The sequence below is a fragment of the Lepus europaeus genome, chromosome 15 (genome assembly GCF_033115175.1).
Source record: "Lepus europaeus isolate LE1 chromosome 15, mLepTim1.pri, whole genome shotgun sequence".
Lineage (NCBI taxonomy): Eukaryota > Metazoa > Chordata > Mammalia > Lagomorpha > Leporidae > Lepus > Lepus europaeus.
Window position 1 is genome coordinate 77661722 of NC_084841.1, and position 70933 is coordinate 77732654.

Below are 70933 nucleotides of genomic sequence, written 5' to 3' on the forward strand. Positions count from 1 at the left end.
AAACTGGGACAGAAGTTTGGCTTAGCGGCTAAGACGCCCTCTGGGATGCCTACATCCCACACCAGAGTGCCAGGGTCCGAGAGCCATCTCTGCTCCTCATGCCAGCTCCCTGCTAATGTGCCTGGGAGGCAGCAGGTGATGGCTCCAGTAGTTGCATCTTTGCCACCCACGTGGGAACCGGGATTGAGTTCCATGCTCCTGGCTTCAGCCTGGGCATTTGAGAATGAACCAGCAATTGGGGATCTCTTTCTCTGTCTTCTTCCTGCCTCTCTTTCTGATAGATAGAAAATCAAATTAAAATAAACAATAAAAATGCTGGTGGAGATGTCTGTGTCCCAAATTGGAGCAAGTGGATTTAGTACTCAGCTCCAGCTCCTGACTCCAGCTTCCTGCTAATGCACGCCCTGGGAGGCAGCAGGTGATGGCTCGAGTGCGTGGACCCCTCCCATCCACAGGGCAGACCTGGCTTGAATTCCCAGCTCCCTCCTTCAGCCTGGCCCAGTCTTAGGCCATTGTAGGCATTTGGGAAATGAGCTGATGTTAGGAACTCTGTCTACCTGTCTGTCTCTGTCACTCTCTTTTTACTCTTCAATAAATTTAAAAGTGATTCACTTATTTATTTGAAAGGCAGGGCTAGAAAGAGAGAGAGAGAGAGAGACAGAACCTTCCATCCAGGCCTGGGAGTGTTCAGTGGAGGAGGGAGGGAGCTTTGCTCAGCTGTTGCTCTTCTTCTCAGTGGCGGCTTTGGAGCTTCCCAAAGCTGTGAGTGGGATGGAGAAAGGGCCAGATGAACAGAGCGCTTCCTTAGCTACAGCATTGTGACTGGCCTTGGTGCCCATGGGGTGGCAAGGAGCCCAAGGTGACTGTCCCGTGGAACCCTGCTGGAAACTCCTACTGCATTCCTGTTAATTTTTTTGATGTTTATTTACCTATTTTTATTTCATTGAAAGGCAAAATAGTAGAGTGAGAGGTAGAGATAGACACAGAGAGATCTTTCATCCACTGATCCATTACCCCAAATGCCTGCATTGGCCAAGGCCAGGCCTTGCCTGAAGCCGGAAGTTGGGAGCTCAATCCTGGTCTCCCACGTGGGTGGCAGGGACCCCTCTGCTGGGCTTACTGTCCCTGCTTCTCGGGGGGCTGCATTGGCAGGAAGCTGGAACCGGGATCCGGAGCTGGGAAGCAAACCCAGCACTTTCAGATGAGATATGACCTCATAATTGAGATCTTAAGGGTTAGGCCAAGTGCCCGTCCCCAAAGGTCTTTTAATTTTATTTTGTTTTCAGGAGAGTTGTATTGTCAATGAAAGATCTGTATAACCCAGAGAGCCAATATTATCCAAGTAATCAAAGCAAAATGTTACAAAATCATGTAGGAAGAGCAATTCAAAGTGCAGGGTAGACCAATAAACTTTAATTAAACTTTAATCCAATAGAGTATGAAATTTTGTTGACATGGCTTCCACATTATAGCCAACTTTTTTTTTTAAAGATTTATTTATTCATTTGAAAGGCAGAGTTACAGAGAGGCAGAAGCAGAGAGAGAGAGAGAGAAGAGAGAAAGAGAGAGGTCTTCCATCTGCTGGTTCACTCCCCAGATGGCCACAACAACCAGAGCTGCACCGAACTGAAGCCAGGAGCCAGGAGCTTCTTCTTCCCACCCTGCACACGGGCCAAGGACTTGGGCCATCTTCTACTGCTTTCCCAAGCCATAGCAGAGAGCTGGATCAGAAGTGGAGCAGCCGGGACTAGAACCGGCACGCACAAGGGATGCCGACAATGCAGGCAGCTGCTTTACCCACTATACCACAGCGCCAGCCCCTAAAGCCAACTTCTGAGAAACTACCACATGTTAACTGCTGACACAGGGTCAGAGAAGAAGATCCACATTGAGCCAGAAGGACCCTTACAATACTCCTTCCTTTAAAACTATGTGTCTCTTCAAGGTAGGATTTTATTTTTGTATTTCCACCAAAATAGCACACTGCAACACATTAAATTTAGAAGCAGAAACGAGAAACCAAATGTCTTTTGTGAAACTAGGTATTGAAGAGATTTGCAAAAATAAAAACAATCCCACGGTGCTCACTACAGTTTTCATTTTGGAGAATATAGTTTATTTTCATAGAAAAGGTTATTGTGATTTTAACATATTAGTGTTCTGTTGCTATGTGACAAATCACCCCCACATGTAGCAGCTTAACAGAGTAAACATTCCCTTTTCATTTGTGGGGTCAGGAATCCAGGCACAGCTCAGTGGCTGCTGTGATGCAGGGTCCCTCCCAGGCTGCAATCAGGTGTCCATGGGGCTCTGGCCCCTGAGGGCTTGGCTGAGTGAGGACCTGCCTGCAGGCTCTCTCGTGTGGCTCTCAGGAGGCTCAGTTCCTCACTGCTATTGGTCAGAGACGTTGGTTCCTTGCCACGTGGGTCTCTCCGTATAGCAGCTCAGAGCATGGCAGCTAGCTTCCCTCAGGCAGGGAGGGAGGGAAAGAGAGAGAGAGAGAGAGAGAGAGAGAGACTGTTGAAAATCTAATCTCAGAAGTGACATCCCATCATTTCTGTTGTATTCTCTTAAAATATCTTTTGTTTATTTATTTGACAGGCAGAGACACACAGGTTGGCTCTCATCTGCTGGTTCAGGTTCACTCACCAAATGCCCCTGACAGTCTGGCCTGTGCCAGGCCAAAGCCAGAAGCCTGGAACTTCATCCAAGTCTCCCATGTGGGTGTCAGGGAGCCAAGTACTTGAGCTATCACCTGCTGCCTCCCAGGGTGCGTTAGCAGGCAACTGGAGTTAGGAGTTGGAGCTGGGAATCCACACCTGGTATTGGGATGTGGGACACGTGTGCATTAACTGGCATCTCGGCCATTCAGCCAGGTGCCTGCCCCTGCTGCCTGCTGATTTTTGGAGGGAGTCAGTAAGTACAAGTCCCACTGAAGGGACAGAGATTACATAGGGCATGGATCCCAGGAGGTGTGACTACCAGGGCCATCCAGCAGGCTGCCTGCCACATCCTAACCCTCTCAGTGTTAAATGCTATGAAGCGATTATCAGTAAACATGACTCACCAAAACAAATGCGGTTTGCAATTCTCAGTAATATGCAAGAGTATAAACAGGCATTTGAGAACAAAGTCCTTGAGAACTATTGTTCTTTCATACAAATCCTAGCCTTCCACGGGGTAGGATACAGGGCCTTACTCAAGAGCTGATCATATGTGTCTTATTTTCATTATTATTCATTCCTATCCACTCTTTCTCCCCAAGCAATAGTATTTCCAACAGCATTATAAAATACAGAAATGTTGGGGCCAGCACTATAGCATAGCCAGTAAATCTACCACCTCTAGTGCCGGCATCCCACATGGGCACTGGTTCAAGTCCCAGCTGCTCTACTTCCAATCCAGCTCTCTGCTAAGGCCTGGGAAAGTAGTAGAGGATGGCCCAAGTCACTGATCCCCTGCACCTGCATGGGAGACCCAGAAGAAACTCCTGGCTCCTGGCTTTGGGTCAGTGCAGCTCTAGTCATTGTGGCCATCTGGAGAGTGAACCAGTGGATGGAAGACCTTTCTCTCTCTCTCTCTCCCTCTCTCTCTGTGTGTGTGTGTCTGCCTCTCTGTAATTCCAATATTTAAAAATAAAATAAAATTTTACAGAAGCATGTATAGAAATACAATTGACTTTGTGCATGTTCATGTACAGTGGATGTGGTATCAAGACTTCTAAGAATAGGCTATACTGCATATTCATCACATATCTCGGAATACTTCATTTAGAAATTGCAGGAACACTCAGCATATTAAATGCTCGGTCGTCAGCCTTCAGTGATGTGGTTTCATTACTATTTCATTGGCTCCGTCGGTCCCTTCAGTGCTGTCTCCAGGCTGATGGGGTCTCGAGTTGGTAAAATTTTCATGATGAATTGCAAATTCAAAGCAGCAGCTTCAATTTATTTCCAGTGATTTCGGAACCACCTGCCCTAGCAAGGCAGAAGGCAGGGAGTTTGTATGTCTGTCTCTTTCTCATTGCCTCGGCTCCACGTAATGCTGAGAAGGATTTCGGAGGATTTTGTGCTACTGAGTTCAGAGGAGCGTAGCCCCACGGCAAGTGCACACACATCCCCACATGGAGACTGATGCTTTGTCTCAGCTCTAAACACACATCCTCTGTTTGCTGTCAGTGCTGAGGCTAACGGGTGGGATGCGTCCTTTGGCATTTTAATTTTTAGGGTTTAAAACAGCTATATCAAGCCACCTGAAATAACCCATTTTCTTTCTCATTGTGTCTGGGCATTATTGGTTTGACCCGGGGAACTTGCTTAAGCAGCCAAGTAATTAAGTTATACACTCTGTGACCCTAAGTGAGCGTGTGAAATACAAAGTACATTTCTGGTCATGCTCTGCAGAGGTTTCAGTCTAAGTAGAAAAATCCAAGACTTCCAACGAAAGGCCAAAACAAAACACAGACCAAGAATGCTTAAATATCTGTACGAAGCATTTATTTGCTTTTCTTGAAATTCTTCATTTACAGACAGCTTGTTTCCAAGCGGAAGGACTGTATCGGGGGACTTAGCTGCTCAGAAACCTTCTGCATGGTGATGGCTGCAAATGTGATAAATGAGATTTGAAAAAAAGAAAGAAGGATTTCAGTGTGACAGTTTGTTCCTAGGGCTGCTTCATATAGTTTCTGTTATTAAATGTTGAGTAGATACATATGTTTATAAATTATTATAAGGCATAAAAGTATAGCACAGGGATACATGTGCACATATTGAGTGTTAGATAAAGAACATTACTGCTTCCTTCAACTCCTCAATGTGCCATTGGCCAATGCCATCTCTTCATCCCTTCCTTGGGGAAAGTAGTGTCCTGAATCTTAGGTTTATTATTCTCTTGTGGTTTCTTTATACTTTTACTATGTGCACGTATACTCCTAAAAGATTATTGTCAATGCTTTGCAATTTTATATAAATGCTAGCTTGCTCTGCTTCCCCCTGGTATTTTGCTTTTTCCTCACTCGAAACTATTAATCATTATTTTGCTGTGGGGTTTTCATGATGTTGCACATAGTTACACTTCATTTAGCTTCATTGCCGAATTGTAATCATGGTGGGGAGGTTATAATTTATTTATGAATCCACAGTTGGTGGGTGTTTGGATTGCTTACAACTTCCTGTTGTTGTAATTGGTGCAGCAGTGAACATTCCGCTCCGTGTCTCCTGGTACCGCTGGGGACAGTACTAGGATCGAAATTGGTGTTCATAGCCAGCGGATCTTCAGATGTACTTGATGTTGCTAATTGTTTTTTAGATTAGCTCTGCCAGTTCACATGCTCATGCAGTAAATGAGAATTCCTGGGCTCTGCATCACTGCTAGTGCTCCGTACATGGGAAAACAATGCACAGTGCAGGAAAAACTTGGCAAAAATACAATTTATGGAAAATTTTTGCTTTTCTTTTTTTCAGTAATAGGTCTATTAGGCAAAAATCAATGTGCTATATAAGAACTGGGTAGCACAATTGATATACTCAGCCTATACTTTTTTTTTTCTTTTTTTGATGAGAGTACATACTACCCTTTGTATGACGTAGGATGTTGATGAAACATTGTTGATGTAGTTGGCCACAAAGAAACCCTACACTCAGGAAAGTAGATAAAGGATTAACAACTAGAATCTATAAAATGATCAAAAAACACCACAAAATCAAAACAAACAACCCAATAAAAAAATGGGCCAAGGACCTTAACAGACATTTTTCAAAAGAGGAAATCCAAATGGCCAACAGACACATGAAAAAATGCTCAGGATCCCTAGCCATCAGGGCAATGCAGATCAAAACCACAATGAGGTTTCACCTCACTCCAGTTAGATTGGCTTATATACAGAAATCAACCAACAAGATATGCTGGCGAGGATGTGGGGAAAAAGGGACACTAATCCACTGTTGGTGGGAATGCAAACTGGTAAAGCCACTATGGAAGACAGTGTGGAGAGTCCTCAGAAACCTGAATATAGCACTACCACAGGACCCAGCCATCCCACTCCTTGGAATTTACCCAAATGGAATTAAAGGGGAGAAAAAAAGAGCCATTTGCACCTCAATATTAATTGCAGCTCAATTCACAATAGCTAAGACATGGAATCAACCTAAATGTCCATCAACAGATGACTGGATAAAGAAACTATGGGATATGTACTATATGGAACACTATACAGCAGTAAAAAACAATGAAATCCAAGCATTTACAACAAAATGGAGGAAGCTGGAAAACGTCATGCTGAGTGAAATAAGCCAGTCCAAAAGGGACAAATATCATATGTTCTCCCTGATCGATGGCAAATAAATGAGCATCTAAAATGATACCCATTGAAGTGAAATGGACGCTATGAGAGACAATGACATGATCAGCCCTTGTCTAGACTGTTGAGGAACAACTTACTATTTTATTCCTTTTAGTATTTTTGTTGTTGTTGTTGGTGTTGCTCTGTTTGTTCTACATAAGACCACTGGTTGAACTCTGTAATCAATGCACAATCATTCTTAGGCATTTAAAATTAACAGAAAAGTGATCTCTGTTAAACATAGGAGTGGGAATATGAGAGGGAGGAGATATATAGGTTGGCACATGCTCACTCGGACTTACCTCCAATGGTGGAACTAGAAATGTGCCAGGGGATTTCAACTCAATCTTACCAAGGAGGCAGGTACCAATGCTAGCGCACTTGGTAAAGTGATAAGTATAAATACATAACCGATCAAAAAGATAGGTATGTGTCGAAGAGATTTCACAAATAAGACCAGTGTAAGCAAATAATGAAGGATAGAATTAAAAGGGAGAGAATGATCCTGCGGGGGAAGCAGGACACCCAGCAGACTCATAGAATGGCAAGTGCCCAAAACAGAACTCCTGCCTCAGAATCAACCCTTGGGAATTCGGATCTGGCTAAAAGGTCCATGAGAGTCTTACAGGCATGGAAAACCATGACACGGTGGCAAAAAACAATCTAAATGAAAGATCATGGTGAACAAGACCCCAGCAGAAGGAACAGGCCATCAAGGAGAGAGGAGCCTTTCTCTGAAGGGAGGAAGGAACCTCCACTGTGATACGGCCTTGACTAAACAAGTTCAGAGTCTATGACCTCAAGGGGCTTCCATAGCCTAGACAGCTCATAGCAAGAGTCTTGGGTGATTGCTGACATCATAAATAAGAGTGCCAATTGTTAAATCAACAATGGAAGTCACTGGGTACATGCTCCCCACGTAGGATCTCTGTCTTTAATGTGTTTTACTATGAAACTTAAAAACACTACTAGTCGAACAATACCCTATACCTTGTGCGGTTGTGTAAGTGCAGCCTGTTGAAATCCTTGCTTAGTATATACTAAGTTGATATTCAGTATATGAAGGTAATTGAAAATGAAACTCGATGAAGGGCGGGATGGGAGAGGAAGTGGGAGAGGGGAGGGCCACAGGAGGGGGGGAAGCCACAACAATACAAAAGTTGCACTTTGTAAATTCACATTTATTAAATAAAAAAATAATAGCTATATAACAAACAAAAAACAAGAAAAAAAGAACTTAATACTTTACTCTTTTAGTATTTTTTATGTTCTACTTAAAACTATTGGTTGAACTCTGTAATTAATACACAATTATTCTTAGGTGTTTAATTAATGCTATAACTAGTACTCAAATAGTATTTTACACTTTGTGTTTCTGTGTGGGTGCAAACTGTTGAAATCTTTACTTAAAACATGCTAAATTGATCTTCTGTATATAAAGATGATTGAAAATCTTGATGTGAATGGAAGAGGAGAGGGGGTGGGAGAGGGGAGTGTTGTGGGTGGGAGGGAAGTTATGGGGGGGGGAAGATATTGTAATCCATAAGCTGTACTTTGGAAATTTATATTCATTAAATAAAATTCTAAAAAAAAGAAACAAACAAAAAAAGAAATTTTATAGGCCAAATTCTTTGACGTAAACACCAATTAAATAGACTTTAAAGTACACAAACATTAGTTTTGGGGAATTATGAAATATAATTAAGACAAGCCTTGGAGCAAAAAGAAATCAAAGGAAGCTCTGAGAAAGAGTTGTCTCCAGAAACTCTATGGGATAAAGTAAAAGAAATAGAGAACTTTCATTATTAAAGAAGAAAAACCAGGGTGGGCATTTAGGCTAGCGATGTAGACACCTGTTATTATGTCTACATCTCACACCAGTAACTGAGTTCAATTTCCAACTCCAATTCCTAACTCTAGTTTCTTGAACCAACAGATGGAAGGCCTCTCTCTGTCTCTCCCTGTCTCTGTAATTTTGCCTCTCAAATAAATAAATAAATCTTCTTTAAAAAAGATAATTATTTTACAATTCTCAAGCATCCTGTATTTTATTTTTAATAGGTGAGTATTTTCATCCATCTGAATATCCAGTTGCTTTACTACTGTTGATTAAAATATTTTTATGTCAATATGAAATGCCATTTTTGTCATATGTAACCTATACACATATATGTACATGTCAAGGATGTACACCTATCACACATTGATATGTACATTTCACAAGCACAAAGAACAGAATATCTTCCATTGTCTTGGGTCACCAATCATTTGAACTTTGAATTATTTCCAGAATTCACTGTCTTTATACAAATTCACATTCCTTATCTTTATAAAAATATTGTTGAGGATTTTTCCATTTATTTGAAGGGTGACAAGTGATACTGGTAATATTAGTATGCAAGAGTACTTCAAAATGTTCATGAAAAAGGGAATTAAAAATTTATTTTGGTGCAAAATTGATTTTTAAATTCATACATAGTTTTTCATAATATTCATTTTCCATGAATTTTCAACAAAAAATTTACATAAAACAAACTCATACCTTTAATTGTATTTTCCAGGAGCTTTTTGAAGTACACTTCATATTGGTAGAAATTGCTATTTTTGTCTAACTTTATTATCTGAAATAATAAAAACTGTATAAGGATAAAGGCATGAAATATAACTCAGTAGAAACCAAAATGTTATTGGATTGGATCACAAATATAAAATAAACAAAAAGTGTGACAGAGTGGAATTTTCTTACTCTATCACCTCCTTTTTTTTAAATAATTCCTTATGATGGAGAGGGTCGTTTGGAAGAGTCAAAAGGATTTTTTAAGCACACAGACTGAAGCAGTTTTGCTTTAAGTGTGGCAAATATTAGCATGAAAAAACATTTTTCTTTTAGTTTTAAATTTTTGTTTATTTAAGAGAGAGAGAGAGAAAGAGATGGAGATAGATGATAGAGACACAGAGAGATATGGAGAGTGTTCCATCCACTGTCACTTCCAAATGCCCACGATGACTGAGGCTGGGCCAAGCTAAAGTTGGGGACTGGGAACTCAATCCAGAACTCCATGTGGGTGGCAGGGACCTTTATTTTTTTTTAATGAAGATTTATTTTATTTATTTGAAAGACAGAGTTACAGAGACAGAGAGAGAGGTCTCCCATCTGCTGGTTCACTCCCCAGATGGCCGCAACGGCCGGAGCTGCACCAATCCAAAGCCAAGAGCCAGGAGCTTCCTCCAGGTCTCCCACATGAGTGCAGGGGCTCAAGGACTTGGGCCATCTTCTACTGCTTTCCCAGGCCATAGTAGAGAGCTAGGTTGGAAGTGGAGCAGCCAGGACTAGAGCCGACGCCCATATGGGATGTCGGCACTTCAGGCCAGGGCTTTAACCTGCTGTGCCACAGGGCAGGGACCTAATTACTTGAACCATCAGCACAGCCTTCCTGATAGGATCAGGATAAAGTGCTTCAAAGCCTTACAGACACCCTGTGTGTGTGTGTATGTGTGTGTGTTCATCACTTCCTGACCGATTTTTTTCTTTAAAGATTCATTTATTTGAGAGGCAGAGTTACAGACAGAAAGAGGGAGAGACACAGAGAGAGGTCTTCCATTTGCTGGTTTACTCCCCAGATTGCCACAACGGCCGGGGCTGGGCCAGGCCAAAGCCTGGAGCCAGGAACTTCTTCTGGATCTCTGATGTGGGTGCAGGGGCCCAAGCACTCAAGCCATTTTCCACTGCTTTGCTAGGCCATTAGCAAGGAGCTGCATCAGAAATGGAGCAGCCAGGACTTGAACCAGCACGTGTATGGGATGCTGGTGCTACAGGTGGAGGCTTAGTCTACCATGCCACAGCATTGGCCTCCTGACAGACGTGCTTTCTGGCACTGGGTTGCACTTGTCCAATGTTAAGGGCATACTTAACCTAAGCATTAGGATCATGATGGATAGAAGCAGGAAGCTGGAGTCGGGACCCCCAGCCAGCATGAGACCCCGGCACTCTGATGGTGGGAATGCAGTCACCTTAATTGGAACAGGATTTTCGTTGATCAACTCTTAACTCCTGTGCACTAAAATATAACCAGGCAGCCCGCCAAGTCTACATGCTATCAAGTTCCTCCTGGGGTCCATCAGGGGACAGCAGGATCATTTGAAGTGGGAGATTGTTTAACTAGGAAGGCCAAAGAGGAAGGAAAACAGTTCAGATTGTAAAGAAGACCCATCAAAGACTTGTCAGTTTTGCCAGGGCCTGACCTAGCACTCCTCATTTGGGCAAAGTAAAAAGAACCTGCCTGGAAGTGTTTCCAAACGCACTGCTCGTGTCCCCTTTCCACCGTGCGTGAAGCATTTCTTTTAAAGCACTCGCCAACTCTTTTCAAGGGGCTCTTTGTTCTCAGCAGATCCGTTAATCACGGCATCACTGCAGAATTTGGGGGAAAAAATCCATTTCTTTTGCAGAACTTCTGAGCATGGCTCATTTTCCAATCCCTTCGTTCCTCCCCTTATACCTCCAGTGTTCTTCCTGCTCTCATTCCAGTAGGATTTCCGGAGATTCTATCACCAGTTCTCAGAAGCCCATTGTGCACTAACAAAGAGTTCCAGTAGTGAGCTTTGGGTTCCGTGCCTGCCTGCTCTCCGGGCGGCACCAACAGCCGAGTAGGACCAGCACTGCCCAGGCCTGCTCGCTTGCTGAGTGCTGGGAATCCACGATCATGCCAATCAAGCCTGTTGGGTGGATATGTGGGCAGGTGGTGAAGAACTTTTCTGGAAGAAGTATACACAGTCTTGTTGTAAAGGGGGTATGGGTGTGGGAACAACGGGGGATCACGTCCCCTGGGGTCTGCCTGCTTTCCTAGTCACTAGGACCTGGACCCGCTGTCCCATGTCCCCTTTAATCCCTTAGGGGATGTCTTTCAAGTTGTTGCTGTTCTTGTTTTCTAACTTCTTTTTGTGTTAGTGGAGGGGATCCAGAAAGTAATCACAGACCTGGCAGAAGAGTTTAAGGATGATTTCCCCACCATCCTAAGACTGTCGCAGTCGAATCAGGTACCGTGATTTCGTAACTTTTTAAAAATTTTATTGTTTTATTTATTTGAGAGGTAGAGTTACAGACAGTGAGAAGGAGAGACAGAAAGGTCTTCCTTCTGTTGGTTCACTCCCTAAATGGCCGCTACGGCTGGAGCTGTGCTGATCCAAAGCCAGGAGCCAGGAGCCAGGAGCTTCCTCCAGGTCTCCCATGCAGGTGCAGGGGTCCAAGCACTTGGGCCATCTTCTACTGCTATCCCAGATCATAGCAGAGAGCTGGGTTGGAAGAGGAACAGCCAGGACTAGAACCGGCGCCCATATGGGATTAACCTACTGCGCCATGGCACCGACCCCAGATTTCATAACTTTTAAAAGGCATACAAGAAGGATATTGTATCCTTAGTATCATACCGGTTATTTAATGGTTGATTTTGAGATCAGTGCTTGCAGCTTAGGGGAACAGAAATTTCAAGTCTTCTTCCATGGCAGAGGTCAATGGAAAAGTGGAGATTGTGCACCAGGAAGTGAGATGTGAGATCACCTCAAAAAGTACTTGGTGGAATAATGGAATCAAAAGGTGATGCACATTTTCCCCAACTTTTTGAAGTGCCCTCGTGGACAGATGAACTTTGAAGACGATCACTGTGTTATTAGATTAGAGATCAGGAAGTCTGAGAGCCACAAATGAAGCGAAGTTTACTTAAGATTTGCTTAATGTAAAATCAGAAAAATAATCTAAAGTCTAAGGCAGTTGAATCAGTGCAAAAACTTAACAGATAAATTATAATAATGGAAACGTAATTGCCATATGGGAGTGTGCTTTAATGTGGAGAGAAATGACTGTATCAATTTAAACAAAGTTTACTGTCCTGTAGCTTTTAAAATCTCTGTTCCAAAAGGTTTGGAAACAACTACCTGTAGCCTGTAACCGTTCATCCGGACACTCAGCCAGCAGACACTGCTTAGTTACCTCCCTGTTACCTGGGACTGGGTAGAGGGGACACGGTGATGAGCAAGGTGTGGTATAACCAAGACAGAGTTGCCAACGAGTGACTGTGTTCCAATGTGGGAAGTCCTAGAGCCACACCAGCTCAGCTGGGTGAACACTCTGCCCAGGCAGGGGGAGAGAAGGCCCCCAGAGGAAGGAGGCATGGACTGGATCCCAGAGGACCAATGGGGGCTTCCAAGGTCAACAAAAGGGTAAAGAGCCAAGGGCAGGGATGACTACTCCAGAGGAAGCCGTGTAGCAGTGTGAGTTAGGCTAAAAAAGCATGAAACAGCATGGCGTGCTTTCAGAATGCCAAGTAAATGCAAATAAATGTAAGTAGGCTGGAAGGGCTGAAGCAGGACCTAGAAAGTTAGGAGACACAATCGAGAGTCTGAATATGCAAAGTTTCATACTCCATGTAAGAAAGACTAGACTTTGTCTTGTCACCCAGATGTGAATCATGAGAGAGTTGAGCATAGAAATGGCATTCAGTTGGCACAACTGGTGAGGAAGGCTGACTGGAGGCAGACGTTCCAAGAACGCAGACTTGTTGGCTTCTCTGTCTCAGTTACACCACACCTCTCCCCAGTCCCAGGTAACAGAGAGGTACTTAAGCAGTGTCTGCTGCAAATGACAGACAAAAGCGAGGACATTGACATTGGAAGTGGACAGAGTGGGTTGGATGCAAGAGCTATTGAGAAGTTTGAAACTGACAGTGTGAAAAGAGTGGGATGTGTGGGACTGGGGAGACTCTGGATGACGGGTGGCTAGCGGAGTAGTGATCCTATTAACTGGGATGCCGGCCTCCATGAGGAAGAGCAGGTTTGGAGATGATGAACCGAACTGGGTCACAGTTTGAGGGCTGTGCCACAGCAGTCTGAGCCCTGGCGTTGAGTTGTACACTGGATATGAAGGCTGGAAGTTCAAGAGAAGTCTGGGATGAAGAAGCATATTTAGGAGTCATGAGTGTATAGTGTAAAAGGGAAGCCAATAACTCTAGTGCAGTGAAACTAAGAGGGGAAATTTCATTGCTTACCATGGAGGGGTGTGACTGGCACAGCAGTAAAGGCACTGCTTGGACATGGGCAGGAGGGAGGGCGGAGTGGGAAGTATCACTAGGTTCCTAAATCTATATATATGAAATACATGAAAGGTGTTCACCTTTAGTACATAAAGTAAAACAAAGATGCTGCTTAGGAAGCCTGCATCCACTACTGGGTACCTGGGGTCTGCTCCCAGCTCCACTGCCGATTCCAGCTCCTGGCTAATTTGCTGCTGTGGAACTGCTCGTTCACCAGCAGTGCTTGCTGGCTCTTCAAATTCTTATTTTCTTTCATTTTTTTAAAGGTTTATTTATTTACTTGAAAGTCAGAGTTACACAGAGAGAGAGGAGGGTCAGAGAGAGAGAGAGAGAGAGAGAGAGAGGTCTTCCATCTGATGGTTCACTCACCAATTGGCCACAGTGGCTGGAGCTGTGATGATCTGAAGCCAGGAGCCAGAAGCTTCTTCCAGGTCTCCTACGTAGGTGCAGGGGCCCAAGGACTTGGGCCATCTTCTACTGCTTTCTCAGGCCATAGCAGAGAGCTGGATTGGAAGAGAAGCTGCTGGGTCTCCAACCAGCGCCTATATGGGTTTCTGGCTCTTCAGGCCAGGGTGTTAACCCGCTGTGCCACAGTGCCAGCCCCCCAAATTCTTATTTTAAAAAGTAACTTTCTTTTCTTTTTACATTGAAAGTAGCTATTTGCTGCATATTTAAATGATTCAAATTATTAAACCCATACATTTCTAAAAATGAATGAACTGATAGGCTTTTTTTTAAGATTATTTATTTATTTGCAAGAGTTACAGAGAAAGAGAGTGAGACAGAGAAAGATCTTCCATCTGCTGGTTCACTCCCTAAATGTCTGCCACAGTCAGGAACCAGGAACCTCATCAGGGTCTCCCACGTGGGTGGCAGGGGCCTGACCACTTGGCCATCATCTGCTGCTTTTTCGAGTAGCATTGGCAGGGAGCTGCATGGGAAGTGGAGCAGCCAGGTCGCCCGTTTGGGATGGGCGCTGCTTTACCTGCTACATCACAACACCAGCCCCACTAGCCATTCTTGTTTATCACTGAATCATGTGTGAGTTGTAACTTTGAGGAGCTGCTGAGCTTCCTGAGCCACGGCAGAATTCTGAGACTTTGAAGCTGACTCCCAGGAGACTCCAGCAGTCTCTGCTCTTACAGCTGGGGACTGACTGCTGTGTGGCCATTGTGCAAATGAATTCCTTGTTTGTCGTGAAGGGGGATAGACTATACTGCAGTTGATGAATACTGGCGTGGCCTGAGAGAGAAGATAATAACCCTGAGAAAGCAGACATGCCCAGTGCCATTCATCACAGAAAACCAGAACTCAAAGGCTGAGCCGAGAGTGGCAGGGGGAAGTAGCCCTTTCTTGCTAAGTCTATGTCTTGGACTTGGGGTCTCGTTGTTTCTCTTGCTTTGCATGCCCCTGGCTTTGGTATAAAGGCTCTTGGAACACTGAGGACTTGTCTTGGCTGTGTTCTGGAGCAGTAAGCAAAGAGATGGACAAGTGGCCATGTCTGATATAGGACACCTAGTTCAGGTAGCACAGTGGTGGCAGGAATGACAGCAAAAGCCTCAAGGCAGAGACTAGGAAGCCAGAGACAGACCTGGGAAGTCCTGTTGCCCCTTCCAAGTTGTGATTCTCCCGCCATTGTCAAGGTTAGGAAAACCTGGCTTTTATTTAATCAGAGAAGTTGCAACTGTCTTCACAATTCCCTTCCCCTTCTGAATAGCTCATTGTCTCTTGGGTTTCTGGTGAACTAGATGGACTGTCTGATACCCGGGAAACTCGGAGTTCATATTTCCAACTTCACTGAGGCCATTGATTTCCAAGAGCTCCACACCACTCAGAGAGGAACATAAAGATAATTAAGGCTATTTTGTTTCTCATTTTCAGAACACTTACATTGTTCTTTTTCCACCATTTATTTTGAAGAATGTGTTGCTGAGATTGGCAAGAAATCTGAGTAGCTCAGGGATATCATAATGCATTTGAGGTCATTTGCTCTTCAAAAACAAATTATCCAGAAAACGTTGCTAATACTCGGTCATTAACTAGGTAGTTTTCTTTTTTTTAGAGACCAAACTGTAAGTGCTGAATGTTGTAAAACATTTCTGTAGATTGAACATTCCAAAAGGAACAGATTATATTTTAAATCTCTACATTTTGTGATTAGTATTGAAGTTGCCCCTCCCCACCCCCACTTAATTATTTCAGAAAAGACCTTCATGATAGCCTGGAGCAAAAAAAATGTGATGGGAGCGATGGTGGAATCTTTATAGAGGAACAGACCCAGAATAATGGTGATTAAGTAATTCTTCATGGATGAAGGTTTTGAATGAACTGTTCTTGCTGGGGCTGGGAAAGCTAATTTTAGAATCTTGGGTGGAGACGGTGGCTCTGAGGTCCCAGCTTCTCCACTGCTCCATCCCAGCCAGCCCAGACCCCAGTACCCTCAGTATCCATTTCCTTAGTGAAGAGTAATTTTTTAAGGCTTACATTTGCAAATTTCAAATGATTTCCATATGAGGACTTTAAAAATAGTAGGCTTTTACATTTGAACAAAGAAATGTGTACTACAGTTAGGGAACTAAAAATGTTTAATTTGGATGATTCTCGACTGGAATCTGAAAGTCACCTTTGTGGAAATCATGTTTATTTTTGTGTTTAACTATGAAAGGTGATTTTTTTTTTCTATTTTGCATTTGACCATACACTGCATTACCAAACTGGGAATTATGGACAGAACATACTAGAATCCATGTCAAAAAATTTAAATGTTACATCTGTAAATGTACTTTTCTGAATTCTGTATGCAAAAATATGGACAAAAACTGCTGAGAATGCACCAATGGTATCTGAAAGCACTTCTAATGCAGTTGGAATTTTGAAATATAATTAGATTAAGACTGTAACTAGAATATTCTATATTCCATTGTATTTTTATCTTTGGTGAATTGTCTCTTGTAGAGAATTGTCATCATTTTGAAAGTTTACATACTATGGTGTGCACTAAAAACTTCCTGGCTGGTTTCTGGTGTGTTTCTCTGATTTTTCAATGCTAATTTGTTATATTTTCTGATTACTTTCTAAATTTGTTTTGGCAGATATTCATAAACTGCATAGTATGTGCCAGACCTAGACAATGGGGGAAAATTAGCCACGTGAACTTAAAACATGGCCATTATAAATCTGCATCCTTGTCAAATAGGCCAACAATAGACAGAGAAAATAAACCCTGTAGTAAGTCTGTGTGAAGAAAAAATACAGCAGACAAGGGATATGAAGTAGGGACGTGGGGACTGGGAGAACAAGTGTTGGTTTTAAGTAGGATGACCAAGAAGGCTTTAGACTAAGCAGTTCTTGAATTAAGATTTGAAGGAAGCAAGGGGGAAAGCTTGAGTGTATTGGCAGAATCAAATGGCATGGCAAGTGCAAAGTCCCTGAGGTGGGCACATACCTAAGGAGTTAAACAGATTGTGAGGAGAAAAAGGGAGAGAAACAGATGGGTGAGGCCAGAGGAAAAGATGGGGCGCCCTGTAGGGCATTGTGGGTACTTTGGCTTAGAGCAGGAGGGCCACAGGAAGCCACTGAGCAGAAGCAGGTGCAATTGAGCAGGAGCGAGAGTTGATCGGATGCAAATCAGTTGGGTCTCTCTGGCTGAGGTTTTGTTGAACAGAATGAAAAGAGGCGAGGGTGGGAGCAGGGAAGCCAGTTAGGAGAAGAGAGGGGGCCCTTTTTTTTTTTTTTTTTTTTTTTTTTTGAGAGGGGGCCCTTTCTTAACTACAACCGTGCTGCCAGAGCCCGAGGCCCCGAGGGTGGTCAGATTCTGCTACTCTGCAGAGCAAACAATTGAGTAAGATTTGCTGACAGGCTGGTTTTCTAGATGGGGGATAGTAAAAAGCTGAGGTCACAGAAATTGGAGTTCAGCGTGAAAACTGCTGATGACGAAGAAATGAGCGTGGCTCTAGGAAAAAAGAAATGCAAAGGGAAAATAGAATATGTGTTCCGAGAGTGAGTCCAAAGGGAGAAATCTGGAGTGGGATTCTGGAAGCAACCTTACAAACTGATACTCAGTCTCTTTTCACAAGAGACCTCCAATTTCCTTTGTGAGTCCCCAAGCTGGTTATGGTTTGGGGAAAGGGGTTGAAATATCTTTTCTGATGATGATCCCAAAAAGTAATTATGAAAACTTACACAATGTGCAACCAGTTCCAGTATTCTTAGGCCAAGAATGCAAAAACAAAAAAGGGAAAAGAAGTGTGGTTTACACTGAAATTTACACACTTGGCTTGGTAAGAAAATACATAGGGTAGTCGGTAGAAAAAAGGGAAAAAACTGATAGTTCAAAGAAACCATTTCGTGGAAATCTTTACTTAGTATAGAGTTGGTCTTCTGTATATAAATTAAAAATGAAGGTTCATGAAGAATGGGATGGGAGAGGCCGTAGGAGGTGGGATGGGAGTTGGGGTGGGAGTGTGGGTATTCCTAAAGCTGTACCTATGAAATTTGTATTCATTAAATAAAAACTTCCTAAAAACAATTTTCCTACTAGGGCTGGTTTAGAAAGCAACTTACTAAGAGCAAGAGGGAATTGAAATCTTCGTAAATTGGCCACTGCTCTGTAAAAGTGAAAGGCTCCGTTCTTCATCTAAAGGAATCCAGATGCCTCTCCTCCTTGTCACTTTCCTGTCCCTCCTGCCTCCAGCCACAAAGAACCCCTGGGCCTGGATATACTGGGTTGTTTGTTTGTTTGTTTTTAATACTATTCTCAAGAGCAAGGAGGAGGTCTTCTTAGCAAAGGGTTGATTCCCCGGGTTTTGTGTAGGGAAAAGAGAGGTGATGAGGAATGCTTTGTTAGACGTAACCACTGTTTCACTGGTATCCAGGAAAGTTTCAATTTAGTGAAGAGTAATTTTTTAAGGCTTTGCTGGGAAGCACAGTGGTCAAATTGTAGCAGCTTGAGCACTAAAGGAAAACAAAGAGATTATTTCTCAGAAGATAGAGTTCCACCCCAAAGGCGGTGAACTCTTGATATACATTAAATATATTGTTTGTAACAAATGCTATGTGTTGGTCCACCCCAGTTGTGTGAACCCCACCTGAGACTTAACAGATGATGAAAAACAGCCTTATTTTTAACAGAAGTAAGGTAGAGAGATGAGGTAAAAGAGGGGGAGGTGGAAGGCACCCATTTAGTGTAGGTTTGGGGGAGCAATCAAGGATGGTTAATACGAGGAGATGGATGACGTCATTGAATCCAGGAAAACACGTTCAGGTCATCAAGAATCTGGAAGGGAACTTACAAAATAAGTATGGGGAGACTGCAGAACGGTCACATTTTGCAACTGCAACGTGAGAGGTCCCCCAAGCACAGAATCTTGAACCAGTAGACAAGGATTCAGTAAATGTGTGCCTTGGCAATGTGGCCCTCTCCTTGTGGTAAATTTTAAAGCGAGAGAACACAAGCAAATTGTAGTTAGAAGCAAAACCTAGCTTATTCCGCCCACACCCCAGGAGTTGTAGGAGTCAGTGCAGTACAGCATGAAGTCCCAAGGCAGGTGGCCTTGTGTGTGTGTGTGTGTGTGTGTGCAGGAGCTGTGGATACTGCAGACAATTCACAACCATGGTAGATAGCAAGTACAGTGGTTGCACCTGCCTCTTACTTGGCTTGCCCTACTTACCTGCCCAAGGCACCGCTTTCAGGATTACAGGTGGCTTGGAACTGTAGCGAGTGCAGCAGCTCACAATTGGGATTGCACTCTCTGTGCTTAGTGTTGACTGGAGGGGCAAAGACCACAAGTTTGCCAGTGGACTCTCTCCATGAAGTGAGTCGAGTAAACCACAACACCAAATGCAGCAGAAATCCATCCATCTCGGCAGTCTAGAACCACTTTGGTTGTCTCCAGCGATAAAAGCTGAGCAGTAAGAGAAGAACTTTGAGGACAAAGCACTAGCCATAACATTAGTGCCAGGATAAAAGTTGATGCATTTGAAATAAATATGCATTGTGTTCCATCTTAAGATACGTGTAATAGTCATCTTCAGCAAAACAGCACTTAAAAGTTATTTTGTCTTTATATATTTAGATGCAATAAATGTTTAGAAATCCAAAGTTGCTCATTGTTGTTACTAGCCAATAATTCTGCACCCCCACCCAAGTTATATCGAAAGGCTGGGAGAGCCCATAAAATTACCCGGGTGAATAATGGAAAGTGCACTTGCCTGTTGCCTGGAATGTAGTCTGACAGCATTGGGGGTGGTTTTGCCTTGGTTCACTGTCTCATAGAGCAGAGAAAAAGACCTTCAGGTCATGTGTTTGGGTAATACCACACACTTTTTTTTTTTTCCATCAGAAAATCAGTAGCATTTCTGAAGGCTTTAGGAATAAGTTTCTTAAGCTCGCTAAGTAGTATATGGGGTTTGTGTATCATTTTTCTTTAAATTATACATGTCATATATATTATGTCTGTGCTCTAGTTAGTCACTGAAAAATGTGAAGTTTTTGGGAAACTGAAAATAGCAATGCAAATGACTTCTATTCTTGGCAGTGCCAATGGATTTTGTCCAGTAAGGAATATAACTCTCTGTAGGTCAAAATTCTATAATGAGTTGATTTTAACTTCTTACTGGTTTCCTCATTAACTAATAATTAAATGGGGATTTTGACATTTAGCATTTTGACTCATGTTCCTTTTGATATTTATGGGAGTCAAGATTTTACCATTTCAGAAATTACAGTTTAAAATTATCTACCTTTATAATACCTATGTAGGTATTTAAATAGAAATATATGTGTATATACATATGAATTTTTACAGAGTACCTATATGAGTGCCAAACTGTAGTAAAACAGCACTTTTTAAGAAAAATAAATTTTAAAGTAACCTGGGAAAGCATAATGATTTTCAATATGTATTATTGTTGGAATAAGAATTCTTGTTTAATTTTGAAATGTCTCAAAATTAAGCAAAAAGATGTAAATCCAGGGAAGAAAATGAAGCACTTTTATCTTCAGTTCTGGGTATTCATGCTAAGGGACTAAACTCCATGTGAGGATTTAGGGGCAGGGAGGGGACCGCTGAGCACGTGTGCACAGCACACACCACGTGGTTCAGTGCCAGTCAGTCTCTGCCAGAGTGGATTTCAGTAAGGCATCGATCACATGTCAGTTACTTTTCAAAGACTTGTTTTTTTAGAAAAGAAAACCCGTGCAGAAAGCATCAAGAATCAGAATGGCGGTCGTGTTAGCCAAGATCAATCGGGGCACCTGGATCCAAGGGTTGAGCAGCATCTCCAGGTCCTCCAAGTCCATGGCCAAGCTCCTGCAGCCCCAGCTCACCTGTAGACTTGTGGAGCTGAGGGGCATCGCCCGCCGCCTGCTGAGGGAAGTGAACCTGCCACGGCAGCCCCTGTACAACACACAGGTACGCGAGTATTGCGTCAGACATGGTGTGAACTCCTTTACTTAGAGAGGCTTTTACATTTGCAAAATTTGGAAAATGAAGATGCAGTATGCTTGAGCGTCCTGCATGTAAAATAGATAAACTCGGATAAGAGGAATGCATGGTGGGGCCTTAATCAATACAGTATATGGCCCGGCTTAAGTAACTGAAAGATTAGGTAATGTGGACTTTTTTTCTTTTCTTTTTTTAAAAATATTTATTTATTTTACTTGAAAGTCACAGTTACACAGAGAGAGAAGAGGCAGAGAGAGAGAGAGAGGTCTTCCATCTGATGGTTCACTCCCCAGTTGGCTGCAACGGCTGGAGCTGCACCGATCCCAAGCACTTGGGCCATTTTCTGCTGCTTTCCCAGGCCATAGCAGAGAGCTGGATTGGAAGTGGAGCAGCCAGGTCTCAAACTGGCACCCACATGGGATGCTGGCACTGCAGGCAGTGGCTTAACCTGCTATGCCACAGCGCTGGTCCCGTGGACTTTTTTCTACCTTATTATTATTATTTTTAAACCATTTATGTATTTATTTGAGAGGCAGAGAAACAGAGAGACACAGACAGAGATCTTCCATCTGCCGGTTCACTCTCCAAGGGCTAGGAACTCAATCTGTGTCTTCTACATGGACAGCAGAGGCCCAAGTACTTGAGCCGTCACCTGCTGCTTCCCGGGGTGCACATCAGCAGGAAGCTGGGATTGGGAGCTGAGACTCACGCCCAGGCATCCACTATAGGATATGGGTGTCCTAAGCCACGCCTTAGCTGCCGTCTGTGCCTACCTTACTGAACTGCATCGAATTGTCCATTTCAGATGCTTCAACTTAAGCCTAACCATGCAAATCATCACTTAAGTCAACCCTAAAAGAAATTCCCCAAGAAGCCTTCAAAGTCTCTTTTGTTCCTTTCTCCTCATGCTCTTGTTATATTTCCAGGATAGTCTTAGCTTGACATTAAATATTGAGTGTATTTAACTATCAATTCATTTGGATAGACTCATCAATATCTGGGTACATTTCAAATTACATTTTTTACTTGGTTTTACTGAGGCTCTGTTAGATTAGTTAAGGACAACAGCTCTTGAAATGTTTTCAGAACCAACTTGTTTTCGTGTGCTTTCGTTTTCTAAGTGTTAGGGCACAAACTCTGGGCTTTTCCATCTCTGTATCCTACATTTTCACTACAAAATGTTTAGAATCTGGCAAGTCTGGCTAACAAAACTCAGCATGAGTCCATTCAAACTGTCTTGGTGGAGAGGGAGAAAACCCGGCTTGCACTGGGTGGCGCCCCGAGCAGAGAGGTGTTAGCTTGTGTAGCCAACACAGAGCTGTTCGGATGACAGACGTCGCCGGGTGCAGATCGTCTGGATCCTGTTGCTTTCTCTCTAGCTCTCAGTTCTGCTTTCTCCATGTTGGCACCATGCCAAGACAGGCTTTCCCCCTTCTGGTCACAGCTGTTTGAGGCCCAGTGGCAGCAGGAAGGGTAGGCCTTGGCATAGGGGTCCCTCAGCAGAATCTGCAAACTCTTCTGTGGCAGTGCTCACCCCTCAATGAGGGAAACTGGATGCACCCACTTGGCCCGGGACCCGGCTCCCTGCTCCAGCCCTTGGAGTGGAGTTTGGGTCCTTCTGGGACCATGGGACCTGCGAGTGAAGTGGGCAGAGCGAAACATCTGGGTGCTTTCAAGGAATTGAGGGAAAGGGTGCAGAGACGTTGGCCACGGTCAACACCTACCTATTATGTAGGTGTCTCTCTTTAACCAAGGATTTCGACGTTTCCAGAAATCTGAGAACGGCATTGACTAAAGCCTCTCTTGTGATGCCTATTGTCTGAGAAGGTAAAAACTGGTTTGTGTTGATCCCTGGATCCTCGAATGACACGCCTTGTTCCTCTTTTCTTAGACAGTGAACAGAAATACAACTGAACCACCTCCCCTTCAGCTCCCACTGGGGGATCTTTGTCAATCCTGTGCTGTTTCTTTCTTTGCACTGTCACACTCATAGGGGTGAAGATACCGTGTGGGCTGCCTGCAGCCCCTGTGGGAGTGCTGGTTTGAGTTCTGGCTGCTCTGCTTCTGATTCAGCCCCTGGCTAATGTTCCTGGGAGGCAGTGGATGAAGGATCAAGTGCTTGGGTCCCTGCCAATCATGTAGGAGACCCAGGTGGAGTTCCTAGCTCCTGGCCCAACCCTGACTGTTGTGAGCATTTGTGAGAAAACCCGTAGATGGAGGATCTCTGTGTGTGTTTGTGTGTGTATGATCCTCTCTTTCAAGTAGATGAAAAAACGTAAAACATTTTTAAAAAGAGTATTCCTGAAGTTACTGTGAAACCATGTTTAAAGTCACTGCCTGTTATGTTGCAGTGTTCCTCTTGCTAAGGCAGAACCGTGAAGCATCTGGAATTTTCCACTACTTACAAGCTGGGGAGTTAGCTGCCAGTCTCACACACACGTGCGCGCACACACACACAAGCGTCAGAGACACAGATGTTCTTTCTCGAAGCAAAGCCCTCATGCAGAGGAGTGTGTGGTGGTACTTGATGCGACTTCATCCCCTGGGAGCTGGGTGGGCGATCGGTTGCCTCACAGGAGACTGGATGACTCGGTTTTTCCTGGGGACACTGGGCCCCCCTGCCCAGCCTCTCTCCAAAGAGAGAGGGAGATCAGTTACTTCGCTGGGGGGGTGTGGGGGAGCAGGCCTTCAGTGTGTGCCGCCTGCCCAGGGAATCCTCTACCTCTCTCCCAGGTGGGCACATTCCCTGGTCCCCATGGCTGTTGGCTTTCTCAGTACGTCCTTTGATCAGAAGAGCTGCTCTGTACTGGAATGAGGAAGTCCACTGTGCGTAGTGGTCTCCCGACACGCACCGAACTTCAGTGGCAGCGAGAAGAATCTTTCAGTTGAAGTTCTATGTTTCGTTTTATCCAGTAAGGAGAGGATATATATATATATAGATAGATAGATATAATATTATATAATATATATTATATAAGAGGCTTTATATATGTATATAGTAATATACATATATATATATGATGTATTTGGTTTTTTGTCTTGATTTTCAAGGAGGGTTTTTTTAAAAAGATTTTATTTATTTGAGAGGTAGAATTATAGCAGAGAGGGAGAGACAAAAGAGAAAGGTCTACCATCTGCTGGTTCACTCCTCAAGTGGCTTCAGTGGCTACAGCTGAGCCAATCCAAAGCCAGGAACCAGGAGCTTCTTCCTGGTCTCCCATGCAGGTGCGGAGGTCCAAGGACTTGGGCCATTTTCTACTGCTTTTCCAGGCCATAGCAGAGAGATGGATTGGAAGAGGAGCAGCCAGCATTAGAATCGGCACCCACATGGGATGCTGGAAGCTTAGCTTACCGTGCCCTGGGGTCTCTCACGTGGGTGGCAGGGGCCCAAGGACTTGGGCCATCTTCGGCTGCCATCCAGGTGCATTAGCAGGGGGCTGGATCGGAAGTGCAGCACCTGGGCTCAATCCAGAACTTGGATGTGGGATGTCAGCATTGCAGGAGGTGGCTTAACCCACTGTGCCACAAGGCCGGAGCCGCTTCTACATCCCATTTTAAACCAAATCTTTTAAAACGGATCTCTTTTAACATTGGAGACAGGCAGTCATATGCTGTTCAGTGATGGCAGTCTGTTCTGAGGGTGCACTTACACACGCTGTGACGTCACTGGGCAGGGACCACAGTCACTCAGGTGGATGGGCCTTGACCAAGGCGTCATTACATGGCACATGACTTCACTTATTTGTGTATGGTCTCCATTCATTGTTTTAAAAGAAACTTTTTATTTCAGAACAGTTTTAAATTTCTACAACAAAAATGGTGAAGTAATAGAAAGAGTTCCCCATACACCCCACACCTGGCTCCCCCGGCTTTGTCTAGCCCAAGTCTCTCTAGCCCTTCCTCCCTACCTCTAAGCCTCTACTGTCAGTATTCTGTGTGCAGACTGAGTTATTGTAGCTTCCACTTATAAGGGAGAATCAGCGCTTTTCATCTTTTTTAAAAAAGATTTATTTGTTTATTTGAAAGTCAGAGTTACACAGAGAGAGAAGGAGAGGCAGAGAAAGAGAGACAGAGAGAGAGAGGTCCTCCACCTGCTGGTTCACTCCCCAATTGGCTGCAAGGGCCAGAGCTGTGCTGACCTAAAGCCAGGAGCCAGGAGCTTCTTCTGGGTCTCTCATGCATGTGCAGGGGCCAAAAGGACTTGGGCCATCCTCCACTGCTTTCCCAGGCCGCAGCAGAGAGCTGGACCAGAAGTGGAGCTGCTGGGACTTGAACCGGCTCCCATGTGGGATGCCAGCACTGCAGGCAACGCCTTTACCCACTACGCCACCGTGCTGGCCCTTGTTGCTGAGTTTTTAGAGTTCTCAATATGTTTCTGGATATTAATCCTTGGTTGGATAAGTAGGTTGCAAATATTTTCTCTCATTCTGTTGCATGTCTCTTGATTGAGTTTACTGTAATCCCATTTGTCTAGCTTTGCTTTTGTTGCCATGTTTTTGGGTCTTCCCCAACAGAAATCATTGTCTATACCGATATCCTGCACTGCTTCTGTCTTCGTCAAGCAATTTCATAGTTTCAGGTTCTACGTTTAGCTCGTTCATCCATCTGGAGGGGATTTTGTATATGGTGAGAGGTAGGATTCTAATTTCATACTTCTGCATGTGTATATCCAGTTTCCCAGCACCATTTATTGAAAAGAATATCCTTTCAGGCCCGGCGCTGTGGCACAGTAGGTTAATCCTCCGCCTGAGGTGCCAGCATCCCATATGGGTGCCAGTTCTAGTCCCAGCTGCTCCTGTTCCAGTCCAGCTCTCTGCTATGGCCTGGGATAGCAGTAGAAGATGGCCCAAGTCCTTGGGCCCCTGCACCCGCATGGGAAACCCGGAAGAAGCACCTGGCTCCTGGCTTCAGATTGGCGCAGCTCTGGCCATTGCGGCCATCTGGGGAGTGAACCAGTGGACAGGAGACCTTTCTCTCTGACTTTCTCTCTCACTGTCTGAAACTCTACCTCTCAAATAAATAAATAAATAAAATCTTTATAAAAAAAGAGAAAAGAATATCCTTTCTCCAACATATATTCTTGGCACCTTTATCCTTTATCAAAACTCAGTTGGCTGTATGTATGTGGATTAATTTCCGGGCTTTCTCTTCTGCTTTTATAATCTATGTGTCTGTATTTATGCCAGTACCATGCTATTTTAATTACTATGATTTTGTAGTATGCTTTAAAATCAGATGTTGTGGTGCCTCCAGCTTGATTTTAATTTATTTATTTAAGATAACTTTGGCTGTTCTGGATCTGTTGTGATTCCATGTGAATTTTAGGATTTTTGTTTCTGATTATGTTAAGTATATCATCATTTTGGTAGGGATTGCATTGAATCTATAGATTGCTTTAGGCAATATCAACATTTTTAACTATATTAATTCTTCCAGTAGGAACAAGGAATATCTTTCCATTTTTTATGTCCTTGATTTATTGTGTGTGTCCTTGAAAGTTTTATAACTTTCATCATAGAGATCCTTCTGTTTGTTGGTTGAATTTAGTCCTAAATATTTAAATTTTTAGTAGCTATTGTGAATGGTATTACTTTCTTGATTTCTCTTTCAGTAGGATCATTATTAGCATGTAAAAATGTTGGGTTTTTGTTGATTTTGTATGCAGCAATTTTGCTGAGTTGGTTTATCAGTACCAACAGTTTTCTGGTGCAGTGTTTAGGTTTCTCCACCTACAGAATCATGTCATCTGCAAACATGAATATTCTGATTTCCTGTTTTCCAATTTTGATGCCCTTTTTTATCTATCTTCCATAACTGCTCTTGCTAATACTTCCAATATAGTATTGAATAAGAGCGGTGAAAGTGGATATCCCCATCTTGTTCCATATGAGAAGACATGCTCTCAATGTTTCCCCACTTGGTACTACATTGGCAGTGGATTTGTCATGTATATCCTTTATAATTTTGAGGTGTGTTCCTTCTGTGCCTAATTTGTTGAGGGTCTTTATCATGAAGGGATGTTGCATCTTATCCAATGTGTTTCCTGCATCCTGTTGAGATGATCACATGGTGTTTGCTCTTCATTCTGTTGGTGTGATTTATGATGTCTACTGATTTGCAAATGTTGAACCATCCTTGTATCCTTGGGATCATTCCCACTTAATCCTGATGTATGATCTCTTTGATAAAGAGTCAGATTCCGTTTCCTACTATTTTGTTGAGAATTTTGTCTCTATATTCTCAAGGATATTGGTCTGTAGTCTTCTTTTTGTGTTGTGTCTTTGGTTTCGGTGTCAGAGTAAGGTTGACCTCATAAGAGTTTGGTAGAGTTCCATCGTTTTCAATATTTTGCAATAACGTGAAAAGTATTGGAGTTAGTTCCTCTTTAAATTGTTTGCAGAATGCAATTGTAAAGCTATCAGATCCTGGAGTTTTCTTTCATATGAAGCTTTTAATTATTGCTTCAATCGCATTACTTGTTATAAATCTATTTATATTTTATGTATCTTTTTAATTTAATCTTGGTAGGTTGTATGGATCCAGAAGTTTTTCACTTTTTAGAGGTTTTTCAATTTGTTAGCATATAGTTGTTCATAGTAGTTTCTTATGAACCTTTGTATTTCTAGTTTCTTGGGGACCTTTGTACTTCTGTGGCATCAGTTATAATGTCTCCTTCTTCATTTGAAGTTTTTTCTCTTTGTTAAATGTTTTCTTTGCTGAGTGTTTATCTGTGTCTTTTCAAAAAACAACTTTCCTTTTGTTGATCTTTTGTACTGATTTTTAGTTTCAATTTCATTTATTTCTGCTCTGATTCTTCTTATTTCTTGCCTCCTGCTTATTTTAGGTTTGGTTTGTACTTGCTTTTGTAAGTCCTTGATATGTATCATTAGGCTGTCTATTTGAGATCTTTCTTTTTTTTTAATATTTACATGCTTATTGTTGTGAACTTCCCTCTTAATACTGCTTTTGCTGTATCTCACAGATTTTGATATATTGTGCTTTTTCTTTTTAAAAAATATTTATTTATTTATTTATTTATTGGAAAGTAAGTTACACAGAGAAGGAGAGGCAGAGAGAGAGAGAGAGAGAGAGAGAGAGAGAAGTCTTTCATCTGCTGGTTCACTCCCCAAATAGCCACAGTGGCCAGAGCTACACTGATCCAAAGCTAGGAGCCAGGAGCTTCTTCTGGGTCTCCCACGTGGGTGCAGGGGCCCAAGGATTTGGCCCATCTTCCACTGTTTTCCTAGGCCATAGCAGAGAGCTGGATGGGAAGTGGAGCAGCCGGGACTAGAACCGGCGTCCATATGGGATGCTGGCACTGCAGGTGGTGCCTTTACCTGGTGTGCCACAGCCCCGGCCCTGTGCTTTCATGTTCATTTGTTTCAAGAAATTATTTTGTTTTGTTTTTTAATTTCTTCAGTGATCCATTGGCCATTCAGGAACATTTTGTTCAATTTCGTGAAGTTTCTTTTGTTCTTGTTGTTGATTTCTAATTTTATTCTTTTGGAGTCTGAGAAGATACATGGTATGATTTCAATTTTTAAAACTTTACCAGGACTTGATTTGTGGTCTAATATATGGTCCATCTTTAAAAACATGCCACGTGCCGATGAGAAGAACATCTATTCTGTAGCTGTTGGGCGAAATATTTGTAGAAGTCTGTTAGGTCCATTTGCTCTATGCTTTTCTTCAACCATGATGTATCTGTATCGGTTTTCTGTATGTGTAATCCATTCATTGATGATGGTGGGTTTGAGGTCCCTCTCTATTACTGTATTAGAGTTTATCTCTCCTTTTAGATCTAATATTATTTGTCTAATAATCTTGCGTTGGGTCCATATATATTTCTGATATAGCATATTGCTGAATTAATCCTCTCATCAATGTATAATGTCCTTCTTCATCTCTTTTTACAGTTTTTGATTTAAAGTCTGTTTTATCTGTTAAGAACATAGCTGCTGGCGTTTGTGTTTTGTTTCCACTTCCCTGGTATATCTTTGTCCAGCCCTTTACTCTCAGTTGATACGTTTCTTTACCTGGGATCTAAGTTTCTTACAGACAGCATATAGCTGGGTCTTGTGTCCCCCCCCCCCCCAATTTGGCCCACAACATCTTTTGACTGGAGACTTTAATCAATTTACATTCAAGGTTAATATTGATAGATAAAACCAGTTTCTGTCATTTTGTTGCTTGTTTACTGATTGTTTTATATATTTGCTGCTTCTTTTTGCCTCTCTTATTTATCTTTGTGTTTTGGTAGCTTTGTGCCATGATAAGGGTGGGTTCCCTTCTCATCCCCTTTTGTGCATCTGCTGTGTTAGTTGTTTGTGTATTGTTATGTGTTTTCATGATGGTTCTATTCTTTTTTAAAAAAAATTATTTGTTTATTTGAAAGGCAGAGGTACAGAGAGAAGAGAGAAGAGAGAGAGAGAGAGAGAGAGAGAGAGAGAAATCCTCAATCTACTGTTTCACTACCTAAATGGCCACAATGGCTAAGGCTGGGTCAAGCCAAAACCAAGAGTCAAGAGCTTCCAGTAAAGGGCTGGACAAGTCAGGACTCCCATGTGCATGGCAGGGGCCCAGGGTCTTGGGTCATCTTCTGCTGCTTTCCCAGGCACATTAGCAGGGAGCTGGATTGGAAGTGGAGCAGCCAGGACTCACACCGATAAGGGATACCGGCGCTGCAGGTGCAGACTTAACCTGCTACACCACAGTGCCAGCTCCATGTTGCTTATCTCGAATGTAGGACTTCCTTCAGGATTTCATGTAAGGCTGGTCTGGTGGTGATGAATTGTCTCAGTTTTGATGGTCTTGGAGGTACTTTGTTTCTCCTTTACTTCTAAAACATAGCTCCAGTAGATATAATGTTCTTGGTTGGAAGTTTTTTTCTTTCAAGACCTTAAATATATCATCTCATTCCCTTCTGACCTCTAGGGTTTCTGCTGGGAAGTCTACTGTTATTCAATGGGTTTTCCTTTATATGTGATTTGATGTTTTTCCCTCATTGTTGTCCTTAACTTTTCACGATTTGACTATAACATGCCTTGGAAAGGTCTTTTTTTGGTTGGTCTGGTTGGCATCCTTTGAGCTCTTCTTTTTTTTCTTTTTTTTAATTTTTTAAAATTTTTGACAGGTAGAGTTATAGACAGTGAGAGAGAAAGACAAAGAGAAAGGTCTTCCTTCCATTGGTTCACTCCCCAAATGGTCGCTACGGCCAACACTGCACCGATCCAAAGCCAGGAGCCAGGTGCTTCTTCCAGGTCTCCCATGCGGGTGCACGTCCCAAGCACTTGGGCCATCCTCTACTGCCCTCCTGGGCCACAGCAGAGAGCTGGACTGGAAGAGGAGTGACCGGGACTAGAACCCGGTGCCAATATGGAATGCCAGTGCCACAGGCGGAGGATAACCAAGTAAGCCACAGCGCCCACCCCTTTGAGCTTTCTGTATCTGGATGTCCATATCTCTTTTTAGACTTTGGAAGTTTTCAACTATTATCTCATGTTCTCAATGTCTTTTTCCATGTTTTCTTCTTCAACATTCCCTAAAATATGAATATTTGTTCACTTAATCATAGCCCATGTCTCATAGGCTTTCTTCATTCTTTTTCATTTTTTCCCCTTGTAATTTTTTCTGACTGGCTTATTTCAGAAGTCTTGTCCTTGATATCAGTAATTCTTTCTTTTGCTTGGTAAATTCTGTTACTGAAGCTCAGTTGTGTTTCTTGAAATTTCACTGATTGAACTTTTCAGCTCCAAAATTTCTATTTGGTTCTTTTTACTAATTTATATCGTGTTGTGGAATTTCTAATCTGTAGCATGCATAGTTTTCTTCATTTTCTCGAATTGTCTATATCTTCTTGCATCCCATTGGATTTCCCTAGGATCACTATTTGAATTCTTTTCCAGGCACGTCACAGCCATTCTTCAGATCAGGATCTCTTTCTGGAGAGCTGCTGTGTTCCTTTGGAGGTGGCATGCTGCCTTGCCTCTTCACGTTTCCTGTGACCTCATGCTGACATCTGCGTATCTGCCATAACTGTCCCTTCTTCTCTCTGGAGTAGCTACTACTGGAGAACACTTTTTTGTGTAGCTGAAATGCAGGGTGTCAGGTAGATAGTTGCTATGGCATTGGTTCTTGGTGAGGATAGATGTGAAAACTCTGATTTCTTCAGCCATGATCAAAGGCATTAGTTTGCAGCTATTAGTGGAAGTAGTAGTGTAACTTTGAAGTGGAGGTAGGCTTCCAAAGGTTGTCTTCAGTCTCCAGGGAGTTGAGTGTCAGTCATGCTAGCATTGGCCATTGCTGTGGTCCCATTCCTGGTGCTGTGGGACTGTCCCCTTGACCATTAAGCAGCTGTGAGTGATGCTGGGGCTTGTGGTCCTGACAGCTGTGCCCCTGGAATTGTGTGATGTCCTGCTGGGTGGACATGGGTGGTGATGGGACTTATAGCACCCAAAGCTCTGGTCCCAGCACTGGGGTTTATGGAAGAGGTCTTGCTTGAGTCCGGCAGGGTGAATACAGGTCATGTGGGGATCGTGCACTGGCAAGTGTGGGCCTGGAGCACGGTGTGCAGGTAGGGTCTTCTCTGGCTCCTAACGGATGGGTCCCAGTGTGAGGGATGCAGGATTAATAATTGCAGTCCTGGAGCTGCAGGACAGGAAGGGGGCCTTGTCCAGGTGCCACCTGAAAAGCACAGGTTATGCGACTGTGGGGCTGCAGCAATGGAGGTAGAGTCTGCCCACGCCCACAGAGCCAGCACGTGTGTTCCCACTACCTGTAGAACCAATAGCCTCAGACCCGGAGCTGCAGGATGCAGTGGCAATCTTACCCGGGTCTCATGTTTCACACACAGGCTGTGCTGGGGACTGTGCACTGCCAGGCTTGGGGCTGGAGCAGTGGACAACAGATGGAGCCTTCCCCACGTGCCACAGGGAGAACTCAGGTGACCATGTGCAATATAGCTCCAAAAGTCCCGGTCTCAGAACTGCAAGACCGGAGGGTACCTTGCCCACCCTCCATAGGTTGATCACTGGTTATGCTGGGGGTTGTGCATTAGCCTGTATGAGGCTGAGCCAGTTGTATGCAGATGCGGCCTTTCCCAGCCCCAAGGCAAGCACATTGTTCCTTAGGAGTTATAAAACAAATAATCACAGACCTAGAGCTGCAGGATGCAATGGGATCCTTGCCTAGATCGCACAGATGACTGTGGAATAGGGCTCCAACAGCCCCAGTCCCAGAGCTGCAGGACTGGGAGGGTACTGTGCCCAGGTCCCACGTGGTGGTCACATGTTACACTGGGGCTTGTGCGGCAGCAGGTGTAGGCTTGGAGCAGTGGATTGCAGGCAGGGCGTCCCACAGGCCCCACAGTGGAGTGCGGGTGGCCATGCAGGTGTCCAACAGTGCCAGGACCCAGTGGGGTCCTCACCCAGGTATCGCAGTGCGTATGCCAGTGATGCCGGGCCTTAGGGATTGGCTGGCTCAGAGGGATGCAGACAGCGCCCTCTAGGTCCCACAGGTGCGTGTGCGTTACTCTAGGGTTGCAGCACCAACAGCCACAGTCCCAGAGGGCATGTAGAGGTGGTGCTGGGGCTTGTGCCTGGCCCCCCAGCACCCCATGCTAAGAGATGCAGAGTGGGACTTCCTTACATCCGGTCCTCTGGGCCTGTGCATCGGGAGCTACTGGCCATGAGCCCCCGGCAGCAGAGGGGAAGGTCCCTACAATTGCGTGGAGCAAGAGAGCGAGGCGCCGGCACTCGTGCGCAGTAATTCTCTGCCGCAGAATACGGAGGGGCCTGCTCGCGGCCTTGTAAGGAGCCTTGGCTCTGGCTCAGAGGGTTCTGATAGGCGTGGGACTGCTTGCTGTCCGCTGGGCCAGAATGGAGTGTACCCAGCAGCTTGGGTGCGGGGCTTTGGGGCTGGACAGAGGCTACATGGGTTACCTTTGTGGAGCAAAGTGGTCACAGTCCGTTTCCTAGGCTGGTTTAAAGCCAGGGAAGACTATGGTTAGGGATGCTCCCCTCGTTAGGGCTGCCGGTCTGCTATAATGATGGAGGTCACGGAGCTTTCCACTGAGTTTCCTGGCGAAAGAGCCTCCCCAGGCAGGGAGCTGGGGCGGGCACTGCGGCGCGCCCTGTTGCTCCCTCTCTCTGCTGGCTTTCGGAGCCTCCGTGCGGTGACTTCCTCGCCGAAGCTGTCCGCTCCTCCCTCTCCTGGAAATGCGGTTCTCCTCTGCAGTGGAGGTGCGTGCAGCCCCCCGCCCCCAGGGGCCACCTCCCATCTTCTTCCCTGCGTGCGGTTTTCAGGGATCGTTCTTTGAGACGTTTGAGGGATGCCTAGTGTTTCTGACACGGGTGATTCATCTTGCGTCTGACTCCCGGCAGGTAATTTCCTCGTGCTTTAAAAAAACATTTATTTATTTATGTGAAAGGCAGAGTGACTGGTCGAGAAAGAGATCTTCCATCCACTGGGTCAGCGGCTGCAGTAACCAGAGCTGGGCCTGTCCGAAGCCAGGAGCCAGGAACTCCATCCAGATCTCCCACATAAGTGTCAGGGACCCAAGTAGTTGGGCTGTCAGCCACTGCTTTCCTAGGAGTATCGGCAGGAAACTGGATCAGAAGCAAGCCACCAGGACGCAAGCCAGCGCTCCAACACGGGATGCTAGTGTCACAGGTTGCAGCTTAGCCTGCGGCACAACAGCGGCCCCTCCTTATGTTTTATAATTTTATTTTAACTGAAACGTCTTCAGCAGAGTTGATGTTGTTGCAGTGTTAAGTGGAGCTCCCTTGTGACCTGGTAGTGAGAACAGTTCTTTCTGCGGGTTCTGCTCTTGCTCCAGGGCCATCAGCAACCCGGGGCCACTCTCTGTGTGGCTTCTGCTTAGGGTTCCTGCTTTAGCCTGCTGGGTAAGTTCAGGTCCCTTTATCAGCAGCAATCTTTTTTTTTTAAAGATTGATTTATTATTTGAAAGTCATATTTACGTAGAGAGAGGAGAGGCGGGGGGTGGGAGTCTTCCATCTGATGGTTCACTCCCCATTGGCCACGACAGCCAGAGCTGTGCCGATCCGAAGCCAGGAGCCAGGAGCTTCTTCCGGGTCTCCCACGTGGGTGCAGGGGCCCAAGGACTTGGGCCATCTTCTACTGCTTTCCCAGGCCATAGCAGAGAGCTGGATGGGAAGTGGAGCAGCCAGGACTTGAACCGGCGCCCACAGGGGATGCTGTCTTCAGGCCAGGGCATTAACCCATTACGCCACAGCACCGGCCCCCGCTGCAATCCTGAGGGTCTAATCTCTCCTGGGAGAATCCCAGCCTCCAAGGGAGTCCAGCCTCCCTACCTTCTCCCTGCACGGATGGCTGCAGCTGGTGGAGACCCAGGTCACTGGAGTTGCAGCTCTGCTTCAGCCTGCAGTGCCAGCATCCCATGTGGGCACCAGTTTGAGTCCCAGCTGCTCCCCTTCCCATCCAGCTCTCTGGTATGGCCTGGGAAAAGCAGCCAAAGATGGCCCAAGTGCCTGGGCCCCCTGCTACCCACATGGAAGACCTGCAAGAAGCTCATGGTTCCTGGATTCAGCATGGCCTGGACCTGGCCATTGTGGTCATTTGGGGGTGTGAACCAGTGAATGAAATCTCTCTCCTTCTCTCTCTCTCTCTCCCTCTCTCTCCCTCTCTCCCTCTCTCTCAAGCCCTGCCTTTCAAATAAATAAATAAATCTTTTTTTAAAAAAGAGACTTGGGCCTGGAACCTCAACCCAGGTCAACGGGCTGGCCCGCAGTTGGCATGTGCCATGGTGCCACAGCCGGGAGAAGCCGCAGCAGCCAGGGGAGGCTTCTGAGCGCTAGTGGGTTGCCTGTGTCAAGGTGGAGTCCATGGCGTGGGGGAAGTGGAAGGGGTGAAAGCCAGCCTGGTGTGGACAGTCTGCTGGATGTGACTGTGGCTGCGTGGAGGGTACCACTTTACAGAAGTTTAGACGTCGCGGCGCTCAGTGGCCTGGCCAGCTTGTCTGAAGGCATGAAGCAGCTTAGCCTGTTCCCAAGCTCCTCTCGGTGTGCTGTGTCCTGTCACTGATGTGCGGGTGATGAATGTTGGAATGGCGCATTTATACCTGGAGCACTGTAAGTCCCTCGTATCATATTGCAAGAGCGTCGTAATTCCAGTATATTCTCTCTTGGCTGGGAGTAGCAGGGAGCAGATTAGGTCCTGCAGGAGCCCGGAAACAGAGGGGCACTTGCAGGAACAGCCATTCGGCCTGTGACCTGGGGGCATCTGAGGCGAGCCTGTGGTGTGGTCCCCTGGGGAGGCTGGCCTGGGGGCTCTCTGGACAAGGCTGCTTTTCTGCTTGCACACTCAGCTCTCGAGCGGCTCCCGTGTGTCTGAGCACGTGGGAAATGTGCCAAGCATGAGCGACCCAGAACCTGATCCACACCAGTGACCTACAGAGACTGCAGCGACACACGCGCGTAGGAGCGGGGACACAGCAGAGCCCCCTGCCGGCCGTCTTGCTGCCAGAGATACCGCTGTGCAGCCGCTGAGTCAGGCGGCTCCCCAAAACCCTGGGGCCTGTGTGGGGGCTGAGGCCGCAGCGATGGGAGAATGGGGGATGCTAGAAGAGGCCTCTGCCATGGAAAGCGAGTGGGGGGCAGGATTTCCTGACGGTCTCTGACACCCCCGGCCCAGTGCTCCCGGTCTGGTGCCTGTGCCCGCCTGGCTGGGTACAGCCTGCTGCTGCCCTCACCTCCCTGACCTGGATAATGGGCTTCAGTGCTGGCCCCAGCCAAGACTCGCCAGCTTCTAGACAGAGCTGTTGGTGTTGGCAACAGCCAACAGGAGGCCATCGGCTCAGAGGCTCCAATGCTGATGACACAGTTATCCCTGCACCGGCATCGGACAGGGCTGCTTTGTCTCTGCGTGGGCACCGTGGCGTGGTTTAGGGCGAGAGAGCCAAGTGAGGGAGCCCCCAGCCTCTCAAAGGCCCAGGGCCCTGGGTGGATCCCAGTGAGCGTGGGCTCTGTCCACGGGGTGAAGACGAAAGTCAGCCAAGTTTCTTCCTGGCGGCCAACCCTCCCGCGGAGAGGCTGTGGGAGGTTCCATCTGCAAGCCTCGCAGATATCTGGAGCTTCCCTGAGCCCTTGTGGGGCTGGCTCAGGGTGGACTGGGCTGCAGGCATCCAGCCCTGGGACAAGAGGACAATTCCTAGAAAGCGGGAAGTGCTGGGCTCTGAAGGCGGCTTCTCCAGTGTGGCTAAGAGATGGGGACCACCCTCTCAAGGCTTTCTCAAGAACGCCCCCTGGGATGTCAACACAGGGGTTCCGGCTGCATCCTCCTGAGTACAAAGACAGCGGTTGTGTAGGTCTTGCAGATGCGCCTGTGTGGGAGCAGCCGGTCTCCTGCCAGGTTTTTGCTGAATCAGGGAGCAAGAGTTTCCTCTCGGACTGCCCTGGTGTCCCTCCCCGCTCAAGGTGGCTGTGGACAGCCTGCACCAATGTGGTCCCCTAGCTCTCCAGCCTCCAGGTCGTGCAAGAACGTTCCGCACAACGTTTGTGGAAAGTGGAATTCACAGATGTTTAGCTTGGTGCAAAACAATTTTTGAAATCCATGCATAATATACATTTTCCACAATTATACATAGATTTCCGAGTTTGCGCCAAAATAAATTGATAATTTAACTCCATTTTCCACCAGTGTTTTGCAGTGCCCTTGTGTAAGCAGATTTTTATTTTCTGAACTGTTTGTTGTTGGCTTTTGGGGAGATTTATTTCATTATTAGTAAAAAAAGGCGAACATAGATACTTCCTTATGAGATGAGGCAGTCAAAAATTGTGTGGAAGTTTAGCTAAAGGTTGAAATGTTTTTAATCTTCAAAGATCCATGTTTTACAAGTTAACATTACCAAACTGAAAAAGAAAATACATGGACGTAACATTGAGACCAAGATATTTTTCACTCAAATATGCAAATGAACCAAAATTAATAGAACAAGGTTAAGTTGAAAATTTCGAAAGAGGCCAAGACAATCCAAATAAAGACTCCCATTTACCAGATTTATCTTGTTTATTTATCTCAGTTTTTGTTTTTTTAACCATACAAGATTCCTGCTCAACGCAAGCCAAAACTGAAACAGGGAGGCTTATAATATGAAAAAGATGGGTTTGCAAGTGAGTCATAAAATTGAAAGATGGCTACTTGCCAGTAACCACATACGTTCTGGAAGCAGCATGTTTTTCTGAAAGGATGATTTGTTACAGGAATAGAAACTATGTATTAAAGGCATTAAAATAGTGACAGAGTGACCCTTAGGCAATACACCGTCTTAATTGTTCAGTTGCTGAACATAGTTCAGACGCAGAATTTTGAAACTGAGCAGTTTGAAGTCCTTTTAGGTGAAGGACCGAATCTGAGACAGCAATGTAGTGAGCTAGAACCAGGGTAATCGCTCACGCAGACAACCCTTATACTTGGAGGTGCAGCCGCGCGATGCTCTGTGCCTTCGTGTAGCCAGCAACTCAAGACTTCACTCTGCCAGGAGGGCAGTGTGTGGGCGTGCACCTGCAGTTTTGTTTTTTTCCCCCTCCTGGACAGGCTGCTGTGTGCCAGGGTGTTTGTCTCCTAATAGTGAGATTCAAGAGCATACAATCATTTTCATTCTTCTAGCTAAGAAGGGGAAAAAAAAAAAACAAAAAAGAGCAGCTGCTTCATTTCCTGGAAGTGCTTCCTAGAAGCCAGGGATTCTAGGAAATTCTCCAAGTTGCGACTTGGGAGGGAGTGGGCTGAACCTGCTTCGACATTTAGGAGTGGGGCTGCAGAGAAAAGGAGGAGGAAGTAGAAGGGCCCTGTCCTCCGCCCCGCCCCCAGGCTCCTCTCAGCTACTAGGCCAAACCGGACTCTGGGTTTCAGCTTGCCAGCGATCACTTAGGAATCTTGTTCTTGGTTCAGCAGCCGCTGGAAGAGGCAAAACCTGAGCCGGCTGCCGCGCGGAGCCCAGCACCCGCCGGTTTGCCTAATTTCATTTGTAAAACTGCCACATACTCTCTAGCTGAACTTGGAAAGTTCAGAAAACAAAAAAGCAGGTTCACGTCTCTGAGCCGGAGTTCCTATTTCATAGGTTGGTTCTAAGATAAAAGGAGAGGACACAGATAAAGCCATTAGGATAGAACTTGGCTTCTAACAAGTATCCTGTGTTAAGCATGCGAAGCCATAACATGTCTATAAATGTTAACCTGACAAAGCTCGTATACCCTAGGTGCATTTCTGTCCAGACTTTTCCTGTATGGTGTGAATTATCTGTATTTTAATCCTCAGAACTCTGGACATAGGGCTTTTCCTTAAAATGCAAGTATACAGAATGTACAAGTCCAGCGTGCAGCTCGATGAGTTAATCGCACGCGTGCTTGGACAGCAGCATCAGGCTAGTCTGGCCTGCTTTGTGTGTATGGAGTCATAATTGTTACGCTCTTGCCCTGTCTCGCGTGGATTATGAAGTGCTAACGATGCCTACCACATCGCTCATGGCAGCCATTCTGCTAAGCACTTTACAAGAATTTTCTTATTTTCATGGACTGCAAACCTATGCCATAAATAAAATCATAGCCATTCCAGCACACCCCCTGCTGTTCTCCCTCAGGGCGGTACAGCCTAATGGACAGGTGAAGCACCTGGGCCGGCGTGTGTAAGATTCCGAGTTTATTTATTTTTATTATTTATTTATTTTGTTGACAGGCAGAGTTAGACAGTGAGAGAGAGAGAGACAGAGAGAAAGGTCTTCCTTCCATTGGTTCATCCCCCAAATGGCTGCTACGGCCAGCACTGCGCCGATCCGAAGCCAGGAGCCAGGTGCTTCCTCCTGGTCTCCCAGGTGGGTGCAGGGCCCAAGCACTTGGGCCATCCTCCACTGCCTTCCCAGGCCACAGCAGAGAACCGGACTGGAAGAGGAGCAACTGGGACAGAATCTGGCGCCCTAACCAGGACTAGAACCCAGAGTACCGGCGCCGCAGGCAGAGGATTAGCCCAGTGAGCCGCGGCGCCGGCCATAAGATTCTGAGTTTAAATCTAACTTTGCCACAGGCTGGCTGTGTTACCGCGGGCAAGTTTGCTGTTCACCTTTTCATTTTCTCCATTATGGAATGGGGATGACGATAACAGCAACATCATAGGATTGTTTTAAGAACAAAGTGAAGGGGCTGGTGCTGTGGCACAGTGGGTTAAACCCTAGCTTGCAGTGCTGGCATCCCACATGGGCGCCAGTTCGAGTCCCAGCTGCTCCTCTTCCAATCCAGCTCTCTGCTATGGCCTGGGAAAGCAGTAGAAGATGGCCCAGGTCCTTGGGCCCCTGCCCTCACGTGGGAGACCTGGAAGAAGATCCTGGCTCCTGGCTTCGAATCAGCTCAGCTCTGGCTGTTGCAGTCACTTGGGGAGAGAACCAGCAGATGGAAGACCTCTCTCTGTAACTCTATCAAATAAATAAAATAAATCTTTAAAAATAAAAAATAAAAAAAAATTGCATAATATGCCATCAGGTAGATATAGGACAATTTCTTCAACCATTCTGTTGTTGATTGTTTCCGCTTTTTTTTCAGTGTTGTAAATTTTTAATGAATGCATCTGCAGTGTTCTTTCTGGCTTGGGCACATATTCTGCTGTGCATGTCCATGGTTTTATTGGCTGTAGCCTGTACCATCTGGAGGCCCACTGGAGCCCCTGAGTGGCTTGGCTCTTATTTCAGAGGAGCATGGCTAACTGCCACTAACTTCACTGCCCAATGGGAAGGGGATGTTTTTCCTGGCGTCCCCAGCTCATCTCCTGCTCAGGGCAACAGCGGTGGGGCCTGGAAGACTGTGTAGTGCCCTTAAACTGAGCATGTTACAGAGATCCATCCGAGACCCGTACACCTGCTGTCAGAAATGAGCATCTGAGAGGCAAATTCAATGCTGGCCTAAACCGTCTCTGTGTTTCGGACAGACATGCCTGCTCCTGGGCACAGAGCGTCTCCAGAAGCTTCATGCGCACCTAAGTGAATGCTGGCCTGCAGCAGTCTCATGGTTAACGTTTCCAGGAGCACCATTCGTCTCCAGGAAATGCTCCGTATTCTGATGGCTGTTTGCTTAATTGAGGTTGTGAATAATGTAGTAAAGAATGATGACATGAATTTGAACAAAGACTGTTTTTCTAACGCGCATAGCAGCTCCGCCTAGTGAGCACAGCTGGTAACTGTAAAAAAGTTAAAAGTAATTTGAACTTTGGAAATGAGTTTTTATGCAAGAGTACTTCAAAAGCTTTTCGGAAAGTGGAATTGAAGGATAAGGTTATTGGGGCCAGTGCTGTGGTGCAGTGGGTTAACGTCCTGGCCTGAAGCGCCAGCATCCTATATGAGCGCCAGTTCGAGACCCGGCTACTCCACTTCCCATCCAGCTCTCTCCTATGGCCTGGGAAAGCAGTAGAAGATGGCCCAAGTCCTTGGCCCCTGCCCTCATGTGGGAGACCTGGAAGAAGCTCCCGGCTCCTGGCTTCGGATCGGCGCAGCTCCGGCCACTGTGGCCAATTGGGGAGTGAACCATCGGACGGAAGACCTCTCTCTCTCTCTGCCTCTCCTCTCTCTGTGTAACTCTGACTTGCAAATAAATAAATAAATCTTTAAAAAAAAAAAAAGATAAGGTTATTTTGGTGCAAAACCATTTTGAAATCCATGCATTTTTTTTCATTATATACGTTTCCATGAACTTTGTGAAGACCCCATGAATGCATGGATTTCCAAATTTTTCCACCAAGATCAACATCTTTTTGTTCCACTCTCCGTGAAGCTTTTGAAGCACTCTCATAGATGTGTCATGCGAAGGAAAGCATCTCCTTGTGAAAAGGAGAAAAGTGAACTAATATATTTCCACAATGTGAAAACAGCCCAGAATAGTACTTCAGTTTGCAAAATATACTGCGGAAACACTGACAAATGCTGTTTTATTTCCATCTCCTCTGTGTTTGCAGGCCCAGAGCAGTTCTTTGTTTGAAATCCTTTCCTTTCCGGCGAAGACAGCCTTAACCAGCATAATGTACGCTTCCTACGCAGCTCTCATTTATTTGGTAAGCCAGGACAATCACTAGAATCTACACGTTTCTTTTCCTAATGCCAGTGATGACGCCGTACAATAGTGTATGTACAAACGAAAGCACCATTCTCCTGTTACTCAAACTCATTTTATCTTAACAGTTTACCTTTCGGAGAAGCCAAGCCAGTCCACCAAAAATCAAAAATTTGTTTACATAACTAAAATCATCTTATTTTTATAAAGTTTACTGCTGTTGGCAGACTTCAGGGTCAAAGCATTTGCAAAGTGCTGGTATACACAGGTAGGTCCCTTGGTGGAACCCTCAGGAATAGGATCGGTGGCCTGAGAGAGGCCACCCATGCAGAAATGTCCTCCATGCATCCAAAAGGCTGCCTGCTCCAGACACCAGGTCTGCCACCGCCCTGGGCTTCCTAGCCGCCACGGTGAGCGGCACATTCTGTGGTTTGTAAGCTGCCGGTGTTTTGCTAAAGCAGCCTGAATGCAGACAGACACCAGGCCTTTCTTTTTCCCTCTAGAAACTTGTTTTCAGTCCCTGGATCTGTGACCTCCTACTCAGTCACTGCACCCATATCACTGTCCCACAGCAAGAAGGCAAGACAGGCAGAGGCCAGAAACAGTCCCTTTCTCTCTACATGGGGAGAGCAACTTGTCCAGAGCTTCCCTCCCGGCCTCCTCCCTTTCAGTGAGGATGAGAGGCTCATCCTCACTGCACGCCGTAGTGAGAAGCAGGCGAGGGAGGAGAGGGGTGGGACCCCCAGCCCAGGCTGGTGGAGCACGAGGCCCTGCATCCTTCAGCTGCTGTTACCTCTTCAGGAAAACCTTCTAAACGCACGCATGGTTACCTTGAAGCATTTCTTTTGTAAAATTTTCAGGGCATTGTCTATTTTTATTGCTTGTCTTAAATACTTGCCATTATGAGACAACGGTATGTGTAGGTTTAATAAGTAGAGTCCCTTGGTGTTTCTGAATATTTCAAGTTCTTTTTCTGTTTTGATACTCTTCTCCTTAAGGTATTGGATGGCATTGTTGGGGGTGGGGGTGGGGAGTGGATCACAGGTTTGCTGAGCCATCACCCATCTACTGGCTTCCTAAGATCTTAACCAAAAGCCCCTGTAGCCTTCCCACTGTACACCCAGGTGTAAGCAACCTTCTTTTGAGATATCAACATGTTTGGGGGCAAATCTCATCACTCAGAAAAATAGTTCATTAAGGCAGATGAAGAAAGAGGTAAGACATATAGTGAGTCGGGAAAGAGACATAAAATACATCTCCACTGACACATACAGGTTTGTTTTTTGTTTTTTTTTTTAAAGATTTATTTATTTATTTGAAGTGCAGAGATACAGAGGGAGAGAGATCTTCCATCTGCTGGTTCACTCTCCAAATGGCCACCACGGCCGGAGCTGGGCCAGGCTGAAGCCAGGAGCCTGGAGCTTTATCCAGGCCTCCCACGCGGGTGCAGGGGCCCAGGCATTTATGCCATCTCTCACTGCTTTCCCAGGCACGTTAGCAGGGAGCTGGATTGGCAGTGGAGCAGCCAGGATTCCAACCGGCGCCCATATGGGATGCCGGCACTGGAGGCAGAAGCTTAAACTTCTATGCCGCAGTGCCACCCGCCGGCCCCACATACAAGGTTTTAAGGTTCCTGGAGGGAAGTGCTTCTTTGGTGGACATCAGTGGCTTTAATTCTGAACAGTGTGTGGAGCGACTCCTCTGTAGTTAGGAGCTTAAAAAGAAACCCGACTTCCCAAAGCTTTTCTGTCGCGCAGGCCGTCTGTGTTAATGCTGTCCTGGAGAAGGTAAAGACCATCTTGCAAGAAGAGGAGTCCTTTAGGCAAAACCAAGAGCAGGGCGAACATTCCAGAAAAGCCTTTTCCGAGCCCATACTTGTGGAGCCCGAGTTTCCTGATGGTGGAATCAAAGCCAAACCTTACAGGTCACTGCCGGAGAAGCCGGACCACATTTCACAGGACCCCAAGCCTCCTGCTCCTAAGCGGAGTAACAAGATCCAGGTCTTACATTCGGTGTTTGACCAGTCAACTGAAATGAATGAGTGAGCAGGGTCTGAACACAAATATCACTCAGCAGAGCCCGAGACTCGTCTGTCCACTGGCGCCTCGCACCTGCCAACACTGGAATGCTCTGCTTTTGGAAAAGGGGCGGGGGCAGGGGACTGCTGTGTCAGTGTCACTCTTAGTGTTTATATGGCAGGGAAAATAAAATGGAGTTGATGTAGAATACACATATGGCTATATGATCTCTAATTGATAAGAAAATTCACCATTTGGTGGGTTAGACCGTGGTTTATCAGACAGCAGGTGTGTTTATGTTTTTATTAAAGATCGGTTTCAAATGTCTATTTATTTGGCAGGAAAAAAACCCTATCAAAGTGCTATATATCTTTTTAGGAGGTTAAACAAACAGAGGGTGTGTATTTTCTGTCTGCAGGCTGCAGTTTGAATGCCTATTATTCTTCCAGAACTCACCTGTAAAGTTACGAAGGGCTCGCAGTTCGTGAATGCTGTGTTTATAAAGCAAACTATTACTTACACATCTGGGGAGACCAGGTCTGTACACGAGGACAGGACCTGGCAGGGTGTACTTCCACACACGGGGACACACACTTAGAACAGAGAAACCAAACCCAGGCTCCAGTTACTGCCACTGCCCCTGAGAAACACAGCTGCTGATACTGGCCCTGCCTTTGCCCGCAGAAGGTACTCCGGTTTCTCCATGCACATTCCGGAATGTGTTAAGACCTGGGGTGCACTCCCCTGAGAGAGGGGGTACTCTCTGTGCCTGGTGCCACCAAGAGCATCTCTAGGAAGTCCAAGCTTGGTAGTCTGGAAAATGAGCAGGAAGTGCAGGGTCCCCCCTGCTGTCCATAACCCAACAGAGAAGGAAACATAACACATGCGGCACGGGGCTCAGTCAGCACAGCCTTTCTACGACATACCTTATTCACAATTTTTTAGGAAAACCCAGGGGAAGAGTTCAGGGCAGGCCCTTATAATGTTGAGTAGAACTGGACTCGGAACTCACTCCTATGGTGTTTAGATTACTGTGCTTTGAGACTGGGGATCCCAACCTCATGAACAGATCTTCTCACTCTGAATTCCTAAGTTCATTCTCATCCTGTTCCTTTCTGGTCCCACTTACTCTTCTTACGTGCTGCTCAGGGTTGTTGTTGTCATATTTACTTATTTATTTGAAAGGCAGAGTGACACAGAGAGAGATTTCATCCACTGGTCCACTCCCCCAAATGGCCACCACAGCCAGGGCTGGTCCATGCAGAAGCCAGGAGCCCAGAACTCCATCCCACTTGGGTGACAGGGTCCCAGGCACACGGACCATCTTTTGCTGCCTTCCCAGGTACATTAGCAAAGAACTGGGTCAGAAACCGAGCAGCTGGGACTTGAGCCAGTGCTCTGCTACGGGATGCTGGCATTGCAAGCAGGGGCTTACCCCACTGCTCCACAATGCCGGCCCCTTTGCTGCTGAGTTTTGCATGACTGGCACCCAGTGTGTTAATCAAAGTACTTAATAACTGGTTCAGCCAGTGGGGGCACCGGGCAACCAGAACAATGCTGGCCATAAATAACTGGCATGGTAAAACCAAGTGAGCCACCTGAACATCACCCCTGCCTGTGAACTCTTTAAGGTAGGAAACCCTAACTCTCTTTTCTCTGTGAACATTATGGCAATCTCTCAGTTGTGCACACATGAATGGAGTTGTCTAAAAATTTTTTAAAATCTCCTTTATTTGAAATTTTCACACAGAAATTCAAATTACCCTGGCTGAGTGGGAGACTTTGTCTCTCACAGCTAGGCAGCAGCTGTGTGTAGCTTCTTCAAGAATCTGCCTTGGCCATAAAGAAACTGAGCCAGACTTTTGGTTTGGATGTCTAGCACACTGGTTAGGATCTTATTTTTAAGTTCGGCATGTAAATTGATCTCATTTTTTGAGGCATTTGAAAATTTTTTTTGGTAAACCTGAGAGGCACAGACATGGAAGCGTTTTAAGTGTGAAAAATCCACTATATGTTTGAGGGAATTGTCCAGCTAAAATTTGAGCACCTGAGTATATTTAAATTTTATCTAAACAGTATAAAAATAGCATCAATTATGATTGTAGGGGTATCAAGGAGACCAAGAAGGAAGAATGCTGAGAGCTGCCGAAGTTACATGACACTGTTTGTTTACTTTGTTGATACTACTGCTTTTCCAGAATTAAGTCTGTTATATCAAATAGGGGTTTGTTTCTCCTTTACAAACATTTTCCTACTAAATCTTACTTACTTACCTATTCTTCAAATTACTTTTATCTTTCTGAAATCCAACAGCCCAAACCTGTGACCTTCAGGTTCTAATCTATTGAGAGAATTGCATGAAACGTATTCTGTGGATCATGATGATAATCCTTACGATGTGGGATAAATAAGCATGCAACTAGTTGGGTCTATTGAGCTGGAATTCATAAGCCACTCCCTCCACGACATGTACACAACTACTTGCCAGTCAAAGCACCTGCCTTCCCATGATGCATCTGAGTCATATGAGATAAAAGGTGTTGGAAGATGGGAAAGTGCTCTTTTCCACCTTGGATCTTGCCTGGTGGTACCACGCCAGTTTTGTGGGTGCTCAGACATACCTCTCCCATCCTCCTATTCTCAGACAGACCTTCCCACCTCCGAGTGCTGTTTTCAGTTTTTCTTGTCTCCTAGTTGAGGGGCAACTCTTTAGGCCACTCATGTTGTGTATTTCTCTGTGTAGGGTGGGCCACACTCGCATGGGAATCTATGTTTGTATCCCCACTGCCAAGTAAACTTTGTTCCTATCTGCACACAATACCAGTCTCTGCTTAATAGTCCTATCTCTGCAGGAGACAAGAACTTGAATTAAAAATTAATAAATTCATTGTCCACATCACTTACATCATCCCAAGTACCTGTGCTTTTAAACCCCTCTCATTTCTATGATTTTTAAAAGGTAAGTAATAGTTGTGCCTATGTTGGGAGAAAAAAAAAAACATTTTTCATGTTGTGGCAAAGTTATTCTAAAATATTTTCAAGCATACACATTTCTCATTGGCATACATTTCTATCAGGAAGAACTCCGAATTACTTTGAAGTCTCCGGTGGCATAAAAATCGGAGTCACACTTAAAAGGCTCCTTGGAGAGAGTCACATACACGTTCCCCCGGTCCACTGTCACTGTGTGGATCCTCTGCTTTACTCCTTTGGAGCACCACTTGGGCTTAGCTGCTGGATCTCTAGGGTTTATAGACTGGTACAGTCCTTCGCCTGTTGCCAGAGTGATTTTGTATTTATGCCAGGGGCAAACGATACATGCTCGGCCATCGAAATCCTAGGGGGAGAAAGAGATGCTGTAGGAGTCTGACATTTCACCTGCTGATGATAAACCTCAGACTTGGACAGAGTCCACTGTCGAAGAAGCAGGTTAAAGCAAGCAGCTTCTCCGTACGAATTATTCAGTATGAAGCAGAACTCCGTCTGAGAGGAGTCGCTGCCAGTCCTTTGGCAGCCGGGGAGCTGGAGTTCTTGGAAGACACCAGCAATCGCCTCACGTGACCGCGGCAGGGCTGTGATCTGTCTCAATGCCTCTTGCTTGACAGAAGTGGGGCAAGGGCTTCAAGGGCTGCTTGGGGAGTTTTCAGTGGCTGCTAGAAAAGCCGGAGCTCCAGATACACAGTCAGAAGGGGTTACGAAAGGCACCAGTGCCCGGGTTAATGGGAACGTGAGCTGTGACCCAGAGAAGTCAACTGCCAACATTTTAACTGTCTTAATGAAGAGCTTCTGCAACTTTTAAAGAGCAGGAGGCTCCCTTGGATCTTATGAAATGGTGGCATGTGCGTGCGTGTGTGTGTGTGCGTGCGTGTACGTGTGTGTGTGTGTGTGTGTATGTGTATGTATGTCCAGATCTGCCAGTCTGAGAAGCTCCCTGTGCCTCCAAGGCTGTTGATCTAGGGACACCACTTTGAGTGCACGGGCTTACAGCTCTCATTATGGACTGAAGCTGGGGAAATTCTGTGACGTTATCATCAGTGGGTGCCGACATTTCCCCTCCATAATGCCGATTCTGCACGCTTTGACATTTTCATAATTTAAATACACATGTGTCCTTCAACAGAAGCACAGGTGTGGGACCAAATGGATGCCAAGTGTAGAGAGAATGAAATGCTGAGTTCAAGCTGCTACCTCCAACTCAGACAGAAGGAGAGAGGAGGGGAGGGGCTGGCGGAAGAGGAAGGGCAAAATATGAGGGAGGGAGACAGAGAGATCAGGGTCAGGTAGGAAATAATAAAATTGTTCATTTATTTATTTGAGAGGTAGAGTTACAGAAAGAGAGACAGAGACAAAGAGAGAGGTCTTCCATCTGCTGGTTCACTCCCCAAATGGCCCTAATGGCTGGGAGCTGGGCCAATCCAAAGCCAGGAGCCAGGAGCTTCTTCCAGGTCTCCCATGCAGGTGCAGGGGCCCAAGGACTTGGGCCATCTTCTACTGCTTTCTCAGGCCACGGCAGAGAGCTGGATTGGAAGAGGAGCAGCCAGGACTTGAACCAGAGCCCATATGGGATGTTGGCACCTTAGGCAGAGGCTTAACCTACCACACCACAGTGCCAGCCACAAAAGTAAGAAATCAGATGACTAGTTTTAGCCACTAGCCATTCTTCTTCAGGGAAGACTTCAAAGTGTGGCTTCTTTCTTTAAAAGCATAATTTACATGTTTTTATTATAAAAAGTAAATATATAGTCATAAAAGTGAAAATTATGCAATGTATTCAAAATAAAATTATATCATGTTTGACTTAAAAATGGAATCTCATTAGAACTCTTATTCTTGGACTTGGTTCTTTCACTCACACACAGTTCTATCTCACTGATTTAATGGTTACATAACATTCCACAGCATGGCTGAATCTTAATTTACCTCACCAGGATCGCATCGTTCAAACCTGGAGCTTGGGGCTGGTGTTACAGTGCAGGGGGTTAAGATAGCTGCTTGTGATGCCAGCATTCCATATCAGGGCACCACTCTGAGTTCCGGCCGCTCCGCCGCTGATCCAGCTCAATGTTAATGCACCTGGGAAGGCAGCGAATGATGGCCCAAGTGCTTGGACCCCAGGCAGCCATGTGGGAGACCCAGATGGAGTCCCTGGCTACTGGCTTTGCCCTGGCCCACTCCTGCCTGTGGCAGGCACTGGAGGAGTGAAGCAGCAGATGGAAGATCTCTCTCTTTCCCTTTCTCTCATTCTGCTTTTAAAATAAATAAATAAATAAGTCTTAGAAAAACATTTAGGTCACCTTCAATTTTTCATTCTAATGAACAATGCTGCAACAAACCATTCCTATATTATATAATAAACATTTGTGCAGTTATAGCCACAGGACAGCCATCTCTGAGTATAACTGTTATATCAAAAGACATGCATATTTCCCTGTGCAATGGCTTTCTTCGCACTACAAGACTATAAAGAACATTGGCAATTATGTCCAAAGCAATAAAATATAGCTGTTAAACCCAAACAAAAATTATTTTGAGAAAATGAAATCAGAGAATATAAACAGGATACAACTGAGCTGGTTGAGAATAAACTTAATTTCACGTACCTCTATTTCTCCCAAGTGTAAAGGCCCTCCTGAATCTGAAAGGGAAATGCGATATCACACCCCGTCACTAAAGGCACTGACTTGGGAGAGTGCTGTGGCTCATGAACTCAAGTTTTAGGAGAACAAGAAAAGTCTTACGGTAACAGCGGATGTCCATGGCGTGGTACTCTCCTCTGTGGTAGAAAATGACCACCTCCCTGTCATGGACCACGGCTGTCATCCGCTCCCGTCTCTTAAGGTCATCTTCGGTGCCCACACAGACAGAAGAATACTCCTGCTGTTCAGGAGCTTGTTGGGGGCCATCAGCATCCATGCTGGCTGAATGAAAAGGGAAAAGACAGAAAATTGCGAATGGCCTTCCCTAGTGTGGCTACCACTTAATTCACAAACGGAATCGTAAGGGCAGTCTTGGATTTCCTGAGATGAATGGATGTATTTTTCTGTAGCTATATCAAATAAAACATCTATAAATACTAGATTATCGCCATCACGCCAAGCTGCAGGCACTTAAGGCCTGCCACAGTTAGGGACGACTCCTCACTCTAAGCCTAGTCTTGTATTAGATTCATTTCAAGGCTTAACATGGACATTGTCTGAATTCCTAAGGCACAGAGTACTGTTTCATTGTCTTTTATTCTCATCCATTTCAGTACTGTGGGGAGGGAGGGGCATTGGCCTTGTGGTTGGGAAACCTGTGTGTCCCACAGCAGAGTACCTGGGTTTGATTCCTGGCTCTGGCTTCTAACTCTAGCTTCCCTCTAAGGCCGACCCTTGGAGGCCAAGATAATGGCTCAAGTAATTGGGCTCCGGGCACCTACGTGGGAAACCCAGATTGTGTGTCCATTCATGGCTCCTGGCTCCAATACCAGTCCATCACCTGCCACTGCAGGCATCTGGAGAGTGAACCAGTGGATGGGAACTGTTTCTCAAATCAACACATACAAATCCAATGCTAAACAACATCTGCTTATTGTCTGCATTGCTTTCCTCCTTCTGTGGAAAGAGGATTCTCCGATCATCTGAGTAGTCTTGGGCCCCTGGACTGAGGTGCTTCATGTGGTTTAGCTGAGAGTACGCAGCTAACTTACAGGTGCAGCTGGGCGGAGGCAGAGGTGCGGGTGGGCACCTTTCATTTTCTTACTTCACAGTGAAATGGTCTTTACTTTCTTCTGCCTTATTTTAGGCACCCAGAGATGACTTTCTCTTCAGTTAATCTTTACAGCAGGATTGGCAGGCAATACAGATATTCTGCCTAGTTGTCTGAAAGTGACCTGGAGACCTTCTACATATTTTTTTTAAAAAAGATTTATTTATTTATTTGAAAGGCAGAGTTACGAAGGTAGAGGCAGAGAGAGAGAGAGAGAGAGAGAGAGAGAGAGAGAGAGAGAGAGTCTTACATCCACTGGTTCACTCCCCAAATGGTCTCAACAGCTGGAGCTATGCAGACCCGAAGCCAGGAGCCAGGAGCTTTTTCCAGGTCTCCCACGAAGGTGCAGGGGCCCAAGCACTTGGGCCATCCTGCACTACTTTCTCAGGCCATAGCAGAGAGCTGGATGGGAAGTGGAGCAGCCGGGACTGGAACCAGCGTCCATATGGGATGTCGGTACTGTAGGTGGGACGGCTTTACCTGCTACACCACAGCACTGGCCCCAACCTTCTGCATATTTTAAGAACACAGTCACAGATGGCTAGTTCCATGTTAGAATGAAACATCAAGACACATCCTTGTCAGGGTTGCAGCCACCAATACAGGATTTTTCTCAGGGTCTTCCCTGGGGGCATGTAAGTTTTTTTTTTTTTTTTTTAAATGAAAGTTTCAGAATAAAATTATACATCCCATTTCTAAGAGACCTTATTGGGCAAGATTTTATTTTGAATCTTGCCACACAATGAAAAAGAAATCACAGGACATAAACTAAGACCAACGGATCTTGCCTATTCCTTTAGCTCCTAGGAAGTTCATTATCACAATGCCCGCATGGTTTCTGCCCTTGGAGCAGAGTGGGAATCCTCAACCCTGTAGACAGTGCCCAGCCCTGCAAGCTCACTCCGCAGGGTGAGTGGGGGCGAGGGGTCACCCTCAGGCTCCAGATCCTCTGTGGACCGAGGCACTGTCTCAGAGCAGGGCTACTTCAGTTCCTTCCCTGTATGACAGGAATGAAAGGCTGAGCCAGGGAGCAGGAATTAGACTCGCCTCTGGGACACTGGCGGGCAAGCTTCTCTTACCTAGTTAGGGAGGGTTATGTTTGAAGAGAGCAAGCAGGCAAAATTCTCCAAGAGTGGCCACGGACAATAAGCTCTAGCACAGCGGCGTTCTCAAATACAAAGACAGCTTGCAACAGTGGCTCTTCAGAGTCTCTTTCAATGAAGTTCTTACTCCTGAGAGACAATCTTTGGATGCAGGAGTTCTGAATACAAACCACGGGGCTGGCACTTCAGGAAGCAAGACAGAGGTGTGTGCCCTCCCCAGGATTACATTCTAGAAGGTGCGATCAGTAATAAGTAAACACACACATGAAGACAATAAGTGCACACCAGGGCCAGCGCTGTGGAATAGCAGCTAAAGCTACTGCCTGCAGTGCCGGCATCCCATATGGGCACCGGTTTGAGACCCAGATGCTCCACTTCCGATCCAGCTGTCTGCTATGGCCTGGGAAAGCAGTGGAAGATGGGCCCAAGTTCTTGGACCCCTGAACCCATGTCAGAGACCTGGAGGAAGCTCCTGGCTCCTGGATCTAGATCAGCCCAGTTCCAGCTGTTGTGGACATTTGGGGAGTGAAGTAGCAGATAGAAGATTGATTTCTCTCTGTCTCTCTCTCTCTCTGTGCCTCTTTCTAAATCTGCTTTTCAAATAAATAAATCTTTAAAAAATAAATAAATAAATAAATAAATGCACACCATCAGCAAAGTCCACACGCCAAAACACACCAGGTAAAATGAGAGGGAGAGTCACAGGGAAGGCAGTTTTGCAAAGAACAGGCCTGGGAAAGTCATTGGGAGGACAGGTGAGCTGAGCCCCTGAAAAGCACAGAAACTGGACATGCTGAGATCTGGGGCAGGGGAGGAATTCCAAACCAAAAGGACAGGAAATACAGAAGCCTGAAGGAGAGAAAAGGCTTGGTAAATCAGAGGAAATGAAAGGGCTGTAACCAGCAAGACAGGTCAACAGGCAGAAGCCAGGCTTTGCCGCAAGGCATGTGGGTTCTGTCCTAAGAGCAATGGGAAGCTGCTCCATGGGGCAAGGCAGGGCCGTGCGCCACAAGTGTCCTGGCTCTGAGGAGGACGGACTGTAGCGCAGTAAGAACGGAAGCACAGAAATCAGAAAGCTACTGCAGGGGCCGGCGCTATGGCGCAGTGGGTTAAAGCCCTAGTCTGCAGTGCCAGCTTCCCACATGGGTGCCAGTTCGAGTCCTGGCTGCTCCACTTCCGATCCAGCTCTCTGCTATGGCCTGGGAAAGCAGTAGAAGATGGCCCAAGTCCTTGGGCCCCTGCACCCACGTGGGAGACCTGGAAGAAGCTCCTGGCTCTTGGCTTCAGATCAGCTCAGCTCTGGCCATTGCAGCCAATTGCGGAGTGAACCAGCAGATGGAAGACCTCTCTCTCTCTGGCTCTATCTCTCTCTCTATAACTATGTCTTTCAAATAAATGAGTGAATGAATAAATGAATGAAAGCAAGCAAGCAAGCAAGCAAGCCACTGCAGTGATCCATGATGGAGCTGGTAGCTTGGAACTGGGTGTTGACTCAGAGTAGGCGTGGATAACACCAATAACAGCAGTACCTATAAAAATTAAGGCTTCACATTTATTTATTACCTCTTTTAATTGCCCCAGCATATTGCTAAAAGGATGGCACTATTATTATTATTTTAATTTCAGAGTGAAGAATCAGAGGCCCAGAGAAGTTGGGCTGATGACCTGGAATGAATGACATGCCACAGCCAAAGAAGCAGCTCCCAAGTTCTAGGCTTGTACAACTAGGTGGAACGTGACAGGGAAGGCTGAGACAGCAATGCTATTTCTGTGGGTATGGGAAATTAAGAGCAATGGAGGAATCAAGTCAGCAGGCAGAGAATATGACACTAGAGCTGAGAGTCACTAGGAGAAATGTGGTGGCTCCCAAGTTACAGAATTCCATGCAATCACTTGGGGAGGGGCACAAGGCACTTCAGCATCAGAGGTCAAGTGGAAGAGACACTGAAGACGAGACCCGTGGAGGGTATAACTGATCTACCATTCACATGAACTTCATTCTCTGTTTTCTTGTCTAGCCAATAGCCTCCTCAGGTTGCAAGGGTAGACACTCATGTAAAAGCCACTCGAATGCTGGCCAGCTCTGTGTATTAAACGAATGATACAGGAAGGAAACCTGGGCATCCTAGTAAACTCCGATCTTCTTCAGACTTTTGTTCCATAAGGAGCTGGGCATGCTTTGTGCCCCTTTCTCTAAGTTTACTTCCACCCTACATCTGCATTCTCCTAGAAATCCAATACTGGGCAGTGTCCAAGAACTAGCAGTAAGTAAGAGCATACCTCCAGAACATAAGCTATACCCTTTCCCCTCCATTTCCAAAAGTTTTCTCTTATCTATCTCTTCATATATAGAAATGAAAAGAAAAAAAACAAGACTAAGGAATCTCAATATGGTTCACAGGGACAGGCTCAAGGGCTACAAAGCTGATCCGGTCCCTGAATGAATGACGATTCACATACGAGACTGTGTAACATTAGCTCTTCTTCAAAACGCAACGTGGTGCATACACTGAGCCTTAAAGAAGGGACACGCACGCTCTGTCAACCTCACATACTCTATGTTTGCATGAGACACAAGCCTTCCAAAACAAAATGTAATGACAAGGCTGGGTTTTGTCCAATATTTTCATTTTCAGTTCCATTTGAATCATTTTGTGTATTTATTTAATTGGATTGGAAATTACAGAAAGGCCCAGGCAGCTTGCAATGAATCCAAGGGTGCCCTGTGCAAGTCAAAGAATTACCTGTGAGAGAGGAAAGGGCATGAATGAGCGTGAATGAGCAATGGCCACATTTGCTACAGGGACCTGGCTGCTGTGAGATATTAAGAAGTTTGCTGTGGAGCTGGTGCTGTGGTGTAGCAGGTAAAGTCGCCACCTGCAGTGCTGGCATCCCATATGGGCACTGGTTCAAGTCCTGGCTGCTTAACTTCCCATACAGCTCTCTGCTATGGCCTGGGAAAGCAGATGGCCCCAGGTCCTTGGGCCCCTGCACCCACATGGGAGACCTGGAAGAAGCTCCTGGCTCCTGGCTTTAGATTGGTCCAGCTGTAGCCATTGCAGCATTTGGGGAGTGAACCAGCGGATGGAAGGTCTATCTCTCTCTCCTCTCTCTGTCTCTGTCTCTCTCTCTCTCTGCCTCTGCCTCTCTGTAGCTCTGCCTTTCAAATAAATTAATTTTAAAAAAAGAAGTTTGCTGTAAAATGCTCATGATATCAAGTACGCACACACACCTGTCTACAATGCAAGATACTTAACAAAACCACAAATCACGTTCAGCTCCACATCAGTATTCTACTATAAAAGATGAGTCTTCATTATCCACACCCTCCCTCTTCAAATGTAGAAACATGGTCATGGTTCATAGGAAGTTAGAGACAGGAACCTGTCATTTTCTCCACCCCGGTCTTAGGCTAATGCACCCACAAATACATTTAACTTCTCTAAAACAGTCGCTTGAGCCCGGCTGAGAACAGCCACAAACTATGGACTCAATGCTCTCTCAACAAGACACAGAGTGCCCATGGCTTCAGACCTTGGGCGGAGGACTTTTCTGATGGCTTCTCTAAATAGTTATTTAATCCTGCATGACACAGTGGAAGCTTTGAAATGTTAGAAGGAAAAGAGCGTGGCTCATTTGGAAAGCAAGTTTATAAACAGAGGAAGTACTATTTAGGAGAAAACTCTCTATGTGAGTGTGATGGGGTGAGCTTCAGAAAAAGGGAATTATTTACAGGCCACTCTGTTGAGAGAGGCAGTTCTGAGCTACAAGGAAGACAGGTATCAGATGACACTGTAAGTCTGCGCTCCCAAAGTGAGGTGTAAGTAGAAGGGCACGCGTGTGTGTGCGTGTGTGCACATGTGTATTTATGGAGACGTGTGGAAACTATGCTTCACTGTAAAAAGGGAACATTATACACATCAAGTTTGAGAAAATTACAGGAATGTCAAACTTGTACTCTGAAGTTTGCACTGTTAATCTATGCTCTAAATAAGCCAGTTACTTGAAAAAACAAAAGGATGGGAAAATAATACATATTTCGCAATAGCAAAATAATTGTCTTAAAAAAAAAAAAAAGGCAAAGAGAAGCAGGGCCACTATTTTCTGGGTTGGCTGCGGCTGACAGGAGGCTGGAAGCCTGTGTCTCTAAGTAGTCATTTGGTTTTACTGGGTTGGGCTGGCATCCAAATACAACGATGGCTCAGGTGGCAGTGTTCCTGGGCAGAGATGCGCCCACAGCAGACACAGCGGCAATCAGGACAACAGTGGGCAGAGACAATGAACAGAAAGGAGGGGAGACAGACTGAAGAGAAAGGAATGCAGACTTTGCAACACATCTAATAAATGGCTAAGGTTCAGAAAATAAGAACTCCTATAGGCCAGTAAGAAAATGCCAAACAACCATAGAACAAAGGGCAAAAAACACAAACATTTCATGCAGGGTAAATGCATGAAGAAAAGCAAGGCAAAATTTCTTAAATGTCTCAAAATATTTTGTTAGTTCTTATATCTAAAATTCCTCCTTTCAATATCTGAGTTATATCTTACTTTATATATTATGTAGCAAATGATCCAACACCCAGGAGTAAAATTGCACTTTGTATCCTCAGGGAATGTGCCTGCCCACGAAGCATGAATGAATGAACTTGAGAAGTGAGTATGGCTTATTTCAAAATGGTACCAGAGAGGGAAGAGAATGAACAGTTATATCTTTCCCTCCAGGCAAAAACTATAAATACAAACATCAAGCAAGTAACAAGATACAGGAGACGCAGACTAACAGCGAATGTTAATTAAGGTCTCCCAAATCCCACATGAAATCCAAATACGGTTCTTCCTCCAAGTTCAGCCTCCAACCAAAAAAAAAAAAAAAAAACATAGGGACCCTGAATACCATAGGAACCTTTGAAAGGGCTGATAAGAAGTGATCAGGAAGGCTGGGGCTAACTGATAAAGAGTTCAGAGAATTAGACGACAGCCTTGCGTTCTGCTTAAGAAAGTATTACCTCATCCTTGGAGGAAGAGTTTCCCCCACACATATATGGCACTATTTATGCCAGCTGGTGACTATTCAATACTAACGTGCATGCTATTCTGAATTAAACACTGTGGACGTCATGGCTCATTCTGACAAGGCCACGAGGTGCATGTTAACGACTGCTACTCTGATGAGCTATCCAGATGCTCCCTCTACATTGCCTGCATATTGAGTCTACTTTAAGACAGCACAATCTTCTTTTAAAATGTGTTACACTGACAGATAAAATTGTATGTATTTTCTGCGAATAACCCTATGTGCTGACGTATATACACACTGTGGCATGACCACATGTAGCTGAATAAGCTATGCATATCTCAGTTACTGCTTTTGTGGGGAGAACACTTTCCAACAGCACTCTGTAAGAATACAGCATGAACTATGATCACATCATGAACTATGTACAACAGATCAAAACCAGCAGAATCTTAACTGAACAAGAGAAAAGTGGAAGAATGAAAACACTTACCCTCGAAAAACTTCAGTTGTTCTGTTTCACAGCTGTCTTGAAGAAAAACGTCTCATCTGTCCTTAAAACTAGGTTTCTAAAAGAGCTCATTCCATAGAAAATTACAAATTAGCAGAATAGACCCTCAGTCACTACTAGATACTTATCCAGCATAGGCTGAATTTTTAAAAAAACATTGTAACTCAGCTGAGTTTCCAAAGGACACTGGACACAACACAGACACAAAGTTAAAGGTACTTACTTGTCGCTCTCCTGAGCAATGACTCAGGCGCTTCTACCGAGGCTGGGGACTTGGCCCACACATGATCAGAAGGCTTATCTGCAGGGTGACACTTGCGTTTCAGTCAAGAGCGGTCCTTGTATCCCACTGGAAGACACAGTGACAATAGATAAAAACTAGCTGTCAGAGGGGTTATTACTTGGACACATTTCATATGTTAGCTCATTAATCCTCACAAAACCACCAGAAGGAAAGGTATTCCATTCATTTAGGCAGCACCATGGAGATATATATATATACACACATATATATACATACATATATATACATATATATATACATATACACACACACACACATATAAAAAAAACACGTGGCCTCCCAGTAAACCATCCTGAAGGCACAACTTTTCAGCAAAAATTTATATAGGTGATATACTGTGAGATCTACACTGATATGTATATACCTATCACCAAAGAGGACGATCCTGAACGTTTTTTTTAAATGTAGGAACGCTAATGTGCCCGAGTTTATTTGTCCACAAATGTTTGAAAATTGGATACTTGCCTAATATCTTAATAAAATCATGTAGCTGTTCTGGAAACTGCCACCACCGTCTGATATTAAAGACCTGTGACCATGGGTGAGCTCCACCTGGGCTCGAATCCCGGCGTGCGGTGATTTGGGGGCACGTGGCTTAACTTCTGAGCTGTGGTCTGGCACACCGCGAGGCAGGGGGAAATTGCGTGGGACTCGCTCACACCAGGGTCGCCGTCAGCGCCACGGTCCTTCCAGCCCTGGCAGCTTTGTCCCGCGTGACCACGCGTTCTACTGCACAGACTGAGCAGCGCGCTGCACGGAGCCTGAACTGGTCCGTGCAGGTGCAGCGGATCCCCCCGCCCAAGATTCCAACGGGGCCGCAGAAACCCGCGAACAGCCCTCATACTCGGCGCGCCATCTACGCCGGCAAAGCTTGTTAGAGGCGCGGCCGCCCTCAGGGTGAGCCTCCCGTGCCAGGGCACGACTATGCACCGAGGTTTAACGGTTCAGCACCGCAGAGCGCAGGCCCCGGAAGGCCGAACTGCTCCGAGCACCCTCCACAAGCAGCCAGCCGGCCACAGCCACCCAACCACAACCCCCGCCGCCGGAAGCCCGCGCTGGGGCCCGCGGCCCGGCCGGAAGCAGCTGGCCCCGCGAGCCCCGCCCCGCTCCCGGCCGCCCAATCGCGCGCTGCGAGGACAGAATTGGCAGTTCTAGAGCCCTTGCTCCGCCCCCCTCAAGACCCGCCCGCCAATGCCTCTGCGAGATGCGGCTGCGCGAGCCATCGCGGGGCGGGGCGGAATCGTCCACGTGACCTTGGAGGCCCGCCGCCGGAGACCGCCCCTGTGGCCACCAATGACCCGGGCTGGCAGGGGCCGGCTGTGCCCGGCGCTCCAGCATCGCCTCGGAACTGGCTGACTGAGCCGTGTGTTTGACAAATGTGAGTGTCGTCATTTATTCTTTAGGCGTTGACCTCACTACATGTATCCAAATATTAAGTGCACCCAGCCGTCACACTCCTAGGAGTTTACCCTATAAAACTACTTGGAAAAGTTCCTCATGATGCATAGAATTTTTAGGTGAGGGTGTTGATTGCAAGGGAAGAATGAGAACAGCTAATGTGATCATCAACACGGGAATGGTTCAGTAAAATACAGTTCCGGCAAGTGAACTACCCTGTATACACACAGTAGGCTCCTGAGCCGATGAATATTAGCAGGAAAAGTGCGGAATAAGATCTATTGTGTGCTGTCTACAGTGTGAACCCAAATTATTCCTCACTTGAGAGGTAAACGTTAAAAAACAATCCAGAACGTAACAGTAGTTCCTTTGAGGGGAGATAAAGGGTTTTACTTTTATATTTTGGATTCATACTTTTTCTTCCTCTTTATACTTCTCTGAATTTTAAAAAAAAAAAAAAAAGCACACCAAAACCCTCATACTTGTGGTCAGAGCTCAAAGTATATGAATTTGATAGACTTTAAAAGATATTTATTTATTTATTTGATAGCAAGAAAGAGAGGTTTCCCGTCTGTTATAAATCCATGCAGTGGCCCAAACTGGGCCAGGTCAAAGCCAGGATCCAGGAACTCACTCTGGGTGCAGGAACCCAAGTACTTGAGCCATCACCATTCCGTCTAGGGTCTGTGTTAGCAGGAAGCTAGAGCCAGGACCTGCTGCTGGGATCAAACCCACATGCTCTGATATGGGATCCAGGTACCTTACCCCTAAGCCAAACACTTACCTCCAATGGGCTTTTAAAGTTTCCTTTACTGTCCTCTAATGGGGGTGATTCTGAACCCAGGTTATGTCATAGAGTCACCTGGGAATTTTTAGAAGTCATTATAGGAGCTGGTGCTGTGGCAAAGTGGCAGTGGCCTGCAGTGGCCTGCAGTGCTAGCATTCCTTATAGGCACCAGTTCGAGTCCCGGCTGCTCCACCTCTGATCCAGCTCCCTGCTAATGTGCCTGGGAAAGCAGTGGAGGATGGCCCAAGTGCTTGGGTCCCCACACCTATGTAGGAGACCCAGAAGAAACTTCTGGCTCCTGGCTTCGGATTGGCTCAGCTGTGGCTATTGCAGCCATTTAGGGAATGAACCATTGAATGGAAGACCTCTCTCTCTCTCTCTCTCTCTCTAACTCGGCCTTTTAAATAAATAAAATAAATCTTTTAAAAAAAGTCATGCTACCAAATCATGTCTGCATTCCAGATCAGTGAAATAACATGTTGGTGAGGGAAGGAGGATTTAAAATAACGTTTTAACTTCCCAAGTAATTCCAGTGTGAACGCAAGGTTGAAAACCACAACCCATATTTAATATGCTGACATAGTAGATCTCAGGGTGGCCCTGCGGACCTGGGACAGCTGAAACCTGGGAGCCTTGTCCATTTGCCCCACAGTGCCATTTAAATGCCATCTTTAAGTGAGCCTCCACATGTAAGAAGTTGAGAAGCTGAGAATAAGGATTTGTCTCCAGCGCTAGCTTCTCCTGTTCTGTTCAGTGTAGTTTATATAAGTGATCAGTAATGTTTGATGGAATCATTTCCCCTTTGACCATTTTAAAATTTTTTATTTATTTGAAAGGCAGAGTTACAGACAGAGGGAGAGACAGAAAGGATCTGCCATCCACTGGTTCATGCCCCAAATGGGTGCAATGGCTTGGTCTGGGCCATGCTGGAGCTAGGAACCTGGAACTCCATCAGGGTCTCCCACATGGATTTAGGGGCCCAAGCATTTGGATCATCCTCTGCTGCTTTCCTAGATGCATTAGCAGGGAGCTGGATGGAAAGTGGAGCAGCTGGGACTCAAACCAGACCTTTATCAGAGGGTGGCATTGCAGGCGGTAGCCCAAACCACTGCACCACAATGCCTGTAGCCATCTCAGGGCACTTCCTACAATTTCTCTCCTTGGAACCAATTTGCATCTTACTTCATTCCTTCTTCCCTATGCTGTTTGATTTCCTTGGTTTCCCTGCTTCTAACCTTGACCTGCTAGCGACACCTTGCGGTGTCAGTGGCATAATACACTTCCAGCTTTGTCTAGCTATCTTGAGATTCAGTTTCAACTGGCCCTTCTCATCTAGGTGAGCCCAGCCTGTCTGCTCTAACCATCAGGCCCTTGGAGCAGCAGTCCTTCCTGTTAGAGAATTTTTCAAAGAGGCTGCTGTCTCCCTGGAGAGCCAGCGAAGGCACGTGTGTGCTGCTAGGTTCACCGTAGGCAGGTTTGCAGGGAATCCACCCATGTGGACTTGCTGCTTCTTCAGACCAAGAGAGGGTGATGGCACTGCCCTTACTATGTCCTTGGAACTCAGATCATAGAAAGTGAGGGTGGCCATGAGTACTCCTATCTGCTAATGACTCCTTCCTGAATGTCCGTTCCACGTATGCCTACTGGGGGGGGGGGGTGCCCAGACATCTCCACCTGGATATTTTCATACTCCCCACACCGCCCACCTGCTGCCCCACATTTGCCAACTCCACTTACTTTTTGAGCCCATGTGGTTAGTTTTGATTAGTGGGTCCTGCATGAAAAAACAGTGTGTCACTTATAAACTGAAGCACAAAAGGGTGGACCACACCTCTTTTTCTGACACAAAAATTAGCAGTGTTCTAATTGACAGCTCCTCCACCAGCCTAGGTTTCTGGGTAACTTTTGGGAACAGGGACCTCCCACCAGGTCCCCACCATCCACCAAGCTTGAAAGACTTGTAAGGTCACCTAGAAACTTAACACTTTTGTTGTGTTAAGGCATTGACATTTTAAGGTTATTATTGTAACACAATGTAGTTTAACCTGATATCTTGTAGCTGTCTACAGTTTCATTGTGTTTAAAATTGAAATACTTACCCCAAGGAAGGGAGGGGGAGAGAATGGGAAAAGGTTGATTGACAGGAGATAGGAGTCAGAAGTTCTGGGGATTCTTTTGACCAGCAGAGTGACCATAGATAATGCTAACTTACTGTATATTTCTTGATATTAAAATAAGCCAGAAGGTAGGATTTTGGATGTTTTCATCATAAAGAAATGTTAAATGCTTAAAGAACTAAATATATTTAGCCCAATTGGATATTGTGCAATGTATACATGTACCATAACATCACATAATAGCTCATAAATATGGACAATTTTTATATGTCAAATTAGTTTAAATAAAAATTTTTTAAAAGATTGATTTATTTATTTGAAAGGAAGAGTTACAGAGAGAGAGAGACGAGAGACAGATAGAGAGAATGATCTTCTATCTGCTGACTCACTCCCCAAGTGGCCGCAATGGCCGGGGCTGAGCCGGGCTAAAGTCAGGAGCCAGGAGCTTCTTCCAGGTCTCCCACATGGGTGCAGGAACCCAAACACTTGAGCCATCTTCCACTGCTTTCCCAGGCACATTAACAGGGAGCTGGATCACAAGTGGAGCAGCCGGGACTCAATCTAGCACCCATGCGGGATGCCGGCAATGCAGTCAGTGGCTTAATCCACTGCACCACAGCGCCAACCCCTAAATAAACATCTTTTGAATGATGAAATGTAAATACTAATTCTCAGTGTGGGACAGCAGCCTGAGGTCAGTGACGTGAGCGTTTTTGTGCGCAGCGGGAATGAGGAAGACATCAGGATGCCATTCAGTCTCTGGCCTCAACTTGAAGGAGGGCTGTGCTGTTCCTTATGGAGATGGAAGGGACAAAGAGGTACGGACTTACAGCTTCTGGTAGGAACTTGGGATGCTGAGTCCCTAGCAGGCATCCACTCCTGGGGCTGGAGGAAGAGTGCATCTGGGGCTCCTGGTGATGGGGTCCCCATCCCTTACAAGGCGCTGTGTGTCCTGATCCAAAGCAGGAGCATGACTGTGGCTTTTCTGAGTCTCTGGAGGGAGTCCCCGGACCTCTTCCCCAGCTGGAGTCCAGCCTGGAGCCCCATCAGTTCTGCTTTCCCAAATGCAGATCAAATCACTGTGCTTCGTTCCTGGTCTGTGGTCCCTACCCTGGACATGCCATTGTCTTTTGTTTGTGTTGGACTTTGAGGGGACCGTTATCACCTTTCTTTCCTACTTGAATTTGGAACCAGTTGAGATGGAAGAGGAGGTTGCACTGTAGGCTTTATTTCTTCATAAACCTCTCAGTTGGGGTGGGTGTAATATGCAGCCAGATAGGGCTCGCTAGCAAACTTTCGTGCCCAAACCGGTGCTTTCTCCCTTTGAGCTGTCATCTGGAGAGGACAAAGGACACTGGTCCCTCTCTGTGGGCACACAGATCCGTGGGAAGGAGAGGAAGGCACTGAGCTGGATGCAGTGCAGGAAGTGAGCAAAGATTGGAGACTTTAAGAGGTGATACACTTCTCATTCACTCTTGATTTTTATCGTGATAGTGGAGCTCTAAGTCCTGGGCATTAAGTGAATCCAAAGTGGGTGGTACAGGCCGGCGCCGTGGCTTAACAGGCTAATCCTCCGCCTTGCAGCGCCGGCACACCGGGTTCTAGTCCCGGTCGGGGCGCCGGATTCTATCCCAGTTGCCCCTCTTCCAGGCCAGCTCTCTGCTATGGCCTGGGAAGGCAGTGGAGGATGACCCAAGTCCTTGGGCCCTGCACCCGCATGGGAGACCAGGAGAAGCACCTGGCTCCTGGCTTCGGATCAGCATGATGTGCCGGCCGCAGCGGCCATTGGAGGGTGAACCAATGGCAAAAAGGAAGACCTTTCTCTCTGTCTCTCTTTCTCTCACTATCCACTCTGCCTGTCAAAAAAAAAAAAAAAAAAAAAAAAAAAACCCCTCTCTCTCCCTCTCTGTGTAACTCTGACTTTCAAATAAATAAATAAATTAAAAAAAAAAAAAAAACAAAGTGGGTGGTACAGAAGGAGGTGTGGCCAGTGAACACCATGTGGTCTACATTGAGCCTGAAGCCTAGCCCTTCGAACCAAGCCAAACTCAGCGAATAGACACAGCCAAGAAGGCCTCAATGAATGAGGACCTCAGGGTGTAGGCTGCTGCTCCTTGACCTTAAACAATGTTCAGAACATTCTATACCATTCCATCTCAGCAGAGGTAGGGAGATCACATAGGCCCTGGAGAGCAGGCGCAGCTCAGGCAGGGCCTAAGTTATAAAAAAAATGTCTTTGGGGAACTTGTCATTTCAGGTAGCAGTGGGTAGAGGAAAGTTTGCTGCACTTCGAGGCCATGACATTTAATGAAATCCAAGTGTCACTTTCATAGCCCCTTTCTAAGGTCCTGGAGGCCAGAGGGACACCAGCAATGTGTTCTTGTGGTCATTCTTTGTTTGACTCTTTTCATTTGAAGGGACTTCAAAAAGCTCACAGAAAACAGAATTTTAAAATAAACTTATGTTGATGCAAAAAAGTCTGAAGTCTAGGTATAGTTTTTCCATAATAAATACTTTCCTGTGAACTTTTGAAAGCCTTTTGAAAACACCTTGTGTGTGTGTATGTGTCCCTGTGTGTGTGTGTGTGTGTCCTTAATTGGGGAACAAAACCCAAATTACAGAAAGGTAGTACAGGAGAACTCTATGTCCCAGCAACCATTTAAGAGGATACTGTCAGCCTGCTGTCCCATCAACTCCTATGGCTTTAGTGTGTATTTTCTGCAAACAAGGACAGTCTTCTACATAACCACAGCACAACCATCAAACCAGGAAGTTAGCACTGATGTGTTACTACCAACTAATCCTCAAATGCAGTTCAGGATCAAGATTGTGTTTAGCTGTCTTGTCTCTCAGTCTTCCTTTAACATTTATGACCTTGACCTTTCCTTTTCTATTTTTATGTTATTTGAGAGTGAGGGAGCTTCGGAGGGAGGGAGGGAGGGAGGGAGGGCAGGCAGGAGGGAGAGAGACAGAAAGAGACAAAGAGAGACAGGTAGACAAAGATCTTCCACTGGCTGGTTCACTCCCCATAGCTGGAAGTCAGGACCTTGGCCTGAGTGTCCTGTCTTGGGGCAGGGACCCAAGCACTTGGACCATCTCCTGCTGCCTCCCAGAGCTCACATTAGAAGGCAGGGGTTTTATCTCAGCAGGTTGATCTGCCACTTGTGACTCCAGCATCCCGTACCGGAGGGCTGGTTTGAATTCTGCTTGCTCCCCTATCAACCTAGTTCCTTGCTAGCGCCCTGGGAAGGCAGCAGAAGATGGCCCAAGTGGTTGGGCCCTGCCACCCATGTGAGAGACCCAGCTGGAGTCCCTGGCTCCTGGCTTTGGCTCGATTTAGCCCTAGTTGTTGCGATCATTTGGGGAATGAATCAGTGGATGGACGATCTCTCACTCTCTCTGTGTTTCTTTCCCTCTATCTGTTACTCTGCTAATAAATAAATCTTTTTAAGAATCACAAAGGAAGCTGGAATTGGAATGGAGCTGGGACTGAAAACTAGGCATTCCAGATGGGACACTGGTGTGCCAAGGCTATGTCTTAACTTATGTAGCAAGTACCTGTTCCCTTATGTCTTTCTTTTTTAAATTTTAACATTTATTTACTTATTTATTTGGAAAGCAGAGTTACAGTTTCATTCAGTTTTTTCACATGGGTGACAGGGGCCAAAACACTTGGACCATCTTCTACTGCTTTTCCAGATGCATAAGCATGGAGTTGGATTGGAAGTGGAGCAGCCAGATTCAAACTGTGCCCACATGGGATGCAGGCATTGCAGGCGGTGGCTTGACCTGCTGTAACACGACACTGGCTCCTCCTTATGTCTTTCTTGGTGGGACTCATATAAAATAGAATGCATTAGAATTCCCATGTCTCACGTACACAAACCTGTCCCAGGACTACAAGTAATGACTTTGTTAATTTTCTATGCTATAGGAAAGATTGAATTATCTTTTCTTTTTATTTAAAATATAAAGTACATGTTCTGCAGAGCATTATTGAGTATCTGTCTGGAAATCATCCATAACAGGTGGGGTGGACAGCACTACCTGAGCTGCTCCAAATTTTATTCTGAGTTCTGGGCCAGAGAGGGAACCGTGGAGGGGCAAACTTCAGATTCACATCATGTGTCCACACTCGCAAAGACATGCCGCGCCCTCCCAAGGAGCCAAGATAGCACAGGGAACCTGGCCGTGGAGGTGGATCGTTTAGCCAAAGCCGCTGAGGCACAGGGCTGGAAAGCTGTGCTCCCCAGAGAGCTCTGTGTTGGGAGATTGGGACCCTGCTCAGTTGTCTACAGAGCTCGGAATGCAAGTGACAGTGAAGCACTTTTCACTGAAAGACACCTGGAGTCTTTGACCTCCACTTTTATACATTTCCCAACGTTCAAGAAAGAAGAATGTTGAATCACCACTACTGAGATATATACATGGATGGCACTCCCCTTGCCTTCTCTGATTTGTTAAACATGGTGTCTGAATTGACCTCATAGGCAGATTCCTCCCAAGTGAGTTTACCTCTGCAGGTTGTAGATTTGGCCTCTACAGTGTCAGCTACCCTGAGGATGTTGATGCCAAGTTTCTCTGCTCCCAGATCCTAAGCCTGTGCCAGAGTCTTGGGCGATTCTAGGTACTGGCTGCTGTGGAGACATCGTTGCTTGGCAGTTGCTATGGCGACAGGGATTCAGTTGTTTCCTGATTTTGGAAGGTGCGTGCAAAGTCAGTGATGCCATAATGTTCAGATTCTTGGTTAGACTTGGAACTGCTTAAGAGTGAGGCTCGGGGGCTGACCCTGTGGTGTAGCGAGTAAAGCCTGCAACACCAGCATCCCATATGGGCGCTGGTTCGAGACCAGGCTGCTCCAATCCAGCTCCCTTTCTCTAACTCTGTTTTCCAAATAAATAAAATAAATCTTTTTTTTTAAAAAAGACACCACACACACACACACACACAAAAGAATGAGGCTCATAAGAAAATAGGAACTGAGCAAACTGAACCTTGGAAGTCCTAAAGGAAGGACCAATGCCAGGGAGAGACGGGAAGCAGCTGCGGCTGCTGGGGGGCGTCAGCCCAGGCTTCAGACCCCTTCTATCAGAGACTGTATGATCAGCAATCGGGAAGAGCTCCAGTGTTTTCCAAACAAAGGCAGCAAGTTTAACCTTGAAAGCTAAGTTAATCTCTGAGCCTCAATTTCATCCTAGGCATGGATTTTAAACCCTGATATGGAGAGCTTCATTTGCTTTATGTGTTTTGCTGGTGGTGGTTTTCTTTCTCTTCCTCCCTCCCTCCCTCCCTTCCTTCTCTCTCTCTGTTTCTTTCTTTCAATTTTTTTTTTTTTTTTTTTTTTACAGGCAGAGTTAGACAGTGAGAGAGAGAGACAGAGAGAAAGGTCTTCCTTCCGTTGGTTCACCCCCTGAATGGCCGCCATGGCCGGCGCGCTGCACCAATCTGAAGCCAGGAGCCAGGTGCTTCCTCCTGGTCTCCCATGCAGGTGTGCAGGGCCCAAGCACCTGGACCATCCTCCACTGCCTTCCCGGGCCATAGCAGAGAGCTGGGCTGGAAGAGGAGCAACTGGGACAGAACCAATGCCCCAACCAGGACTAGAAACCGGTGTGCTGGCACCACAGGTAGAGGATTAGCCTAGTGAGCCACAGCACCGGCTCTTTCTTTCTTTCAAGATGTATTTATTTAAAAGGCAGAGCTTGAAGGAGAGAGAGAGAGAGAGAGAGAGAGAGAGAGAGAGAGAGAGAGAGAGATACTCCATCCACTTGTTCACTCCCCAAATGACTGCAATGGCTGGAGCTGGGCCAGACTGAAGCCAGGAGCCAGGAACTTCTTCCAGGTCTCCCACGTGGGTAAAGGGGCCCAAGCACTTGAACCATCTTCCACTGCTTCCACAGGCATATTAGCAGGGAGCTGGATTGGAAGTGGAGCAGCTGGGACTCAAACTGGTGCCCATATGGGATGTGGGCACTGCAGGTAGTGGCTCTACCTGCTACGCCACAGTGCCGGTCCCGTGTAGTGGTTGTTTTCAATTGGGCCTCTCCGATGCCAGCTGGGAAGGGTCCAGGAGTGCAAGTCTGAGTGAAGCCTCTGGAACGGGAGCCCCTCTGGCATCCTGCTGAGGCTGCTGCTTCCGGCACGCGTGGGCTGTTTTGAGGGTGGGCTCTGTTACTAGGGTCCAGGTCTGCACATCCCTCGTGGGCAGCCCTTTAAGCCTGGAGCACTGGGGCTGACTTCACTCCCTCTTGCTGTGGTGTCACTCATGGGACTCAGGGTCATGGAACGTGTGTTCCACCTGGGCCACCTCTTATCTCCTGTGGCACATTGTCACCTCGTCTGTTGACACTTTTGAGTGTGTTTCCTCAGTTCTGAGGGAGCAACAGCCCCTCTGCCAATGCTCTCATTTTAATATTTTTGCATATTAAAATTTTATTTGAAAGGCAGACACATACACAGAGTAAGAGAGAGAGAGAGAGAGATCTCCTATCTCCTGGTTCACTTTCCAAATGCCTGCACCAACCATGGCTGAGCCATGCCAAAGTCAGGAGTCAGAAGCTCAATCTGGGTCCCATGGGGTAGCAGGGACCCGACTGCTTTAGGTGTCATGTGTGGCACTCCTGGGAGCCCATTGTTAGGGAGCTGCAGTTGGAAGCAGAGCTGGGCCTGGAACCCAGTCTCTGATGGGGACTGCAAGTATTCTCCAACTGCTGTCCTAACCACGGCCCAAACACCCACCCCGGCCACTTGCTCCTCAAGGCCTGGCCTTCCCCCAGGAGCTGCGTCCAGGGTTTGTGCGGTGGAACGGGTCTGGTGCTTCCATCGCTGCTGCTGGGCTTCTGGTCCTTCCTGTCAGGCTCAGCAGGATATCTCAGTTTAACCCATCCGTGGCCGTGGGCTCTCTCCTGTCTGCCATATGCACTGTTTGTCAAAGCTGAGTGCCCTCCTTCCTTCCTTTTACTTTCTCCTTGCTTTTCAGCCTGCATTTTTTTCCTGAGTCTTTCCCTCAAAATGCCACAGGCAAAGTTGCCTTTAGTGAGGTGATCCCTACTGCACACCACCTTCCTCAGTGAAGGCGAGCCGTGTGTTCTGCTAAGGTCCATCTGGATATTTATCACATCCTTCTCAGGTTCTACGAAACTGCCAACTCAAAAATTAGCCTGCTGTTGAGTTATTGGATTACAAGCCCCGCCTGCACTTGCCATTGGTATGGCCAGACCCAGTGACTTTGCAGGTCGATGTACCCCACCCCTGCATTAGATCAACATCTAGGTCAAACCCACGCTTGCTCTGTTCTCGTCCAGTCTGGCTGCTTTAATATATGTCATCGTGAGTCCCTTCCCTGGAGCCCTCACTCAGTGTGTGTCTCTTGCCTGTTCTCTCGAAGGGAACACTAATACCCACACTACAATGGCCATTCAGACTCATTTAAAAACCCATGACCATTGTTTTATCTACCCTGGTCTTCAAAGAGGTGGTTCTAGCCAGTAAGTTCATGTGTCACTTCCAGGGGCCTGTGTGTGTGTGTGTGTGTGTGTGTTGGAGACTGGGCAATTGCTTTTTTTTAAAAAAAGAAAACCAGACATTTATTTATCTGAAAGGCAGAGTAACACAGGGAGAAAGAGAGAGAGAAAGAGAGTGAGAGAGAGAGAGAGAGAGGGAGAATTTTCCATCTACCGGTTCACTCCCCAAATGGCCACGACAACCAGGGCTGGGCCAGGCTGAAGCCAGAAGGCTGGAACTCCCTCTGGGTCTCCCACATGGGTGGCAGGAGCTCCAGTACTTGGGCCATCTTTTGATGCTTCCCCAGCCTTTTAGCAGGGAGCTGGATCAGAAGCAGAATAGCTGAGACTCAAACTGGTGCTTCCACATGGTGTGCCAGGGTTGCAAACGATGGCTTAACCTTTGCGCCATGGCATTGGCCCCTGGGACAATTGCTAAAGAAAGAGTTACTGTGAACATGGCTGAGGCTCCTACAAGGTGTCCACTTGGAGAATCACTTTGCACCTTGACCTATTAAAGTTTGAGAGGCACTTCTATAAAGAGACCCTGCTCAGAAGACTTCTGATCCCGTGAAGAAATATTCAGAAACATCCAGAATGTGGGATATTCTGCAAGACAATTGGCTTGGTTCCTTCCAAACACAATATCATTTTTAAAAAGGTCGGAAAGGCTGTTTTAGAATCTTCAGAGCCCGCAGAGACATCACGGTCAGATATATGAGTGAACTGTGATTAGATATTTGGTTCAGAGAAGAAGTCTGTGCAGGTTGTATTAACAAAAGGGAAAATTTGAATATCGATGGGATATGAGAGGGTACTGGGAAACATGCTGTTACTCTTCTTCAATGTAGTAAGACTTTGGTTATTATGTAAGAATGTGTTAGGAGATGCTTGTGCGAGTGTTTAGAGGTGAACCCTGATGGTAGCATGATGGATGCAACCAATTTTCAAATTATTCTCTGCCAGCCACAATATGTATATAAAAGCAAAGATGGTGAAATATTAACAAGTGGTGAATTTTCAAGATGAATATGTGGGTGTTCTTTTGTATTATCCTTTCAGCTTTTCTGTGTATTTTATAATACAAAGTGTAAAAAAGAGAGAAGCCTATTTAACCTAGTGTTCCAAACATTCGACTATGAAGCTTGTTTTTCCCTTGTAATAACAATCTTACAAGAGCATCTGCTACTTCACGGGGTATCTCTGGAATGCACTTGCCTAGGACAAGCTCCTAGTAGCTACATTAAAAATATATACAATAATGGTAAATGCTCGGTGAAAAATCTTTTTAAGAATCCAACATGTACTGTTTTGCTAGCTGAGAATGAGCCAATGAGCCCATCTTATGCTCTCAACACAGTGGGTGACTGTGTGGGCCACAGGGATGAAGTTCCAAGCTTGCTTAGTGTTCCAGAACTGGCAGAGTGCCCCATCCAACTCCCTCCTCTCAGTATAACCTCAAGGATGGTGAACCAGTCTGCATTTCCAATCACCTGTACCCATCAGTGCTTGGAGAACTAGCAGTGGTAATGGGTCCAGCTCTGTCTGAAGCTACTTTATATCCCTGGACTTTCGAGTTTCAAGGACCTATGAAGTCCCTTTTGGTCAAGCCAGTTTGAGCGAACTTCTGTCTATTACAACTAGACAAGTCCTGAATTATTAGGAAAAGAAAATTCCCCTATTTATTTAGAGAGGGCAAGAGAGAATCTCCCATCTGCTCATTCACTCGCCAAATGCTTGCCACAGTCTGATTGGGCCAGGCCAAAGCCAGGAGCCAGGAACTCCATTCAGGTCTCTCTTGTGGGTGGCAGGGGTCCAAGTGCTTGGACCATCACCTGCTGCCTCCCAGGCGCATTTGCAGGGAGCTGCACCAGATGCAGAGCAGCCAGGACTCAAACCAGGCGCTCTGATACGAGGTGCGAGAGTCCCGAGCAGTGGCTTAACTTGCTGGGCCACAACACCCACCACAGAAAGTTACTGAATTTGGAAGTTTTCAATTTCAAAAGAAAATTTTTACACATCAATCTCAGTATTCTTTATTGCAAAAGTTGTTCAAATAGTGATGGTAATAGCAGAACTTTCAAAGATAGCATTTTCCCCATGGCTTGTATGAAACCACAGAATTAACTAATGAATGCAGTCTTATTAACATGACTTCTGTGGAGGAGAAATAGTGGCTTCCATTATCAGCGTGAGTAGCGATGTCATCTCCGTGGGATTTTGTGTCATTTCTGGGCTGGTGGATCTTGCTCTGTGCATCTCACACCGTGACTGTTAATTGTAATCCCTAGTCCCCCTCACCCTATGCACCTAGCTGTCAACAGTGATTTTACCTACAGTGGCCACAAAGTTGTTCCTACCCAAATTCACCCAGGGAATATTGACGCTGAAGGAGCCTCTGGCTGTGTCTTTGGCTGGCCTCCCTGATGCTAAGTGTGCCAGCTAGTACCTGTCAGAACGGCCCCATTGTCAAGGTTCCATAGATATTCAGGGATGACAGTGTGG

At 45.8% G+C, this 70933-nt stretch overlaps 2 protein-coding genes across 5 annotated transcripts; one reads left to right on the top strand and one right to left on the bottom strand.

Annotated features, from left to right (window-relative positions):
* The first annotated feature begins 11040 nt into the window (after positions 1-11040).
* On the top strand, positions 11041-43009 carry SPATA9 (spermatogenesis associated 9). Its single transcript, XM_062211961.1, has 5 exons — positions 11041-11101; positions 11286-11374; positions 20607-20834; positions 40836-40931; positions 42688-43009. The coding sequence occupies exons 1-5, from the start codon at positions 11041-11043 to the stop codon at positions 42973-42975; spliced, it is 762 nt and encodes a 253-aa protein (XP_062067945.1). The 3' UTR covers positions 42976-43009.
* Positions 42687-56668, bottom strand: RFESD (Rieske Fe-S domain containing). 4 transcript variants are annotated; one of them, XM_062212384.1, is made up of 5 exons: positions 56547-56668; positions 56306-56381; positions 48687-48866; positions 48549-48583; positions 42687-46285 (listed from the first exon to the last, which is right to left on the bottom strand). In XM_062212384.1, exons 3-5 carry the CDS (start codon positions 48859-48861, stop codon positions 46022-46024), a joined length of 474 nt encoding a protein of 157 aa, XP_062068368.1. In that variant the 5' UTR covers positions 48862-48866; positions 56306-56381; positions 56547-56668; the 3' UTR covers positions 42687-46021. The 4 variants fall into 4 exon arrangements, with proteins under 4 accessions (XP_062068368.1, XP_062068367.1, XP_062068369.1 ...); XM_062212383.1 differs by having other exon boundaries at positions 56306-56390; XM_062212385.1 differs by lacking the exon at positions 56306-56381.
* Positions 56669-70933: the final 14265 nt, after the last annotated feature.

What these genes read in the sequence shown, in the direction of transcription:
- SPATA9 (XM_062211961.1), top strand. Translation starts at nt 11,041, where the DNA reads ATGCCAATCAAGCCTGTTGGGTGGATATGTGGGCAGGTGGTGAAGAAC. An exon ending in GAAGAACTTTTCTGGAAGAA is followed by an intron (nt 11,102 to 11,285) that starts GTATACACAGTC and finishes TTTTTGTGTTAG; the next exon opens with TGGAGGGGATCCAGAAAGTA. An exon ending in GACTGTCGCAGTCGAATCAG is followed by an intron (nt 11,375 to 20,606) that starts GTACCGTGATTT and finishes TTGTTTTTTTAG; the next exon opens with AAAAGAAAACCCGTGCAGAA.
- RFESD (XM_062212385.1), bottom strand. Translation starts at nt 48,861, where the DNA reads ATGGATGCTGATGGCCCCCAACAAGCTCCTGAACAGCAGGAGTATTCT. An exon ending in CATGGACATCCGCTGTTACC is followed by an intron (nt 48,584 to 48,686) that starts GTAAGACTTTTC and finishes TTTCCCTTTCAG; the next exon opens with ATTCAGGAGGGCCTTTACAC. An exon ending in TACACTTGGGAGAAATAGAG is followed by an intron (nt 46,286 to 48,548) that starts GTACGTGAAATT and finishes TTCTCCCCCTAG; the next exon opens with GATTTCGATGGCCGAGCATG.